Here is a 72,089-nt window from a genome sequence, read left to right as displayed (position 1 = left end):
CATGTTGTTTTTCAAAATCGGTTTGATTTTTCTTTTCATTTGATAATAAAATTTACAAATGTAATGTGTAATTCAATGCATTACTTTGCAAAAGTAATTGTAATGTAATGCATTACTTTGATAAATACATGTAATTGTAATTGTAATTTAATACATGGTTTTGTCAAAGTAATTGTAATATAATGCATTACATTGCAATGTAATTCGCCACATGCCTGCTATATATTGACAATGAAACCACATCTTCATGGTCCCACAAAAATGTTGAAAATGTGTACATTTAATTTTTTTTCTAGCTCCTCTCATATGATAGCAGTACCTTTTTGGTCACTATTCTGTGTTGCGTCTAAATATTAATTGTAACACTTTATAGTGACTGAACAGGTAAAACAAATACTTCTCAAGAAACAGAAAAAGAAGACTACTGGAACAGCACCAGACTATGTATGAATAAAAACTCAGATCGGAATAGCATGGATGATATATTTATACATTCTTGTGAATAAGCAAGGAAAGCTATTAATAATAGTGCATTTTTTAAAAGTTTATTGGGTTTTTCATTCATATTCTGTTCGAATTTTCACACAATCTGTCGAAAAGGCAAAACTAACTTTACTGAAACTTTCAAACAATATATACGAGAAGTGTTTCATACACCAAAACACTCTTGCAATTCTGCAAAAAAAAAATCATGCATGATTTTGTGAATGAAAGGGGAAAGAAGATCCTGACACAGCGCACCCGTGCATGTGAATTGCGAACTGACCCAATAATTTATATATCACGACCACTCAACTGATACTGACATTATCAGAGAGTACACATCAAAGGAAAAATGCACAAACTACGATAAATTGTTATATATGATATTTTAGAATTAAATATGTTTTATTACAAAAAAATATGTTCTCAATCTTGTCGATAGATATAACAGAATGTCATATCAGTACCAAAGACAACTCTCCATCCAAGTAAACCATTATAGGTTGAAGTACGGTCTTCAACATGAATCTATTGGTTCACACCAAACAGCAAGCTATACAGTCCATATCAATCATGACAATAAACATAAACAAATAAACTAACAACTATCGCTTACTAATAATCCTGACTATATGTATTACATGAACTGGTTGCCATCAGAAATGAAAATATAAATATTCCAACTAACAAAAGCATATGATTACACATGCAACCAAATATAAAGCACTAAATGCTAATATACCAATATGAAGCTTTCATCTATAGCACTTACAAAAAAAATGTCAAGATTACAAACCACAACAAAATATTAAAAAATATAAAAAGCCAGCTGACAACATGAACATGTTCTAGAAAATTATTTGCAATTAATATTTCATTCCAAATCCATTACCACAAAACATCTTCTTACAGTAATACTACATCTAGAAATTAGTAATGGAAAGGGGGGGGGGGTCTCAATATACATATCAGTCGACCGGCAAAAATATTTGAACGGCCAACTATAGTAGTCAGAGCCGGATTTAGAGAGTTTTTCAGGGGACCCGCTCCCCCCCTTTTTGTGGGTAAACAATGGTTGATCATATACATATACATAATCCTCAAAAGTAAATAATACTTTTTTCCTATCAACTTGATTATAACCTTGCAAACTATTACATAACTGTCAAGACACAGTATGCATGTCAAAACTACTTGCATTGTCATAAAGAGTAAACAATCATATTCCACAAAACAAAGAAAAAAGTGTGTGTATCGTTACTCTAGCTATTACAAACCATATATAATATATTATCATATGTGACTATAAAGCCTCCTTCCATGATAACCCTGATCCACCAATACTACAACTAAAATCAAAAACCAGGAGAAAAAAGACACTATATATTCATAGTACTTGGAGTGCAAGATTCCAATAAAAAAACCTATACCCACAAACCACCGATCTCAATATAAGCAGCTAAAATACGGCAAGCTTTTTAGAAAAGCTATTACTTGTTATTATAAGAAACGTTTTTATCAATTCGCTTCTTCCATAGACTGAAACCTGTGACGGCGTGCACAAAGTTGAAGGCAACTGTAAAATGCGCTTTTAAAAGTAGTTTTATACAACCGTGTTTAAAATATATCTTTAATAGGAAGTTTTTTTATGATAAAATGATGAATGCTAGCCATTAAAATCCACATTACTTATAAAGTGTCAAAATTAAATCTATAAAGTATGAAACGAAAATAGAGAAAACGGCAAAATTATGTGAAACTTGTAACATAAAATAAGCTTAAAATAGAGTTTTTGACCTAAAATTTATACAAATTCAACATATTTTCCCGCATTTTCGTATAATAGAATTTTTCGGATTCGGACTATGACGTCATACGAAATTCACCGCAAAAAAAATCAAAAACGGCAATGGTGGATGAATTTGAAATGTAGTTCGTTATGCGAAAGAAGTAGTAATTTGGAAGGATTAATATTCGAAAATGGAAGAATCGGTAAGAAAAAGTATTTAATTGCTATTTTTTTTTATTTCAAAATAGCTTGAGATTCCAAATGTGCATAACAAGAGGTTTAAAAAAATCAACAGAATATGAATGATTCGATAGTCCAGGCTGAACACCTGAATTTTTTTAATGTCCAGCTATTATGTTACAATTTAAAGGAATGACGTTTTAACACTATTTTCTGAATAGGGTCCACGACATAGTCGCTTATTATTTCCATTACACTGCTCTTAGCATATATATATTTATATTTCCAGAATGTGCATATGCTGCACTTTGTTGTTAAAAAAAAAAGAAATATGTTGAACGTGTATGTTTAAAGCTTTGTGATAAACTAAGTGTCAAGTGTTTTTGTTACGCGTTTGTTTTCTGGGGGAAAATGCCGACGTCGTAAATGATTGAAGTAATTTGAAGACGTTACGTTTGTAGACTCAGCTTTGTGCACGCCGTCTGTATGTTGGCCTTTATACACATATTTTTCATTTAGTTTGTATGGGCATTTTGCCTTTAATAAATTCCTGTTGAATTAAATATAAACTTTTATTATACTATTACAGTAATAGTTCTTCCATTGGAAATAATTCCTATTTTGGCTTATAAATTTCTTTTTCGGATATTTTTGTCGTCGGGTTGTTGTCTTGTAAAGTATACGGCCATATCTCCTTTTATTCATTATATTTCAAAGCTTTAGTGTTATTTGATAAGTTAGAAGAGACATCAGTGCGAGTGACGTGACATATTTTGTAAGACGAAAGCATTATTTTTTTTTTATATTGCTTAAATTACAACTCCTAGTTAAAATACATCAGCACTTTGTCAAAACATAAAAAAACTGATCAGAAAAGAATGCGCCACGTTATTAGGATCAGATATGGAAAGTAAATATATATATATATAAATATATATATACATACAAGATAAAATATTCAAGTTGTATGTCCATTGTTTTGAAGGACAGTGGGGATTTAGGGTTATATAATTTAAATTTGGATGTAACGCTTGCCTTATTCTGATTGGCTGACGTTGTTATGTTTATCAGCTCATAGACACATTTTTGATGTTATTTCTTCATAGACAGAAAAAATATTACAGTCATTCCTTAAATAGATTTTTTTCTTGGTACACCATAGAGGTCTAAAAAAACAGAACGGTTCTTCGTAACTGTTTCAAGCTTCCATAAATATCGCCAAAAAACATGCAATTGACGGTCTTCCACGAAACAAAACGTCACAATGTCGAAAGAATATCATTGTATATGCCATTAGAAATAAATAAATAAACGAAGGAAAATGTTTTATCCAGGAAACTTATTCCGTTTTAGTTTTATGATACTCGTGATATTTGTTCAATTATCAAGCAAAAGCACTTGTTCGAATCTGTTCAAAATCGGATGGAAAAACGTATCGTGTAAACAGGACGCTGTACGATTTACCTGAGCGTTGGTATAAAATCGGATTGAAAATCGGGTGGAAATTCGTACCGTGTAAACGCACCTTAAGCCTTATAAGGGGAGATAAGTCAATTAAACTTACTTACCACTTTTGTTAAATATTAAATATACATCATGTGTAGCAAGTAATCAAATCCCATGACTTTGATTTTCTCACATTTTAAGCAAATTTTAGAATTATCTTCTCATATTTCGTTTTAAAATTATACATTTTATTGTTCTTTCTATCACACAAAGTTTGTTTTTTCCATTTATCAACTATACAAATTCTGACAATTTTTACACAAGTTGTAGATTAAAAAAAAAAAGAATAAAGCAAGATATTAACTTTATTTTTGCAAATTATCAAAAAATTCTATTGATTTTAATTTAGACCCTTTACAATTTGAGAACTTTGACAAAGTTATTTAAGAAATAATTTCTTCATGCCATGCTGTATGCTCATTTTAACATGGGTAGGCATTATATTTGTCGATATTTTACACGGAGCGTTGAAGTTATCTGTTGACGAAGCTTCAATGACAAAATGTTGCAGACTTGAAAAAAATATCTAAGGAATAATATCATATGCATTGCAAGGGAGACAAACCAATACTTTTTGTAGTTTAATCATATTCCAGATGTCATTTGCCGAAATGTTTATCAATTATGGACTTTTGACGAGGTCAATACGTTATATATGGACCTGTTCAGATTATTTTGACCGAGGACGAAGTCCGAGTGTCAATATAATCTAACAGGTCCATATATATAACGTATTGACTGAGTGAAAGTCCTTAATTTCTATATTACATATGTAAATAATGTATTAAGAAAATGACGTTCAGTGTTCTTTCTGTGGATTTTTTAATTGTATTTTGCAAGAATTTTAACATGTTACTGAAAACAAGGATTTGTATAGTACTATACAAATCCTTGCTGAAAATATCATTTTTTTTTATTTTTAAACTTCATAGCTTGTTGCATTAGCATTGATTCTTGTATGCTTATCGTCTGCATTTAACATAAAATTCTTGAAATCTCCTGATAAACTTGCAACTTTGCTTTTCTGATGTGGGGCTTCCTCCGTGGTTGTTATGTGTGACGTCATGAAGTCATAAATCTAAATTTAGTAACATTTTCATATTGACCACCAATATGCGTATAAGGCAGCAACCATTTGATTTTCTCTGAGGGGGGAGGGGGAGGCTATGGATTTTTTTTCCCGGACAAACATTGGCGAAAAACAATCTATTTTTTTGGCGACAAGTCGAAACAATTTTTTTCTTTCAATTTTAGCATTACATATAGTGGCAGCTGAGGGTGAAACAAACAATTTTTTTTTCTCAGGGTCATAAACAAATTATTTTTTTCTCCAAAAACTGGAAACAAACTTTTTTTTTCCAAAAAAAATCAATAGCCCCCCCCCCCCCCCCCCCCCCCTCTTTCCCGAAAAATGGTTACTGCCTAAATAGAAACACAGCGTCAATATACGTAAAAATAGAAGCACAGCGTCAATATACGTAAAAATAGAAACAAGGCGTCAGATACGTAAAATAACATTTGAAACACGTGATCGTCATATCCAATGAAAACATTTGAATGCTACACCATATGTAATATTAATAGGTGTTCAAAGAAGAACAATGTTATCAAAAATTTGTCCCAAATGGCTTTATATAGATATAAGAAGATGTGGTATGAGTGCCAATGAGACAACTCTCCATCCAAGTCAAAATTTATAAAAGTAAACCATTATAGGTCAAAGTACGGTCTTCAACACGGAGCCTTGGCTCACACCGAACAGTAAGCTATAAAGGGCCCCAAAAAATTACTAGTGTAAAACCATTCAAACGGGAAAACCAACGGTCTAATCTATAAAACGTTTTTATGTCTTGGTCAGGAATGATCACAGGGAAATGTCTTGCCCGTGTAACTGATGATGGATGGGCATTGGCTGCTTCAGTTCAACTGCAAATTATTATGCATATTAAGAATGAGAACATGTGAATCTTATATGATCTTATATGAATATTAACCCTGCTTTGTACTAAACAGACAGGCTGAAAACTGATGAAAATCGAATTCTATGTTGAAAGACCAAAAATGCAGGTTTTAATCTAGGTATAACAGATCATTTACATTATCATTGACCAATGAATATAAGGTCAATTTCAGATAAACCCTGTCAGATGCAAATATAAACCATACTACACCTTACAATCATTTTATACACTCACTATAGTTCTGACCTAATCCTAATAAAATGCACTGCAGGGCACAGTTTGTCACAACCACAGAGGTTGAACCATGAACAATTGGGGCAAGTATGAACACAATATTCAAGCTTGATACAGCTCTAAATTTGGATTGTGATAAAATATTTGACACAGCATAGGTTTCGGACTCCAAATGAATGTGGTCTAAGAATTCAAAAATACATTTACCTATACCCTAATATCCAAAATCTAAAATAAGTTAGAATCAGCATTTCAAAGAACTCAAAAAATTCAATTTTTAATTTTTTGATTTTGGACCCTTTGGACCTCAATTTGAACTAGTTTGTTAACAGGGCTAAAAATCCAAAATCTAAATACAGATCACAGTTACCAGTAGATTCAGCATATCAAAGAACCACAAGAATTAAAATTTTGGTTTAAATCAAACAAAGTTTAATTTTGGACCCTTTGGACCTGAATGTGAACCAATTCGAAAACAGAAATACACAAACATGGTAACAGATTCAGCATATTAAAGAACCCAAAGAATACATGATTCTCATCGAAACTGAAATTGGTCAAGAAACAAATAATGTATACAAAGTATTGGTGTTTGTTTGGTTTCTAATTCATAAACAGTTTGGGCCATAATCACCAAAATCAATTCCAACTTTCCCTTTTTGGTTTGAAATCTTGTATAATAATTTCATAGAAATCCATGGATTTATTCTCAAGTTATGCATGGTCTGGAAACCCCGGAAAATCTTTTTTTTTAACCTTTATTCCTAAACTGTTACGGCAATAACCCCAAATTTAATTCATACCTTCCTTTTGTGGTATGGGACCTTGTGGTTTTATTTCTTTGAGATCTATACACAGTGGCGGATCCTGGGGGGGGGGGGGGGGATTCCGGGGGTTGGAACACCCCCTTTTTTTGACGATCAATGCATTTGAATGGGGACATATAGTTGGAACCCCCCCCCCCTTTTATCCTGGGTTAGGAACCCCCTTTTATAAATGGCTGTATCCGCCCCTGATACACTTATACTCAAGATATTGTCTGAAAAACATATGTCTACAGACCACAATGACGACATATCCACGCCATTATAAAATGGCAAAAGTTTTGCAGTCTATAAAAACTTAATGTTGACCACACTTCAATAAAAAGCCAAGGTCAGATGTATCTCATCAGACAATCATATTCACATTACAATCATTCTGTACACCATACATTGTTAACCTAGAGAATCTGACCGATAACAGACCAAATCATTGAACCTAAATGATGACCAAATGGTGCAGGATAAGCCACTCAAATTAACAAATTTTTCGTAAACCTTTTTCTTATCCCAATCCATGCAATGTGATACAAAATATATCTCTTCATGTGAGAAATAGATCACAGGCAATAACCATAAGAGAATTAATTGTCCTTATTACACATAAAAACTGTCAAATTAATTCGAAAAAAAATAATGTACACATACCCTTAAAAATGGAATCAAGATAATGTTCATATGCCAGATTAAACCAGACCATAAGGCAACTGCATACAAGATATGGATTAACTCATTCTTCTTGAGTCTGGATTATGAAGTTTTATATCAGGAGCATCCACTGCTAGATCTGTATCCCTGTGTTTTGTATCTGATGAGCCTTTATATAAACTAGATCATTTTAGAATTCTAGATCTATTTAAAGACTTGGCAGCCAATCAGGTAATCAGCAAGTCCAAAGAACATTTGTCATGTAATTCCTAAGTATCATTTGTGTCAAGTCTTGTTTAAACCAGCAGAGAAGTTTCTGTGAGATTTAAAACTCAAAACATGATGTTGAAAGGTACCAAGAGATGGAAATATAAACTGTTGACACAGAGATATGTCTTGCGTTTTTTGGTGGTATAATGCAAATGTTGAAATTAAATTGCAATATTTAAACGTGTTATCTATGCAATGAACCATGACTGACGGTTCAGGGCAAAAAACACCATGGAAATGCCAATGCTTATAAAACTGCATACCCAACACCATTAACTTATCAATTGGTTCCTTGTTGAACTGTGAAAGTTTCAAAGTCCATGAACCATGATAAGTGGGACCAAATAATCTGTATGAAAATGAGACTTGCAAATGCCAATACAACTGCATAACAAATATCAGATATTAGTCACTCATCTTAAACTGATCTAATCACAAATCACATGTAAATAATGCAAAACATTCAGTCAATAAACCATGACTGAGGCTGGAGCTGAACAATCTCTATAGAACTGAGATTTGTCAATGCTTATAGATCTGTATACCAAATATCATTGACATACCACTTATAGTTCCCTTTCAATTGACCTAATCACAAACTTATACATGTAAACTAATTAAAAGTTTTAAGTCGACTATGACTGAGGGAGAGAAGCAAAATAATCTCCTTAGAAATAAGATGTTTCAATGCTTATATAACTGCATACCAAATATCATTGACCTACCACTAGTTGTTTTCTTTAACTTGGAACGTATCACAATCAAATACATTGTTGAAGCTGCTGCTTATGGAAAAATTCATAAGGGTTCCGCGGAACCCAGTGTCTCGCCTACTTTTGCTGTTAATCGCAGGCTCAACAAAAATGAGGAAAAAAAATCAATAAAAATATTCCTTTAGATACTATCTTTTGATTGTAAGAAGCTTCTGTCAAAGTTTGGTATAAATCCAGGATAGTTTATGAATCTAATAAATGTTTTAAAAACTTTAACTGCAGACTGTATTTAATGTTAACTGGAAGAAAAACTAAGTCCATTTATTAGTAAAATATGGATAAACAGGTACAAATTTTAACAAAATTTCCTTCTGGATACTAGCTTTTGATCATAAACAAGCTTCTGTCCAAATTTGGTACAAATCCAGGATAGTTTAAGAAAGTTATTAAAATTTTAAAAACTTTAACCAGAGTGAAAATATTGTTTCCTGGCAGAAAAACTAAGTCCATTTATAAGTAAAATACGGAAAAAATGAAATTTTTTTTTAACAAATTTACTTCTGGATACTATCTTATGATCATAAACAAGCTTCTGTCCGAGTTTGGTACAAATCCAGGATAATTTAAGAAAGTTATTAAAATTTTAAAAACTTTAACCACAGAGTGAAAATATTGTTTCCTGGCAGAAAAACTAAGTCCATTTACAAGTAAAATACGGAAAAACAGGAATTTTATTTTTACAAAATTTACTTCTGGATACTATCTTATGATCATAAACAAGCTTCTGTCCAAGTTTGGTAGAAATCCAGGATAGTTTAAGAAAGTTATTAAAATTTCAAAAACTTTAACCACAGAGTGAAAATTTGTGGACGCTGCCGACGACGACGCCGACGGAATGTAGGATCGCTATGTCTCGCTTTTTCGACTAAAGTCGAAGGCTCGACAAAAAGCATGCCCAAGTCTCGTTTTTTCAACTTCGTCCATGCCATACAATAAATCAGCTGTGTGTTACCCTTGACCACAGAAACCTCTTCCCCCTTTATTTGTCATTCAGACTCAAATAAAATATAAGATAGGTTTTCTCAATTAAATTTTTATTTACCTATTTATTTATATCATTATCATGCATCATAATATAAAATACCCAAATGAAACCAGACCCATTCTGCTCCATCAAGTGTGTACAAATACCAAAGAAATTGTAATAATAATAAGTTTTTAGTCCCTTTATAAGTAAAAGGAGGAAAAGGATCTGCATCATGGGTAAGGTATCATTGGTTAAATATTACAATTATACAAAATAACTGACAGAGCTGAGGATTCTTTTTAGTGTCTTGATACCAGTTCCCAGACTAGCTGTTTAAATAGAATTTAGAAAATCAATTCTGTTCTGAGATACATGTCTCAAATTTTAATATCCTTAGGTCTTAAAGGAATATTTTTTTTGCTCAATATTAAACTTGGTGCTTTCCAATACTTTTAAATACCAAACTTAAAAATAAATTTATATAATTCCATAAAATATATGAATCCTCAGTTTGTCACATACAAAGAGGCATTTACAAATATAACAAGGAATACAATGGTAAATACTAAGATAAAAAATGCATAAAAATACATGAATCGAATTCATTTATGAGGTGTACTCAATTTATTTACTGGGTTATTTAAATAAACTAATATCGTGATCTGTGCAAAAATTATTAGATCACCAAGGAAATAGTTAACTGCATTTCATTAAACATTTATAACCCCAAAGCTCTTATATTGTATATAAAGTTTCTTTATAATTCCTCCCAATTTCTTATAAACAAAGTCAATTCTTTATATCAAAGTAGGATAGTTATTTAACAATACATGTATGATATAAGTATTTTTTGTTATTATATTTCTTGGAACCAGAACTTTTTGCCCAGGAAGTAATAAGTAATTATTTCATATAAAATAAAAAGAGGAGATATGATTGCCAACGAGACAACTCTCCACCAGAGACCAAATGACATAGAATTTAACAACTATCAGTCACCTACAGCCTTCAACCATGAGCAAAACCCATACCCATAGTCCATATCCTTTAGGAAATGTGCCATAGTAAGCAAGTATATCATCTGTTTGCTCATCCGTCTACAACTTCCAATCACAATTAAAGGATTTAATTGTTTTTGCCTAAACTTTAAAGTAATCTTCAGTATCTGTTGGCATTGTGTATATTTTTTTTCACATCCAAAGGTTCCCCAATCGAAGAATGGACTTTTCCATTTATAAAATTTTATTACTCATATTGAAGGATAGGTTGGTTCAGCTGATAAGAACATGGATTTAGTTAGAGCAAGATTCTGCATTTATAAATCTTGTAATTTGGTCAATCTTCAACGACCACTTCACTATTTATGTTCTTTCATTTTTCTATTTTATCCACTAAGAAGAGTTAAAAGCATAATAAATGTCTGATCTCATTATGTAAATTTATATTTTGAATTGCATGTATAATCAAAATATATAAACTCAATCATACTAAGGCTTGGTATAACAAGATTTGACAGTAAAAACAAATAAAATCACATAAAATCCACTAAAATCAGATAAAACCAGATAAAACACAAATCTTGTTATAGCAAAGCCTTATCAAATTTACATTAAAGCTACAGTGGTAATATATATCAGTGTGAACCCCAAATTTGTTTTGAATTTAAGTCATTAAAATTTTGTCATAATGAGATCCAACTACTAAAAACATGATTAAAAACAAATATATTTGAACCAACTTATCCTTCACATGACAAAATGGTGGTATGAGAAGCTTCTTTCCCTTTTTTTTTTTCAAATACTTAGGTCCATTCATTACAATTGAGAACCCCAAAATTTCATTATAATAAAATAAAATACACACAGCCATTAGATACAGAAGATAATCTGAAAGTTTAAATGAAAACCTTACAATAGTTTATAAGCTGTGGATGAGAGATGATGATGGACAAACAGGCAGACAAATCTTCTTTAATAGCCTTTTTATGCTCAACATGAGTGCAGATGGGCATGGGATTTGGTCCTGCCCTGGGTCATATCAAAGAATTGAAAATTGGTATTTAATGCTCCCCTGCTAAGCATTCAGCAATTAGGAGTAGGAGCAAAGACTGGTCAGCTGGAAGTCAGAATAATGTGTTCAGGTAGGGTTAGATGTCTTGTGCAGACTTTTACATTATGAACTAGCACATTAAAAAAATCTTGCATTTTTAATTATCCATCCATCCTTCAAAATCAAAACTTCTTTTACAGGATCCTGGTTATACATGTGGAGGGGGGAGGGGGGTAATTGTTTAGAAGCGGAGTACAAGCCTCAAAAATCAAACATTAAAATATAAATAATCATAAATGAGAAAAAATATAGATATCAATCACACAAAAATGAGAAAATATGACAAACTGCAAAAACTATGTAATTATTTTCACTTGAGTGGTCTCAGATGCTGAATAATGCATTTATAATATATAAACAAAACCAATATATAAAACTGACAGCCATTAATTTGTATGAATGTAAAGAATGCAGAGCCAAAACAAACCATCTAACTAAACATTTTTATTTCTAGTTCATATTGCACCAAAAACTCAGTACTTAAATTGTTTAATAGGGGATTTGTTTTATTCCCTTTTAGTGTTTGGCCATCAAAGTCCTACTTAATAGGTTTCTAACCAGAAAAAATCATTTCACAAAGGACTTATAAATCTTAACCAGTGTACATAACTTAAAAAATATATGTAAACTGAAGCAAGTCTTATGGGTATCTTGTGAAACCATACATCATACCTTTGGGACCTCTCAAATAACAATAATTTCACAGTTTTTTTTATATTTCTTCAATCACAAAACAATAATTGAATGCAAGAAAAAATAATGAAATAAATATTTATAATTTGAATAATAAAGCATTAAAAATTAATTGCATTTATAATTCATTCTGCTTATAAGACAAATATCTGCTGATTTTTTTACGAAAGATAGCAACAGTTCATCCAATGGTTTGCAGGATTGTAGTCTGAGGATTTTACCATACAAGGAAGGCAGCAACAGCAACTCTTTCGACTGAAAAGAAACGAAGTTAAATTTCAATTGTTGATTCTTAATTTTAAAATAGTCTTACAGGAATAAAGAAACAGACACCAATGTATTTTAAACAATTTGTTTATTACTTATATTGATTACTCAAAAATATATAGTATCAAAAATATGCAGTGATTGTAAAAATGATAAACCTTGATGCATTAAAGTACATTTGTCAGGACTTTACAACTGAACCAAAATGTCTGAACAATCATTTTGAACAAATTTAGCAGCTAATGCTTACTTGATAAATTCTAAATTCACATGAGACAAACATAAAATTAATGCCTATTTTGTTTTTTTCTGCTATTTTAGCGACTCTTACTCCAAAAATTAGTTTCTCCCAGATAAAATTTAGGAATAAATTCTTTTAAAATTAGTAATAAAAAAACGAAGACTAAATGAAAAGATAATCATACATCTTTTTTTATGACCTCATTAGTTTTATCCTAATTATAAATTATTAGGTTATCATTTTATTAGGTTATCTCCCCTTCTTATCTCTTAATCAGATTTTATTGTTATCTCCCCTTCATATATCTTCTTCAGATCTAGTATCTGCTTTAAAGGGTACATTATTTTTAAATGAAAAGATTGAATACTGATTTTTTTTAATTGTAAATTAAAAAAAAATATACATTTTGAAATCTATTTAGTGACATTCATCACACTATAACATAAACACATTAAAGTTGTATGTTGATGAATAAGTTCTCACCTTATAACAGCTTTATCCCAGCAAGTAACCCAATGGAAACCTGATGCTAACCTATACTAAACTTTCCTAGAAAAATTATTACACATGTACTAAATTTAAAATTGCACTAGGATAACAAAAAATCATGGAAAAAATATTTGGTATTCTGAATTATAAACTCATAGTTTTATATTTACCAAAAAAATTCAACTGGTATCTCATCAGAATAAATTATTTTTTGGTACTAAAGAACCTTATTCAAATATTATATTACTAAAAAGATGCTTGATTACCTACCAACATGTTAACAATATCAGACATCCAAGTCTTACTCCCAACACCATGAAAACATCATCATTATAACAACCTAAAAATGAAAAAAAATTAAAAAATAATTACTTGTTTTACAGATCAATCTGTCTCTAAGAAGACTAACAAAATAATGCTATGTTTCATTTATTAAAACCTGTTATACATTATCATCTTCACTATATAAACTTAAGCTGCTAGAGATAGAAATTGACCTTGTGCAAGTGCACGTATATGTATAAGACAATAATTTTGGAACATTCAATTACAAAATCGGATGGTTTTGTTCTCTTTTGATGGTTCTTAAAATCATTTTCATAACAGTGTAGACAACCCATATACTTATGTTGGTAATAATACTAACTCAATTACTGTAAATTCAGAAACTATTGCAATGTTTTTATTATTGTGAAAAATGCAACATGGTTGTATTGGAAATAATTTAAACTAGCATTTTAAAAAATTTTATATGAATTAAACAGGATTTTTCTCAATATCACAAAAATTAAAATCGCATTTTAGTCTAAAATAAACTGTTATCACAGAGATATGTCTTGCTTTTTTGTAATTTCGATAATGCAAATGTTGAAATTAAAATAGCAACACTATAACATGTAAGTTTTGCAAATATTCAAAGTCAATGAACCATGATTGAAGGTACATGACTAAACAATCTCCATGGAAATGAGATGTGCCAATGCTAATACAACTGCATACCAAATACCATTGACTTATCATAAGTAGTTCCCTTTAAACAAACATAAACACAAACTAATACATGTCAACTAAGCAAAATTTCAGTCAATAAACCATAACTGAGGGTCAGGGTAAAATAATCTCCATGGAAATGAGATGTGCCAATGCTAATACAACTGCATACCAAATATCATTAACTTACCACTAGTGATTCCGCATATACTAACCTAATCACAAACTTATACATGAAAACTAAGCAAAGTTTCAAAGTCAATAGACCATAACTGAGGGGGTGGGGCCAAATAATCTCCATGGTAATGAGATGTGCCAATACTTATACAACTGCATACCAAATATCTTTGACTTACCACTAGTGGTTCACCATAAACTAGACCTAATCACAAACTAATACATTGTTGACGACGGAAACAGCATACCTATGTCTCGCTTTTTGACTCCGTCAAGCGAGGCAATTACAAAATCGCAATAATAATTGCACGCAATAATTTCTGAATTTACAGTACATTTAACTTGTTTGCCATCGGCTATTGATAATAGTGATTTTACGCTCACTCAGTCTGTCAGAGGCCTTCCAATAGGGATTTAAATAGAATAAAAGAGCAAAGTACATGTAGACACAAGAGAAGAAAAAAAGAAAATAATTATTCAACATTTAAATCAACACACAAGGTTTAGTCCTCTGCTAGTAATTCGTACTATTTGATGTAGGCATTTAGAACCTTTGGCGACCCGAGTTTAAATGTCCATAACACGTACAATGTGACAAGTGGGCGTTACAGACAAACTTTCACCTTATCTGACCCAGTCGATAGATAACATAAGAGCGACAAGAAATTGTCTTGTCCACGCTTTTATGAAAATGATTCTATATCAATTCAATATTCAAACAGTTACAGACTTTGCATAAAAATTTGTTCGACCCAAATAAGTTTACAAATTCATTGATAATAATTTGCATACAGTTGGTTTCTATCCAACACAGCTCACTCGATACCAGACAGAAAACAAATGTAAGACTAGATACTCTAAAAATCAAACACTGATAGAAGAAAACCCTTAAAAAATAATGTTAAATTCCTATATAAATATTATTACCATAAAATTTGTGGAATATATAAACTTACCACATATTTTTCATGGTAAAGCCTCAGACTTGGTGAAGATTAAATTGACCATCTCCCTCAGAGCTGCTCTCCCGGCTGACAAGGTGGCTCTCCTCATCATCTTAACATCTTTTCTTTAAAATTGAGTTACATACATTAAATATATCAGATGCATTTCCAATAAATCCCCTTACTTGAAAATTTCAGCAAATCAATTGTTAATGACCCAAGATTTCTCCCACCCTGCATACTTATTATCTAGAGCTCTGCTTACATTTATTTTTTTTTATTACAGAGCTCTAAATAATAGTCATTATTAGCTAGTATACATCTGATATTAAAAAAAAATGTACAAACATGAATATCCAAGTAGATGAAAATCCTAACATTGAGGGAATTTCAAGTATGTGGAGTTAAACAGGGGTATAATAAATTGCCTCCCTTTGACCCAAGTTTCACCCTGTTCGGACTCCACATCCTTGTTATATTAAACAAAATAAATAAAATAGTACAATTAAAATTAAAAAATAGATTGATAACAAAAATCTAACACATTTCAATAAAATATTTCGTACTGATCGACTTATGGTGGCAGAGTGGTCCTATAAGTAGTTCAACTAATGTATCACTAGCCCGTCAACACTGAGAACCCTCACATGAAATGTGTAACTTCATTCTTAATTTGACTAAGGTTTGCCCGTTTCCCTGATGGTGATGTTTTCACCAGGCAGTCTCTGGCTGTCTCCACAAATAAAAATTTACAGCCAAAATTATAATAAATCATGTTAAAGTGGTGTTTAACACCAAAAATCAACCAATCCAATTTCAACAAGATGTTCTTCAACTATGCCTTTTGTAAAATTATTCTTTAAAAAATATCACCTTGGTTACAAACCAAAATCAGCTAAAAATGACAAAAAAAGTGCAAAAAATATATTTCTAACTTCTTAACTTCGTAAATTCCTCTGCATTAGAGCACCCTTGACACATATCTCAAAGATATCAAAATTAACATGAAAGAAAAGGTTGTAAGGGGATATATTTACTGCAGACCATTATTCATCTTTTTAGTTTACACTAGAGAGACATTTGCTATGGTAAGGTATTTTGAAACGTTGCTAAAAAAACCAAAAATAAGTAAAATTTTTGCTAAGAAATTTAGTGGGAATATTCACATCGGCAGATTTAATTGCATTAACTACATGTATAAAGTAACTTGTAAAATTTGAAAGTATCTCAAATCCTAAAATAACAAAAAGGTGGCAAAAATATATACTTTACAATTTGCAAAAAAAAATACATTTCAATAATTGAACATTTTTTTTTTTTTTTCTTTCTTTTTCTTTTTTTTTTTTTTTTTTTAGATTCTCCATTCTTAAACTGCTGGAAGTGTTTTAACTAGACATGAGTATAAACGGAAAATAGAAAGAATTTTTGTAATGTCAAATACAAGTTAACCTACAACTTCCAATCTTGTTGAAAATGGAGAATCTTTACATAAAAAAATTATAAACATTTTCTCAAGCATACACAAAAATAGTCTGAATTACATTCTTTACTGTTGCAGTTATATCACACAACCATTTTATGCAGCCACAGTTATCTGAAAAAGAAATATACATTAGTCATGAACATTGAAATAATATTTAATGCAAAACAATTATAATTAATTGAGCATTACAATTATAATGTATAGAACATTTCTTTTTCTTTGTTATAAAGTGATTTGTTGACATAAATTTTAAAGTACCAGTATTTCTTAGCAATAAAAGGATGAAAAACAAGTCATTGGCTGGGTTTTTGACAAATATCTTTTTAACATTATTTTATAGTAGTGTTGTCAACGGTTAACCAGTTAACCGTCGGAAGGACCGAATACCGAATACCAAAAACGCTAATTGTCCAGTATATTGATAGATGTTATAATCCTAAAAACATCATATTAATTAGATTTAGACAAGTTGTCTATCAGCTCTGGGCAAGATCTTAATGAAACATAATTAGCATACATGGTTTTTAAAAATTAACTTTTAATCAGTAATTCGATTAAGTATTACAATTTACTCCATTATTTTATTTTTGATTTGATATTGCGTAGACCTACATCTGAATGTGTCATACTGTAAACGAAATGCCAACTCAAAAATTTTGAAATGCAAATCAACGTGAATGTAATTAATGTATACTTGATGCTACGAGTAACACACTTTATTATTTCAAATTTAAACACTCCACATTACTTTCTTAATCATCAAGAAAAAATTAAAGAATTATCGGTTTCAGACATTTTCAATTCGACGAGATCAAATAGGTTTTTTATTTTTCAATATGAAGTTAGTACAAACGCCATAGTTGATACGGTGTATTGGATTATCTAAAGTCAAACTTCGCCAACAATCCTCACAGACAAGCCTTATAATGCCAACTTCAATTTTATCATATTATAAAAACGTACATTTGTAGGGTATATATATATATATATAGATAAGACGCATCAACTTAAAACTACCGGTTAACCGGTTAATCGGTCGAACAATTACCTGAGTAACCGGTTAGTCAAAACTGTACGATTTGACAACACTATTTTATAGTATATCAGGCTATTAACATACTTGATTGAATTTTTTTAACATTTAGTCATGTTGAACCTTTATAGCTAACTATACAATATAGGTTTTGCTCATTGTTGAAGGCATAGGGTGACATTTAGTTGCATCCACATCATTTGGTCTCTGGTTGATAGCTGTCTCATTGGCATACTTACCACACTTACATATTTTCATATATGGGGACAACTATAGATAACAAAAAAACTGAAATCCCAAGATTTCGCATTATACATTATACTTTTTAACTTCCCTTATATATCTTTATATCTCCTAAATTGTTTATTCAACTATAAGTAAAGAAGATATTAATATGTAAGATTTACATCTGTGTCTAACAAAAATCTTGGGCTTTAAAATGCTCTTGGATGAAAAGTTCATAAATCTATGTATTGATTCTTACCATAAAAGTCAGCTCCAATGCCCACTCCCAGCTTCAATCCTTACAGACAAGCTGTGATGCTAACCTGAAATATAAAATGATAATTCATTAATTAAACCCTGCAACTCAGAAACGTAAAATCTAAAATTTATAAAAATCGAAAGGGAGCTCATGTCAATAGATATAAACAATTCACCACAATTTCTTGCAAGTTGGTGAAAGCATTCTTGAGTTATTGTCCGAAAACTGGAAAACCCTCCTTTTTTTAATGAATAAAACCCCACAACTCGGAAACGTAAAATCTAAAATTTATAAAAAATGAAAGGGAGCTCACATCAATAGATATAAACTTAATTCACCAAAGTTTTATGCAAATTGGTTAAAGTGTTTTTGAGTTAATGTCAGACATGTTGACGACGGACTGACAGACAAGACGGACGGACAACGGTATACCATAATACGTCCCGTAAACGGGCGTATAAAAACCGTTTAAAAGGTTCTTTGTTGGTATTATGTATGCATATTGAATAGATTGAATGATTGGTTGTTGGTTGCTTCAGGTCCAGTGGCAAATCATTAAATAGAAATAGTCTTAAAATATGTTATATATGTCAAGAACATATGGATGAGACAGCAATTCAACAAGCCAACACATTTTTATGTAAACAATTCAGATCCTAAACTTTACTCTTATTTGGTTACTGATATAATAATAAGAGTAGATTCCTGTAAAAAATCTTTTAAGCGTTCAAATCTTGTTTTTCCATAAAATATTTATAATACATTTGAGTTTTCCAAAACAGGACTAACATACTGGTACATACCTTTGTATTAGCTGTATAAGACCACCAAGTCTTATTCCCACACCATGAAAACATGTCTCAGAAAGAACCTGAAATGAAATTATAATCAACACATTATACATTTTGTAAATCAATTTATGTGTTACCGATAACCTAAAATTTACTAAATATTGCTCTGATTTCTTATTGCAGGTAGACAATCGTATAAAATCATTTTTTTTAAATCAATATAAAAGATAGAAAAGTAAAAAAACGTCAGATTTAAATTTAACTGCACAAAAAATATCTGAATATTTTACACAGTTATCTCCCATTGAATGCAAAATCGTGTTTTAAATTGTACTGGTCTTTTCTTGAAGTTTAATGACTATTTTTAGGATGTACTATTGATATTTTAATAGAAAATCTTGTTCATGTATCTTGTATCTTTAAATACTAAACTGGTAAATCAATTCATCAATGGTGTTTTAAATGCAATATTTAAGAAGGGTCTGTTATCTTAAAAGATCTGGCTAAAATAAACTTGCCTTTTCTATTTTCATGGTAAAGAGTCAGACTTGGTTGAAGATTTAATTGACCATCTTCCTAAGAGCTGCTATCTTGGCTGACAAGGTGGTTCTTCTCAATATCTTATTGTCAATCTATGTTGTGTCCATTTGTTTTAGAAAATAAAGTAACATACATAAAAAATATCAGATGCACTTTCAATTAATAAACTTTATGAAAAATTTCACGTAACTATTTTAAGTGACACATAATTTTTCCCACCCTAAATTTCTATTATCTAGAAAACATCTGATATGTAAAAAAAAAAGTGCATAAATGTGAGTATCCAAGAAAATAAAAATCTAACATTGAGGGAATTTCAAGTATTTGAAGTTAAACACAGTATAATAAATTACCTCCCTTTGACCTAAATTTCACCCTGTTAGAACTCCACATCTTTGTTATATATAACAAAAAAACATAAATAGTATACCGGTAATCAAACTAAAAAAATAAATTACAAAAATTTATCACATTTCAATAACATATTTAGTGCGGATGGAGTAATGGTGGCTGAATGGTCAAAGTAGTTCAACTACTGTATCACTAGCCTGTCAACACTCTGAACCCTCACATTGTAGGTGTGTTTAATGTCAATCTTAATTGACTAGAGTTGCCAGTTTCTCTGTTGAAGGGGATGTTTTCACCAGGCTGTCTCCACAAATAAAACCTGGCAGCCAAGATATAGCAAATCATGCTGAAAGTGGTGTTAAATACCAAAAATCAATCAATCTTCTTTCATCAAGATATTCTTCAACTATGCTTCTTGTAAAATATTCTTAAAATAATATACCCTTTGTTATAAACTCAGCTAAAAATGATACAAAGTGAAAAAATATATTATAATTTGCAAAAATAAAAACATTTCAATAATTGAACATTTTTTTCTTTTCTTTTCTTTTTCTTTTTTTTTAAATTCTCCATTCTTAAACTACTGGAAGTGTTTTGCCTAGACTAGACATGAGTATGAACAGAAAATAGAAAGCAATTTTTGAAATTTCAAAGACCTATAAACCTTCAACTTCCAATCTTGTTGAAAATGGAGAACCTGTACATAATTTTTTTTTTCTTTTTGTAAAAATTATAAACATTTTCTCAAACAGACACAAAAATAGTCTGAATTACATTCTTTACTGTAACAGTAAAATCACATAGCCCTTTTATGCAGCCACAGTTACCTGAAAAAGAAATATACCGAATTAAACGTAATTGTCAAAATCTGAAAATTGAAACAATATCAAATGAAAAATAATAGGTAACTGGTAATTATAATCATGATTCATAAAACTTTTCTCTTACTTTGTTTTGAACCTACCTATTGTATTTATTGTTAATTTGTTCTCGTCCTGAATATGCATGAAATATTTGCCACTGGATGTTAAGCAACCAACAATCAATCAATCTTATTTTGTTTAAAAGTGATTTGCTGATATAGTTTTTGAACTACCAGTCTTTATTAGCAGAAAAGGATGAAAAACAAGTCAATGGTAGATGTCTAACATACTTCTTTTTTTACATATTGTTTTTTTTTGTATTGGTTCTTACCATTAAGGTCAGCTCCAATGCCCACTCCCAGCTTCAATCTTTACAGACAAGCTGTGATGCTAACCTGAAAAATAAAATGATTAGTCATTCAAGATTGTTTAAAAGGATCATTTTTGATATACTGTATGTATATTCCATATTTTGAATGATTGATTCATTTGATTGTTGGTTGCTAAATGTCCAGTGGCAAATTAAATAAAAGTCTATAAATATGTAATAGAAGTTGAGAACAGCAAACCAGCATCCCAACAAACTTTTACATAATCAAATCAGATAATTAAATCTACTCCTTTAAAGGCAATTAAAGAAAGCAAAGACTTCTTACCAAACTCCTACATTACCTTCACGCTTAGAGCACATGCTATTTCCAAATACATTTTATATATATATACTTTTTCTTTTTTCAAAACAGGACTTACATACTGGTACATACCTTTCGTATTAGCTGTATTAGACCACCAAGTCTTATTCCCACACCATGAAAACATATCACAGAAGAACCTAAAAAGAATTAAAAAAGACACATTATATATTTTACAAATCCATTTCTCTATAAATATAAAGTCACTATATGATGTTCTGATTTTTTACAAAATGTACACAATAGTATAGTTCTGCCAACTTTTAATAATGCAAATGCGTGAGATTTGGCCAAAATCGTAAAGATCAAAGAGAAAAAACAATAAATCAAAGGAAAATGCCGCCATATAAGCATGAAAATGTGTGAGTCTCATGTTAGACTTGGCAGCCCTGAATAGTATCAACACAAGTTTGTAAGATAAACGGTCTCGTCTAGCAGCGGAAAAAACATCTGATGATTAGCAACATTGCTAATTAATTCGATAATTTGTTAGTAATGAAAATAAATACAAAATGTCATTGATCTATAGCAAGGAGTAACTATTAACCTGACTAAAGCAGAAAACTTGACACAATTAAAATAAAACAAGTCAAAGGTTTTTGTTTGGAATTTAACTGCACAAAAGTGATGTGCAAATTTAACAGTTATATCCCATTGAATGAACAAATCTTGCTGTTAATTGTACTTGTCTCCCCTTGAAGTTTTAAATATTTTGATCGATTTATTTATTTAAATCTTGTTCAAGAAAATGGTAACTTAAATTATAAAACTTATTAAAATTAATACATCAATGGTGTTTTACATGCAGAAGATCAGAAGGGTGCTGGCGTGTTGTCTTAATATGCACTTCTTGTCGAATATTTCTAGAAAATGTATACAAATATTTGGCTTAAATAAACTTGCCTTTTTAATTTCTTGGTAAAGCCTCAGACTTGGTTGAAGATTTATTTGACCACCTTCCTTGGAGCTGCTATCCTGGCTGCTTTCAAAGGTCTTCCATCATAGTTTTTTATGCTAATCAGTCCACTGAATCCATTTTATCTAAGTAATGAAATGTCCTTTCCATTGTACATTATAAAATGTACAATAGTCACCAGAATGTTCCAAGGCATCTCACATTATTTTTCCAATCATGGAAACTGAAGAAATTCTCAATTTAAAATACAAATAATTTATTAAATTCATTTAAAAAGTACTGTAAAAATACCAGACATGCTTTTAAACAGGTAACTTGTATTTTGATAATTTACGAAATGTATTCTGTACCCCACAATTTATTCCACTCATTAAAAGTATATTTTAGAACTATGTTTACATTTTTTTTTATTTACAGAGCTCTAGATAATAGCTTTTATATAAGTTACCAGACATCTGATATGAAAATACTTATACAAATGTAAGAAAAAAAGTACAGTGTAGTAATAGTATAATAAACACATATAAATCAACATTTTTTAAATATTTTGAAGCATAGTTTAATCAAAAATATCTCATTTTCAAGGTTTACTACTCATGTACATAGTAGTCATGTATAGTCCCAAAATTTGTAAAAGCCTCTATAGATTTGCAAACTCTCTGTGAATTCCAAAAGATATCGGTTAAAAACTATTTATTTTACCTTTGATGAAAAATTACTTAGTTCCAAAGTCAGGAAAAAAATTATCAAACAATTCCATAGTACCAAGTGGACAACTTAAATATTTGTACAATCATTGTGTGAAGTTAAAAAGATTGAGATTTAAAACTGCAGGAGTTGATTACACAAAATCAGTACCATCTTTGAAAATTTTGGAAAACAATCATCAAGATCAGAATTAAGGGAAAAATGGGGGGAAATTCCTAAAACAATTCCATATAAGCAGGTACATAACTTCAAAATGTATGCAATTATTCTGTGAAGTTTCAGTGGTACAAGAAAAAGAAGCTGAAATGAAAAAATACAAATATGATGCAAAATGATATTACATGTATCAAGTATGAAATCTTTAGATTTAATAAAAAAATATAGAAAGACAAAATTAAGAACTCAAAGAAATGATATAAATACTGATTCTTTATAATAAAAATTAATTTCAATACTTTATAATTTAAATTAATTTCAAGACTCAAATGGCACGTAATACTTCAATAAAATAGATTTTTACTTTTTACTTTAGTTTTATACTTGAAAGAAAAATAGTAGCAAAATTTACAATTGAAAAAGTAAAATTTTTTGTTCCCAGATTATTTATGATAGCATTTTTGATTGATTATATCAAAATTTGTTTTATGTAAGATTACTTCCAATGACTTTTGTCAGAAAAAAAGGAAAATCACTGATATCTTGACAATAATGGACTGAGGCAAGGTTACTGCACTCTCCGTAATCATTGGTTCCTTAAATGGATAAGAACCAGAAGCAGCCAATATACAGACTTACAGGAATCAGCTCTTTTTCGCTACTGGGAAAAGAAAACAGATTACCAGTTAAATCTAAAACAGTCTGGTTATCTTTAACTTTTTTAGTGATTAAATCCCCAAAGTCTGAAACAGGGTCTAATATAAATCTAAAACTGCTTGGTTAACAGAACTGATTGTATGCTATCGCTCAGGCAAAAATAATCACGTATATAATGCCTACCCATGTTAAAACTACAATAAAGTATAGCTTGCAACAATTATTTCTTAATTATTATGGACTAATGGAAAACTCCTTTGAACTAATGAGGCTAAAGTTGGATCCCTGTTAAAGAGTCAAGCTCTTAGATTACTCTTTGTCTGGCCATGAGTTTCAAAAAGGATCCAATGAAGAATAGCTGCAGTCAGTTATTGATAATTGGGTTTTACTTATTTCATTTTTTTAAAGTATTTTATGATGGCAAGTGCTTTACCTATATTGTAATAACCAAATTTGAAAAAGATAGAATGGTTTGATACCAAGGAGCAAATCAATTTATGTTATAATTCAAACGGTATGATAGGGTTAAGATCAGTCTAATACCTTTTTCAATAAAAGATCTAAATTGTATAAAATGAGCTATATTTCAACAAACTTATGATTTGAAATTTGAAATTTTTGTGTTGTACAATCTACTCCTTTTCATGTACACATGATAAATAGAATAAAATAGACCAGTTTTCAGCTCCTTTTTTGTGATCTTGAAATGATCCTGCTCACTGTCAATACTTTTGATTGCAAAAAAGAAAAATTGTTTCAAGAAGTTGGACAAAATTATCCTTTAATATATTGATCACAGAATGGCTTGGGAAGTTAAAAAGATTAATTTTCTATTAAACAGGAAATTTTTACAAAGAAATGCTTAAACTCAAGACAATTTAATTTTACAAATTACGATGAGCAATTGTTAAATGGGACTAACAAGTAAAATTAAAACATTAATACCAGTTGTCAATTATGGTCTCATAATAATGAAGTTATCATTAAATGTCTGGAAACTGTGGATGAAAACCTAGTGTTGAAGGTGAGAGTTGAAAATTAACCCTAGGTTGAGAAGCTTGAAGCAAAGGGAGATAACTACTGTAAGATATCGAGATTGATAAGTTAGATAACTCTTCACTTGGAAATGATGATAGTTTCAGATAACTCAAAATGAAGTTTTTAGGGTATTGGAAATCATTATAAATTTCGTTGGTCATCTCAATGAGATTGAATTTCTCCCTTGAGCCGGTACCGCGAAAGTGAGAAAAACAATCGAGTTGAGATGACCAATGATAATCTGTTTATTGCTATTTTTCTTATGACGACGTTGAAATTTACATTGACAATGGCACGAGCAGCCTTAGTTTCTAGAGATACTTTCCATATCTTTCTACTATGCTGAGAAAGGAAGTTATCAGTAAGATCAGAGGAAAATTCAGTAAAATAGTGATAATAATATATATATCATAAAATTTTATTATTGTTCACCAAATATTAAGACTTGTACAAGCTTTCAGTCATGTAAGAATTAATAACCTTTGCGATTATGTTTATAACTTTTATAATAAATGTAAAATAAACATCCAAATTCTTTTTTGTATGGCAGAATTTTCGTTATGGCTTGACTGTTATAAAAATGTATTTTTTCTTCTTTATTATCTTAATAGCCATCAGTGCTTTAATTATGTAGATACCCAGAAACAATTTTGAAGAAGATAAAGTATATCTAAAAAAATTTGGGATCATTTTTTTCACTTCCCCTGAATTCAACTTAATTTACAAGAATATGTTATCTAGTTTTCCATTTCATCATAATATGTCAAATACAATTTAGATTTTGATTTTGATTGAAGATATTCATTTTCAATTTTGAAAATAAGAAATTAAAGAAAGCATGAAAATCGTACAGATTCAAAGTTCAAAGCAGCTTTATGCTCAAACATTTGATTATTTTTTTTATGACTAGAAATATCAAATATTTTTCATTTCAGAATTACATATATAGATTCCTTCGAAATGGTAAACACCACACCCTAAATACCTCAAAACCAAAAAACCATCCAAAGAACAACTGAAACAAACAGAAGATATAACCAACTCTACTAATTAAACACCAATAAGCAACTTTGTTATGTGTTAGTAAAGACACGCAGCGCTCCAGGCATAATGTATTTCCGAAATGATCATTTGATATTTGTTAAGTCTACACCAAAACTCTGAAGATAAAGAATGTTTTGCTTCGGAACTTTGCATGCACTAGACTACAAGTTTAAATCAATTTCAAGTACTATGTTATTCTATAATCTGACAACTACAATGCTTTGAAAATGTAAAAATTTTAGGAAAATTATTATTTCACTATAAATCTTAAATTTTAATTTAAATGTCTTAGGAAAATTTTCATTATAAATCTGAAATTTTAATTAAAATGACATCTTTTTTTTTTAACGAAGAACCAAAAAAAATGCATTTACTCATTATCTTTTGATTTGCCATTTGATTAGGGACTTTCCGTTTTGACTTTTCCTCAGCGTTCAGTATTTTTGGGATTTTAATTTTTTTTTTCACCACAAAAAAAGCACTGATAGACCTTTAAGACAATGTTAAAAAAAACTTTCAATTGTTGGATCAAATGACAGTAGTGGTGAAAATACAGAGAAATTAATCATAACCAGGATAAACCTCATCTGAAGTGATTGCAACTATCATCATCTCTGTATTGATAACTTTTAATATTAAATTAACACTCCAAATATAAAGAAGGCGTTATACCCTGGGTTAATCTCCAACTTCTATATTTTGCTTCTTATGTTGTTGCACATTAATAGATGCATAATTTAACTATTGAAAATTATGTACAAATCTTTTACTGCATTCAAGAAGAAAAGATAGACATGTTTTGAGTACAGGTACTTGGCTATCATGGATTAAATGATCATTTGGCTACTGTTGTAATAAATAACATGAAAACCTTCACAATTAAAAATTGCTCATCATAATCCTTCAGAAATATTAGAAATTTTAATGGTGAATATTTATAACAAATATAAAAGAAGACTTTTTCATATAAAAATAACTAATTCAGAATTAAAGTATTTTTAACTTAGGGTGTACTGGATGACACACACAGTACATCTGTGTTATAGAAATTTCGCCTGCAGATTAACCACATAGTAGTAGTAGAAGTAAATGTGTGCATTTTCAAATCATCAAAAGTTGAGATATTTAAAAAATTACTGCATTCAAATTTTGTTCTAAATACCGGTACATATTAAGAGTAAAAATATGAAATTTAAATAATCTGAACCCAGTCATATTTTTTCAATTGATAAATACTTCACATAAATATCTAAATTTTGAGTCTCAGGGTTGGAATCCCTCCTTTTATTCTGATTCCTCTTTTTTTTTAATATGTGAACATTTCATGGTGTACCTAGGTTTGGAACCCCCCTTTTCAAAATGGCTGTATCCACACATTGTACTGACTCAACTTCCCTAATGTAAAATAATATACACAAATGACTTCTCTGAGCATGGTCCCTGGGTCTTACTTTACAAATGTATAGCTCAATTGGATCATGTAGTTTAAATTCTTTCAAATTTGTAAATTCATTTCATATGAGTAACCTCCCCTTCACTCAGTGAAATTTTAAAATTTGTTATCATCATGGAGGGGCATAAGGATTTTTTAGAGACTTCAAGGTTATTTATTTTTGAAGCCAAAGGGAATTCAGTATAAGGACTTTATTTTTCATGGGAATTTGATTCACCCTTATCAGAACTCTGGAATCAATAAGTAATTTTTTTGACTCAGTGAGCTTTATTCTTTTACACAAATTTTGGTAGCACCCCTTGCTAAAGCCACTCATAATGCAAGATACCAGTGTTTTCATGGAGTAAGACTGAGTCGTCATTATCTTAACTTGACTCACATGAATGTTAAAATAGATAACCAATATTTTCTGTGAAAAAAAGGTGTATCAATTTAATAAATTATGGAGCATATTTTTTTAAAGTTAAATTGAAGTTAAAATTTTGTCAAACATGAAGATACTTCAAAATAACAAAGAATAATAATTCTAAAAAACTATATTTGAAAATTATGTGCCATCTTTATCTTGTCACATTTAAAATTTTGAACTGAAGAAAGAATGAATGAAAAAAACACCCTTGACTTTGTCAATTTGTAAATTTGTTAACATATCAATTACTTACCCACTACTGTCCTGTCCTGGTAGTAAAAAACCCATCCTAGTAGTACTTCTGTCCTGGGTCACCTGAGTTCATCCCCTGGTCTCTGGTTGGCTTGATGTTGTACATTTTTAGTTTTCAGTTTAGTGTTTTGTAGACTTTTGTCTGTCATTTCTTTTGGTTCCATCTTCCTGGATCACCTGAGTTCATCCTTGGTCTTTGATTGGGTTGGTGTTGTACATTTTTTAGTTTGTATATTGTTTTGTATATTTTTGTCTGTCCTTTCTTTTGGTTATGGGGTAGTCTGTCTTTCTTCATCCATACTTATAAAGGTATTTAAGTTGATTTCTTCTGTGTGTTTTATCCCATTGACATTAATACCACATACTATTTCTTTATGACAAACTTACAAACATAGGACAAAAAAAAAATAAAAATACGGTATACCTATATTCTCTGTATAAACTCTGTAATGGAAACAGATGATAAAGATTAGTGATGTGTTTGAGAAAATTGTTGTCAATTCCATCGAAGCAGATCTCTAATAAGCCATATTCAAGGTTTATGACTGAATCTGCCTCTGGTCCCCATCTGTAACAAAAATAAAATTCATAAATTAGTAGTGTTGGGGAATGTTGGCGTCACTTCTATCAAACAGGCCCTTTAACAATCTCAGAGTAGAATGATCTTGTTACTATTGTATAGCGTAACGAGAACTATATGCTACTCTCCCTAGTCTGCTACAACGGAGTCTATCCAAGGTCTATGACTGAAACATCCTCCCAGCTGCATCTGTAACAAAAATAAAATTCATAAATTAGTAGTGTTGGGGAATGTTGGCGTCACTTCTATCAAACAGGCCCTTTAACAATCTCAGAGTAGAATGATCTTGTTACTATTGTATAGCGTTACGAGAACTATATGCTACTCTCCCTAGTCTGCTACAACGGAGTCTATCCAAGGTCTATGACTGAAACATCCTCCCAGCTGCATCTGTAACAAAAATAAAATTCATAAATTAAATGTCTGTAGTAAACCTTAAAATGAAATAGAAACACATATAAAACATTACACATAAAAACATTAAATAAAATGGATCAACCAACCTTATTTCAATTCTTTGAAGTAACTTTGCCCCCTGAAATGAAATATAAATATTTATTATACCTCAATTATCATTTTCTATATAAAATAAGTAAACAATATTTTGACTTACAAGCTTTGAACTGTTGGACCGGTCAATAGTTTCCAACTATTGGACCTTGTTGAAACTACTTGACTGCAAGCTTCATTATATTTCGCGGGATTTCCAATGCAGCTATAATGGAGGATTTTGAAAATACTGGGGAGAGTAATTTTTACCTATTGTATCTAGGGTTGACGTCAGTGCAAGATGTAGCCTTAGCATTTCAGAATATTTATGAAGTAAACGTTATGGTTGGGTTTCTGCTTTATATATTACGATAGTTGATTTATCACAGCCAAATTATTGTCTGTTGTCTTTTTTTGATATAATAAAACACTTACGGACTGGATATTTGTGGAAAAGTAAGTTTATTGTCCCCTCGGATACAACTATTGCCCTCGGCTATGCCTCAGGACAATAGTTGCACCATGAGGGACAATAAACTTACTACTACATTCATACACAGTCAATAAGTATACAATATGCATTACACATAAACAGATAAAAAAAAAGAAGATCATTATATATAAAACAACCTTTTTTTTAGTTCTTTAAGTAACTTTAAACCTTTATAGAAACTTGAATTATTTTTTTTCAAAGTTTTTTTTACCTCACTTTACCATAAAATTTGCAGGGAATAAGACTGCTGTCAAAAAACCATATAAGATTTTTACTTAGAAGAAAATTTCTCTCAAGCTAGTCAAAAATGGAAGCATAAAAAATTTTAGTTTTACCTGTGAAAGAATATTTTATGGGGACCAAATTAGTCAGGGATGCTGTATTTTGTGGTTGCTTCCTTTTTATTAAATTTTGACATTTCTTTACTTTAAAGATCTGACCATGCTGTACATATGTGCAACCATCCACTACTATTGGTCAAATTAAATGTTGCATGCAATACAGACCAAAATGAGGTTCAATTTTCGTCTTGGAAAACAATAATATATCAGCTATGTTTTTAAGCTCAATTTTACAAAATTTACCCAAGTGGCTGCTTAAATCAAATAATTACTTCATTATTTCATTTTAATTAATGTTTAAAAAAAATCCTGTTACCCTTTAAGGGATAAATATTTTAAATGTTTTTTTTTTTCAAACTTTAAAAAAAGAGTGGAAGCTGGCTAAAATACACAATATAATTAAACGTTTTTTATAACCATTTCAACCTCAAAGAAAAAGATAGTCTTTCCTAAGCGTGTCTCTAGCTTAGCTTTACAAATTTGTTTAATTTTTTGTTGAGGAACAGTGACAACCTCTTTGGTCCAAAAAAGTTTACTCTAGTGCATAAACCCTCAGCCTTGCTATAATCAAAAGTAAAAAATATAAATTAATGGAATATTGAAATCAAATCTTCTCAACACTTGGAGTAGATAAGCAGGGTTTTGATCAAACTCATTTTAACTCTGCAGACACTAAAAATAAGTCTACAGTCAAAGTCAATCAGATGTCTGGCAGTTATAATGCACTGAACATTTATTTGAAACTAAGGAACATATGTTTCTATGTGAGACCTCATCTAAGAGATCAAAGCACTTAAAACTACCAACAATGATAGAGTGCTTTCCACATCCTCAAACCCGGTCGCCAATAGTGCATTCAACTCTATTGAGTACCGGTACTTATTTGTCAGAAGTCTCTGTGCATCAGTCAAAGTGCTGGTGAAATAGTCTCTACAGAGTAGAAATGAGTAAAATCTTTTAAATAAAAATTCTTTTTCACAAACTTGTATATTAACATTATTAAATAATATTTGCATTATGAAGTAGGATACACTTTTGACATGTTAGTGTGATGATGTGGGTCTCCATGCTGTGATGTTTTGTTAAAATGACATCCTATATCACTGCCTTATTTTTGTGGAAAATGAAAAAAAAAATGTGTTGATGTAAGCATGGCAAAGGGTTATGTTATATAACCAATTTCTGTAATTCTTTATCTTCAGTTATCAATTATGAATATAAAAGATATTACAAATAGGAACAATTGAGAGAAGAAATTCAGTTTCTTTTAAAAATGAAATTTTGCTTCATTTAAAAACACATAAGAAAAAGCTATCAAAGTTACCTCCCATTGATAAAAGGTGATTTTCATCAAAACAACTTCCATTCACTTGTAAAAATTTGAATAAATTAAAGTACCAGAGCAATTGATAAATTAACAATGTTAAAGGCCAATGATAAAGTATTTAAAAAAATAACAGGATTGAATTTTTTCTCTTGGTGTCATCTCATAGATTTTCAAAAATGTTTAGTTGCATCTGGTAGTTTTGTTTAAAAGAACATAAATTAGCAAATCTAAACTTTGAAGCCGTTCAAAAAAATAATTCTGCTTGAAATTATGTAGTTTGATTTAGGCATTGCACAAGTTTTCATATCAACAGGTCTAAAAATTTGAGCATTCGTCAATTCAATTCTAAGGGTGGGCTTTGAGATATGAAAAAAATACTTTCGTTGGGTTGCTGCTTCATTGATGTATACCTGCATCCCCTTTTTTCCTAATGAGGATCTAAGAAAAAAATTATAGTGTCCTGATGCATAATTTTTAACCAACAAAAAAATACTTACCATGTATAATTATAGACGAGGTTCTTACCACACTCTTTGGTAACTACAAAGATGGATATCTTACTGTACACATTGCTTACTCTTCAAGGTCATTGCTCAATTTTTGGGTTCCTGAAAAATATCGGTTTTGTATATAATATTTGAAAGGGTGGAAACTTATATTATTTCTGGTTCTTTAAAAAATTTCAATCTAAGACAGTATTCATGGTCATATGTTTTCTTTGGTACATCTCCTTTAATCATTGCTATCTTTCACTTAAATTCTAATACTGTAAATTTAGAAATTATTGCAATGTTTTTATTATACAGGATTTTCTCAATATCACAAAAAATAAAATTGCATTTTAGTCTAAAATGACAAATTTGCAATAATAAATGCACGCAACAATTTCTGAATTTACAGTACATGTATATTTATCTCAAAAAGATATTAATATTGTCCTGTAAAAATAACCGATCAAAATTTTTTTTGCATCACAGCAAGTATCATTAACTTTGATTATGGTTATTGTTCCATGACCTATGGCTGTTTATAAACAGAAATTGTCTCAATAGCAATCATACCACATCATCTTATTAATACCAGTATTATTTATACTGTCAAACCCAGTCATTTGTTTTTCTTTCTGTTCAGATTTGTTAGCTTATAGGTTGAACCTCTGTAAATATAGACAATGCAATTTCCAAAAGGAACTCCTTTTAAGGATAAAAAAAAAAAAATTACTATAAAGTTTCGTAAATAAACTGTTATCACACAGTGATCTGGAAGGATTTTTTTTCTATGGGTCCAGGGCCCCCAAAAACTAAAATCAATGGGCCATTTTTAGAATTAATGGGCCATTCGTTTATAACAAAAATTAAAAAAAATGTATATTTCAGCAAAAAGGTACTTACCTGTATGATTTTAATTGATATCAGGGATATTGTTCCTGTGCTTTTGTAGTTTCAGTGAATAAAAGTTAATTAAGTTCATGGAGATTTATGTGACCATAGACATACAAAAGAATATATGTCTCTGATGTGACTAAGAATGATATCGTATGAGTTCATGAAATGTAACATCACTCAGAAATTAAACTTTTAATGACTTATAATAAAAAACCATAAAACTGAGCAATATATGACTAGACCAACACCACTTCAATGAACAGAATCATTAATGAGGACATGCTGAGATCAAGAATAGACATCTGATCTGGACTGATTTTTTAAAATCTGTACTAGTAATTATTGAAAAATCTATGATATTTGATTAAATTTCATTCTTTTGAGAAAACATGAAACTTGAACATACATGTTTATTAATTATGAAACCATACAGTACAATCATAGTAGTAATATAATAAAAGATAAAAGTAATAACTGTTACTCTGTATTAATATTGGGCAAAAACAATAAACTGAGTTACTAGAACTACGACAATGGCTGACCTAGATTTTGTTGCACAAAATTGGAGAAAGAAGAAATGAATCTTAATAAGAAAACAAGACCAATTAAATTCCAAGTTAGTTGAAATGATTTTTGGCAAGATTTGCAGTACGTTTTGCTGCAATCATACAGTAACCAGGGCCATAACTTCTCCCAGACCGGGCTATAATTACGAGAACCTTTATTAACAATGTTAATACTGGTACCGTCGCCTTGTTCATGTTTATGTTCCTTTGACATTAAATTTGGGTCTTTGTCGACTGACATACTTTACTCCCGATGTTCCATATTAGAGGACGAAATGTACAAACGAACTTAAACCAAAGACCAAAAAATTGACAAGGACAGTTAAGCGCCTTTTATTGAGACAAATACTATACTAAAATAAGGCCTTTGGGTTTTTTAATCGAAATTATAGCAAGTTAACTTTAAATATTATAATTTGAGAAAATTTCTCAACTGTACTAGCCAACTTTCACATAATTAAAGTTGTTTACTTTGAAAATTTAGATCATGGATTATGGTTAATTACGTTTTTTTAGTAATCAGATATACCGCACATTGTTATCCTTAACATAAAGGAAAACGCCAGAGACGTCCCAAAAATATTTAGGTGGTGCTCCTGTCATTGGATGGAACACAACACAGTTTTGTACACAAATATGTCGACAAGAAACACGATCGGATATCTATTTTACGATATCTAAACTTTTAGATACAAAGCGAAAAATATTGTGCGCCACACTGGCGCTTATATTTGCCACTCTATGCGCCATTTCTATTCCATATGCGCAAGGCGCTCGACCTTCCCGATCACTGTCACAGAGATATGTCTCGCTTTTTTGTTATTTCAATAATGCAAATGTTGAAATTAAAATAGCAACACTTTAACATGTAAGTTTTGCAATTATTCAAAGTAAATGAACCCTGACTGAAGGTACATGGCAAAGCAATTTCCATGGAAATGAGATGTACCAAAGCTAATACAACTGCATACCAAATACCATTGACTTATCATAAGTAGTTTCCTTTAAACAAACATAACAAAAACTAATACATGTAAACTAAGCAAAATTTCAAAGTCAATAAACCATAACTGAGGGGGTGGGGTCAAATAATCTCAATGGTAATGAGATGTGCCAATGCTAATACAACTGCATACCAAATATCATTGACCTACCACTAGTGGTTCCCCATAAACAGACCTAATCACAAACTAATATATGAAAACTAAGCAAAAGTTTCAGTCATTAGACCATGATTGAGCGGGCAGGGCCAAACAATCTCCATGGAAATAAGATATGCCATTGCTTATACAACTGCAGACCTATTATCATTAACCTACCACTAGTAGTTCCCCATAAACTAACCTAATCACAAACTAATACATGAAAACTAAGCAAAAATTACAAAGTCAATAGACCATAACTAAGGGGGCAGGGCCAAATAGTCTCCATTGAAATGAGATATGCCAATGCTTATAAAACTGCAGACTTATTATCATTAACCTACCACTAGTGGTTCCCCATAAACTAGACCTTATCACAAACTAATACATTGTTGACGTCGCTGCCGCCGAAAACAGCATACCTATGTCTCGCTTTTTTACTCTGTCAAGTGAGACAAAAATCATATCCTGGAATCTTAAGTTGATATGCACTATTATTCTTTACAAAGTTCAAAACACAGGGCTGTGCAGTATATTTTCAACATGTTTATGGCTTTCAAAGCCTTTTTAATAAGCAAGGTAATTAATATTGTACTTAAAAAAAAAATCATTTCAATGTTGAAAATTGATGAAGGGAAATGTAATATTCAACCAATACAAACCTTATAGATGAACGCAACTGGCCGATTCTTTTATATTGTTGTATATACTATACAGCCTAGGTTTTCTGTAGGTCTTCTTTAAGTTTCTGTGGTTTAACAATTCATCAAAATGAGAATGTTGTGGATTGTCTTTTAAATTCTCTGAAATACAAAATTCAATTTACTTTTCCATATATATATGCCTTTTTCAGCTGCACTGGTTTTTCTGTGATCAATTTGCTGTAATATTTTCAAAAGTATACACAAAAACATTATGATTGGTTTAAAAAAATCTTAAAAATGGAAATTAATCAATGATATAACGTTGTTTTTTTTTTGAGATTACCCATAGTCCTTAGATTTTGAAAAGGAAAATTACATTTGTTGCGTAAACACAGCCAACTTTGCCAAATGATTATGATGAACTAAAACCAAAGGAAATTGCATATAATAAGCTTTCCAAATAGATACTATGGTCCCAATTTATTATATTAGTAAACTCAAGGAGATGGTGTTTATAACCTCCTTGTTTAATTAAATGTCTTTTACTGACCTTTGTGGCATTTTAAATAGCTACTGAAAGTACAATTTCTTTGAAAAATATTGATTTTAGTTGAAATGATAGGACGTTTTTTCAGTGGGAACTCACTTTTGTCCTGACTGTATATACTCTGAGTCTAGCATTGTTGAAAATCTATATAATAGAGTATAGTGTCTGGTTTTCCTATCTAATACCAATTTAGATGACTTTAAGTTTCTAGAATCCAAGAACTGAAAAGAAACATTTAATATTAAAACAAGTCAATGAAAAAATGTTATACTTCTCAAATAGATAAACCAACATGAAGAAATGGTTGAGTCATCATTGTGTTTCCCATCCAACCTTATTATGTATGAAAAATTTGTGAAATCTTTAATTCTTTAAAAGAAATTTTCTGGAACTAAAAGTTTGAAATCCAGAACAGAATACATTAAGGTTTATGACCCCTTCTGTAGCCATCTGAATTCGAAATTTTCAAACTGCAAAAAGGGAGCAACCATTTGATTTTTATGGGGGGACTAGGATGAAAAATTTTGTCCTGCGTTTTTTTTAAGTTGTAATCTCTGTCCTGCCTTTTTTATTTTTCACTCTATTCGGTCCTGCCTTTTTTTTTTATTAGTTTATCCTGCCTTTTATTAGTTTATCCTGCCTTTTTTTCATAAATTGTCATCCTGCCTTTTTTTCATAAATTGTCATCGTGCCTTTTTTTTTACTCAATAGTCCTGTCCTGCCTTTTTTTCAAGTTGTAATCTCTGTCCTTTTTTAAGTTGTAATCTCTGTCCTGCCTTTTTTATTTTTCACTCTATTCGGTCCTGCCTTTTTTTTTATTAGTTTATCCTGCCTTTTATTAGTTTATCCTGCCTTTTTTTCATAAATTGTCATCCTGCCTTTTTTTCATAAATTGTCATCCTGCCTTTTTTTTACTCAATAGTCCTGTCCTGCCTTTTTTTCAAATTTCATCCTAGCCCCCCCCCCCATAAAAATCAAATGGTAGCTCCCTAATAGCAAAACAGCACAGATAATGTACAGTAGAGATTGGCCATTTTGTACATATACCAAGGGGAAACTTCGAACAAAGCATCATTATTTATAGTTTCATTTGAGACAAATAAAACCAGATTTTTGTAGAAAATCCACAGACTTTAATACTGAGATTTTCGTTATAAAATTCTAAGCATAGGTTACTTACTTGTTTGTCCATGGTGTGCTAGCGTTTATTGTTTACAAAAAGTCCAAAATAACCTTTTAAAAAACTCGTGGTGAGTCATTAAAGTCTAGCGCAATCTAGAAGGTGTACTTGAATAGGTCCGTATTTACCTTTGTTTTAACCAATATCTTAATTTATAATTTTGTTTTAAGAAAATCATTGCTAGCACTGCGTGCAATTATCATCTATCATTATCAAGCACCGAATTGTCAAATATTAGATTACAAGGGGAAAGGCTGTGGATTTTCTATAAAATTTCCATATGTTTAGCATTGAACATGTTGAATCAACAGAAGGGTACATAATCCTTAAAGTAAATAATTATTACTACATTAAATACCTTAAACTCGTCATGAAACTTTAAACTTTTTCATGTCTTCAAAAATTTTCAGGAAATAATGCAAGTCTTTGTCCAAGTAAAGATCAAACTAATTTGAATTCAAATCCTTACCAGGTCCTGTAAGTCACATGATCATACGTACAGGTAAAAATCTTTTCACTTGAAATCTACTCACTTCATACTTGAGTAATTGGCTGGGTAGAAAAATATAATAAATGAAACCTGACACAAGGTAATTCACAAAATATGTAACAGAATTTTGTTTAGATAATAAAGCATTCCCCTAAAGGGAAAATGAACAGTAAAACCTAAAAACATGAGGCTCCAATAACCTGCATACTTTTTGAAAATTTTGCATGATACTGTCTAAAGCATTTAAATGAGTACATATCTAAACACTGATATTTGGTTTAACTCAGTTAAAAAAAAACGTTTTTACAATATGAACAAAGTTAATTTTGGACCCTTTGGGCCCTTATGTTGACCCATAGTAAAATGTGGCTAAAATAAAAAAAATCCAAATACACAGTTAAATTCAGAATATCGAAGAACCTCAACAATGCAATTTTTTATGACACTTTAGACCCCAATGTGGACCAATTTAAAACAGGGCCCAAAATCTGAATACAAGAGTAGATTCCGCATATTTTAAAAAGTTTGATTGATTGATTTTTGGTGTTTTGGTGTTAATATCAAGATCAGAATAATGTGATAAAGAAGAATAGTTATACACCAAACACAAATCAGAAAACGTTTTACTATCACAGGGGTCATAGGACAATTTCAAAGTCAGAGTGACCTTACTTTGGTAAATGATACACCCCAATCTCCATGTTGTATCAGCATAACAAAATTGGTCTACCTAAGTTATTAAATTATGAGTGACCTGACTTTTGGATATGACACATCCTTGAAGCCCATGATGCAACTGCATACCAGGTTTGGTTAACGTAAGTTGAATAGTATAAAAGTAACCTGACACAGACGGACAGACACATATTACTATATTAGATACCTGTAAGCTGTTCATCTAAGGTAGAGACATTATGATCCATTATAATATCCACCAAATCTGTGACTGTTGTGTGGGACCATAATCAGTTCTTTGAATAGTTATTTCCAATATAGAAACAAAGTTGTTATTGGTTGCTTGCAGAAAAAAATCTTATATAAACTTGATGCACCTCATGATAATGTTGGTCAATTTCTAATTCATCCCACAGTTTAGAATAAAAGTAGATGTTTGAGATGTGTTATAGAGAAAGATCGTGTATTTTTAAAACCTATGGTTTCTTCTTTTAAACAAAATTCTTATTTTCATCCATAAATGGTGTAAAGTAAAAGATTAAAAGAGTAAGACTCTTGAATGAAGATCTCTGTTACAGTCATTTCCATTGCAGTCTTGGATACAGGTTTTTTGTAATAATCTTGGAATGTCACCGATTTTATTTCTAATATTTGAGTAACAGACACAGTTGAAATCAATTTGAAGAATTATTTTTTTGCTCTTATAGTCACATTAATGATTTTGACATTATATAGGCATCTGTTGAAGATCATATCAAGATCTCTTCCTATTGTTTTTGTTTTGTTATGATGTGTCTCATTGGCATATACTCCACATCTCTTTTTAAACTTATTCATTCAAGCTGTTATTTCAATTTTGAAACTAAAAGAATCGTAGCAAGCATGCTCATGTACCCCATGCCCCCACATTGTCACCGGACAAACAAAATCTCACCAGAATCCTAAGTTCAAAGACTCATAACTCCTACAAAAGATACGTTCTTGTAGATATACAGCAGAGGCGGATTTAGGGGGGCCCAGGGGGCCCGGGCCCCCCCTTTTTTGGGAAAAATTTGGTTGATTATATAGGGAATCACTGAAGCATGACTGGAGCGGGCTCCCCTCTTAGGCAGTCAGTGGGCCCCACTTATGAAAATTTCTGGATCTGCCACTGATACACATCTACATATTATGTCCTATTTAACTACAAAGTTTCATGAAATTCTGTTATGTGGATTCAGATGAGTTGCTACAACTAACTGTTGCAGTAGTATATTTAGACCAAAATTCTAAGTTCAAAGGGGCATAACTCTAAGAAGAATAAAAATTGAATCATAATTTCCTTTTATTTTGCACATCTATTTACTATGTCCTTAACAGTAACCTACAAAGTTTGATTTTGATATGGTTTCAGAGGGGTGGGATGGCAAGAACAGGACTGATGAATAGACAGACAGACAGATCAACTTTCAATATTATTATTTTCTTTACACTTTCACCTCAGAATCACTTGTGCCTATGTGTTTTTTATTCATTGTATTATATGTAATTCTAAATATTTCATGAAATTTTTGTCTTAAGTATATTCATCTTATACCCTATAGCGGTTATGACAAAATGGATTAGTAAAAACTGACTGTTGTCAATGTAACGAAAATAAGATACAGTCTGTGTTTGAGGCAATATATGTCAAAAATGACAATTCTAAAACAGAATATGAAAGTAAATTTTACTAGCTAAAATGAAAGATACAACAATGAAAAAATTATATAATTTGTCCATCACATTTAATTGTAGTACAGTACAGTCTTAAGTTTCTTCTTCAGTGTACATTTAAAATTCATTTATGCCATGTTAAGTTTTTTGTCTCTTTTGATCAGGAGGAGATAATCCATTCTCTTCTTCATCATCATCATCATCATCTTCATCTTCATCATTTTCTTCATCATCTTTATTTTTTTCTGCCGACTTTTCACCTATTTAAAATTTTACTTAACATATTATATAGGTAAATATATAAAAAAAAATCTTTATTAAAAATCTATATCTTTGCAATTATAGTTTATAATAGATATATGGAGATGTGGTATGAGTGCCAATGGCAATGATACAACTCTCCATCCAAGTCACAATTTGTAAAAGTAAACCATTATATTTCAAAGTACGGTCTTCATTTTACCATGTTAATTGTCCATTATCAATACTGCCAACTCCTGCCAATTTCGCATGAGATGCCAGTCTTTTGTCCAGCAATACTAAATTCTTTTAAAAGAATAATCACCCATATTAAAAACAGTATTTTCTTCCATGAAAAGGGTCCCATGAATAACCTGTTTGTATTTATTCATTAGACCTTTGTGTACACAGTTGCGGATCCAGAGGGGGGATCCAGGGGTTGGACCCTCCCTTTTTTTTTTTAACAATCAATGCTTTGGAATGGGGACATATGGTTGGACCCCACCCCCTTTTATCCTGGATTGGAACCCCCTTTTAAAAATGGCTGGATCCAACCCTGCTACAACATATATAAAATGATGAAATACTAATTCATTTGTTATATATCTGTATTTTTTTTTTATATCAAGCATCATTGGTCATGAATTTAAAAATTAATCAAAATAAAGAACTTAAGTTGATTAGTTAACATGATTCTGTGATTTTTTTTTAGATTTAATTAACATTTCAAATGTGCTCGACTTCAACACACTGTATGAGGGTCATGATGGATGGTACATTCATGACAAATAAAAGTAAAAATTCATGTCAAACGATGTTAACGGTAATTTTTGGTGCATGACAATAAAATGTACACTTTCTTTTAGACGAAAAAAAAACCCGGCTAATTAGTTTAAATTTAAAAAAAAAAAAGTCAGGGACACAAATTCATCGGACAAAATAAATTAATAAAAATTTAGATTTTATGAGTCGTGGCATATGCACCAGACAAAAGGTGTTTTGAAATACAAGGAAAACCCAACATATAAACGAAGAAGGGCCTCTTTTGCTGTGCATAAGATTAAAACTTGACAAGTTGTCACCAGGTCTTCAGCAATCGGCTTTTTAATATTCATTTACAATGGCAACACATTCATCATTATAACAGAAACCAACATTCAATGTGTTGTAAGCGTTACATTTTTTCACACAAGAACATTTCAAACAGTGTATTTCTAAAATGACCGAGAGTCAACTTACATGTGTTTTTTATTGCACCATTAGGTAAAAATAACATTTATATAGAAAATGACAAATTAAAAAAAGAAATAAAAAAATAAAAGCAGCAAATTAAACTATATATACATAGATAACACTAATCAATTTACTTCCATGGTCAAACTAAAGAGCGAGGAACACGATTCCCCAAAAAAGAGTGATTTGAAAGATTTTTTGCATTAGATTTCGAGTTCTCAAATTTGTTTTAATAGTTCCACCACATTGATGTAATGTCATTACAGGATGATACTCCCATAACAAACCGTGCATACATTCATTACATGTACATATGTCACCAATTAACACAAGTTGTATTGTTTCAGGTTCAATTTAATAAAACAAACAGTGGCATCCTGTTGAGCATATATTAGATATCGTAATTGGAGATAGGAAAGACAATCAAGCGACAGGGTGCCTGCTGATAATAAAATTCATTTGACAATATATCAATTTCGAGCTTTTTTAATATACCACCTTTTCATTTTCTTTAAATATTATCGAAATACAAATGATGGAAAAATGTTGTACGGGTGAGAAAAAAAATTGAACAGCGAATCGTTTATTATTATTTAAATGTAAATGTATACTTTATCATTTATCATTAAATACGTTTCGCCAAATATTTTGTGTTCAATATTTATCGTTTCTATTTGAACAATAAAAAATAGCCGCAGTGAACACTTTGAATTTGAACTTATTATGTATTATTTCATTTATTTAAGACCAACTGGAATTTATTTTACATGTATAACAGCTAGTATGATCCGCTAATGTACGTTGTTTTCGTATATTACATTTGTGTTGGTTATTTTTATTTCAAAGACAGCTTTTCAAAACGCCGGAGACCTAAGAATTTCTTAATTTAAACTGACTTTTCTGACATCAAAATACAAATGTATAGCTTTTTGACAGGATTATTCAATAGTATGTGTTAATAGTATTTCCTTTGCATATTAAGTGTGCTTCAAGTTTTTTAGTTGCTGCTGTCTCGTTTCTTTTGAGGTAATTCATCGTTATTTACTGATGTGAGTAAGGGAATTTAGATAATGAAATTTAAAAAAATCGGAGACCTAACAATGAGATAAGATAAACTGATTTTTTTTATACCACCAGAAAGGTAAATCTATGTAGAATTCGGTCGTATGTGTTAATAATAATTCAGATAATTAATAAAAATAATATTAAGAATTAATGAAGGGTACCCATTTATTTTCCCAATACTTTCTATGTTAATCGAACATCATTAAAAACATTGCACCCCGGGTGTCGCTGATAAGGGTAATCGGCAATTAGTGTCCTTCATTCTTGGGTATGTCAGTCGTGACACGTGAAAGTCAAATTATTGTGCCGTGAAAACGGGAATTGAAGTCTAGCGGGACACGGGAAATTACAAAAAAAATGAGAATTGCTTAATACGTACATAGTGTAAGCGGGATACGTGAATCTGACAAAACAGTAAGCGGGATTCGGGATCAGAACCCCGGCCCAATGAGACCCCCAACATGGACCGTAAAAAGTTGATTATTCACTAATCTGTAGACCCCACCCAGACCCTCTAAATTGAAACAATAAAGACACAAAGGCGCCCCACCAAGACCATCATAGATATAGGTTTATAATTATGAAAACATAGTTTAATCAATCCGAGAAAACCGTTTGCAATGGAATAAAATGGCAGATAGAATGTTTCCAATGATATCAAAATGCGTGTACGTTATCTTAGGTAAAGTAAAGCATTGTGAAAATTTGTCAAAACATTTATGGTACTATATATAAAGTCCTCCTTGTACGATGTACGAGTTAAATTGTGTTTAAAAGGGCACTATTGAAAATCCATTATCATCATAAATGTTATCGGCCTTGTAATCTGTTTATTTAAGACTTATTGTAATTTGGATATAAGTTTTAGTATGTTATAAATCTATTATGAGAATTTAAGGCAATTTGGTGAACACGATTTTGACGGCAGCTAATGCCTCTTTGAGGGACTACAAACTCGTTCTTTGGGCATGGTCAGACTCGTTCTTCGGGCATGGTCAGACGAGTTTCTATTCCAGTTGAAATGAGTCCAATACAATTTGTAGGCCACGTTTAAATATTGATAGTAAAAAAATCCAGACACCAGAAGTAGTGGCGTACGTGTATACAATTTCTTCCGTGTATTCATATTCCATTACGCAGAATAATTCATCCGTTTTTATATTCTGTTTTACGATTAATGATGAATGAAAGGAGATGCCGTGTGTTACACAGCAATTATAGACGACAATCCAATCCGAAGGCATAGCAACAACAAAAGAAAAGACAAATATAGTAGTCATCATGTTTTTTTTCTTTAGCGCATCCCAAAAGTTTCGAATTTGACACTTTTGATTATTTCCAATTTTAAGATTTTCTACATTTTTATTCGTATTTTGTCTGTTTTCGTGGAATGATGCCTTCTCTCTGTCTGATTAAGACAACTATATAGATTGACCATCAGCTGCCTTTTTTTACTGATGACTTTAAATTAAAAAAAAATAAAAGTCCCTGACAATAATGACAGAACATTCAGTACAATAATTTAAATGAACACATAGCTAAGAGGGTGATACTTTTTTTTTATTGAAAATTGTTACTCCGAGAAAACATTGTCATTGACAACCTAGGCAAATTTACTTCGATGAAAAAAAGCTTCATATCTTCCTCAAACACCATATCAATAATTGTGAAGTCCATTATTTAAAGATATTTCCATATGCAAGCTCTGCTAGGACTAATTTCTAAACTAATTCTAATATATTACATAACATATTTAGTGTGATAGTCCCAGGTTATTAGAAGACTCCTGAATTTTTATTTCCGTCAAGTAATTTTGGTTTCACCTATTTTAAACTATGCGACTTATCGGAATTTATTTAATACTTTATACAAAGGTTTTTTTTTAATAATTTACGCACATTTTTAAATAGCCTGGCATCCTGACCCAATCTAATACTTCGTCGATAGGAAGCAAGCAGTTGGCCAGGATCCCAGGCTAATTTTTAAACCCCAATCGTCCCTCACCGGAAATGATTTCGAATTATCTCCCTTAATCAGAAGCAGGAAGTGCAGACGAGAAATGGCTTCTGCAGATTTACCAACCAGACATCACCGGAATGACACGATTAAGAGAAAACAGACTCCATCTGCACTTGATATTTTGATGCAGATGGGGTTCCCAAAGCAACGAGCGTATGTTTTTATTTCAATATTGATTTTACTATTTACATTTCTTAAGAAAAATCGAAGATAGAACACGACATATTCTGACAATCTTAAAATCTGTCAGTGACATGCATGATATGTGTAGCAGTACAACAATTTATGTTATCTGAAAGAATATTATGAAGAATGATCTAACATATTCCTATTCATGGGCTTATTTCAAAGGGGCAGTATAGTTCTCTGGATATTTATTTATGACCTCAACTTTGATTTTATACAAAACAAGTATTTTTATGTTTTATGCAATTTTATAGAACTTTTTCCAGTTTCTTTAATTCAATCATTTTGGGAAGAGAACAACTAAACAGTTTCATTATGGTATATATGTTGATAAATCTATGAAATGATAATAAAGTTTTTTATATATAGGCTAGCCTACATTTCTTTTATTTGGTTGTTTACTTTTTAAATCGTGTTAAAACTGTAATGTAAAACATGACTTGTAACACTAATAATAGAAAATTTCTTTTTGGTGTGAAGTCATGCAAGACAATCCCAAATGATGTGACTGTATAGAAAGTCTAGATTTTAACATCTCTTTAAAAGGTTATTTGCCCAAGGATGATGTACACATATGTTTTTGTATATTTGTTAGAGCAAAAACAAAACATTAATCACAAACAATGACAAAATAAGTATCTTCAACATGTTTAAAAACATGTTAAATAGAGGTGTTTTAATTTTTTATTAGAAAAAACAAAAATGATAAAATTATTCATAGGACAAATGTCATGAATGTAGGAAGAAACAAGGAAAGCCCATGTCAGGCATGGAAATCTGCAGAACAAAATTTTCAAGTAGGAAAAGGAACTTTGGTCTATAGTTCCATTTGCTTTATAAGACAGATTAAAGAGATGGAAGAGAAATAAGCCTATTGATTTGAGTGTTGAGAAGTCTAATGTCATTGTTAACTTAGGGAAAATAAGAAACACACACACACAGGCACAAGAAAAAAGGCCAAATATAATATGAACCATGATGCAGGTGCTAACTGGTGAGCTCACAAAGATTATTGGTGTTTAACAAGTTTATTTCAAATGTTTGTCATTTACTTCTCAGCATGCTCAGCACTGACAGCAGCATTGTCAGTTGACCCAGTCTTTACAGTTTCAGTCCCATATATGGCAGATTCCATATAAGAAATTGAAATGTCTGTCAAAATGAATAAATAAATAAAAATAATAATTACTGTTATTTTAAAGATAATCTGTGAATGTTTTGAGGAATAATGATGTTAGAAGAAATTATAAAAATTTTTTTTGGATATGATTGTTTCCGTTTAAAGTAGAAATGATTAAAACTAGTTGAAAAAATTTTGACAGAATTAACTCCCATTTTTTTACACAATGTTTATGTGTTGCAATGCTTTATGTTGACACTTGTATACTGGTATTTACTAGTGTAGTCTGGTTATTCAAACATCCCTGTTCCCAAATTTGTTACATTTTTTAGTCAAAAACATCTGTGATATATATTTTTTTTCACTTTCAAATATCTTGCTTTATAGCTCAGTGTCTGTCAATAAATCTTATGTCAGGAACATCGCTGTAAAAACTTTCAAAATCATTGTAGGTTCCAATATATGCCAGTTAAAACTGTAAGTCATGCTGTGCATAAGAAAAAACAGTGACACATGTTGATTCTTTCATTTAACTTTATTCAAGCAATAGTTTTAACTTATATGTTTCCTACATAGGATCTGTCAAACTTGTTTTCTTATGTCTGAAACATTTGAATGTGCTAACAGTTAAAGTTCTTTGACCTGTAGTGAAATCTTGTTAGATGTTAGGCTGCAGTATTTTCCAGGAGTTTTAAAAATGACTTTCAACTAGGATTTAATTTCCTATGTCAGTCAAAAAAAACAAATATATATTGTCTGTCAAAATATCTTATGTATGAAAAATCTTATGTCAGAATCAAGTCTGTCAAAATCTTATGTCAGAAACTCAATTTGTCTGTCAAATCTTATGTCAGAAATAATAAAGTCTGTCAAATCTTATGTCAGAAAAAATAAAGTCTCAAATCTTATGTCAGAAATAATAAAGTCTGTCAAATCTTATGTCAGAAAAAATAAAGTCTGTCAAATCTTATGTCAGAAACAATAAAGTCTGTCAAATCTTATGTCAGAAACAATAAAGTCTGTCAAATCTTATGTCAGAAACATAATATTTAAGGCTTCGTTTATTTAAAAAGGATGATGCTCATAATTTTTTTTGGTCAAATTGTCTATCTTTATTAGTAAAGCATGTATTCAAAAACAGAAGTTCATTGCTTATGATTTTTGCCTAACGTGCTTATGGGAGTTGTTTCACTTTCTTATATGGAATCTGCCATATGGTATCTCATGTATATACATAACATTCTGTAAAGAAAGAAAATTATTTAATTTAAAAAAAATTTCTAGCATTCTCAGAGAAACAACAATGTCAGACAAGATCAAGTAACAGGCAGTTATATAATCACCATATTATTGAAGTTTAATTAATTTCTTTTGCACGAATGGTCTCTACAAATCAAATTTGAAATGATGCCATTGAAATGAATTTTATTATTGGTTGCAAAATAGGATTTTAGTTGACACTTACAATGTACTATTTTGGTGATTGGTTTATATCTATTAAAATAAGCTTTTCATTTTTGGATGAATTTCCAGTGATAGTTGTAACTTGATAACAATGGGAAAAAATGAACCGATAGGAAATAAATAATGATTGGAATGATTTTGAAAAAAAGATAATCTGTCACGTTTATGGTTACAAAATTAATCTAACTAAGTAGAGGTAACCATGCATGGCTAAGTATCTTCATAGAAGTAAATAGCCATGCATGCATCACTACCCCTCCTTAGTCATGTTAGTAATAGATTATTTTCAGAAATTAGTAACTACATGTAGATACTCAAGATTTCAAATTTTTTAGAAAAAAATAATTCCTTGTTACTGTCATAGCTGTTAGAAACATATGATTTCATTGTCTTTATGATTGCAATACAATGTATATTTTTAATTTATCATCTAGTCTTGAATTGTTCAAAGGTGTTGTGTATTCAATTTCGAATATTGGGAGTATTTGTTTTTAGCCATGCATGCTTGTATAGCATAGAGAGTTTTTTTTTTATGTAAACAGGGTTGAACTGTTGAATACATGGGTATAATACTGGGGTACCCAAATACAGGAATCACTTTTCAATGATAAAAATATAGAATTTGGAGTTTACAACATTTTGCCCATAGACACCTTTACTTAAACGATCATCTACATAAAAGTTGATAGCCTAAAATATAAATTAGGATTTTTGGAGGCCATTTAAGATTTTCTTTCTATTCAGCATGTTCAGTTTTCATTTGAAATGATATATGGTTTAAAAGAGGAAACTCTTGCTGTTTATTTGAACACTTGTGCATGTGGACACCATAATTATCAATTTATTTCAAGGACAGAAATTCCAAATGCAACGATGCATCTTTAGTATTTTGTGTTAATTATCTTAAGATTAAGAGGAAATTATCTACTTATTGTAGGAGCAATATATATATATGATTTCCTGTTAAGTTTAAGATTATTTAGAGTCTTTTGTCAACTTTCAAGTCTCCTGTAATTTACTGTTTAAGATATCCTTTCCTTCAAAAATTAATTTTATGAGCTCTTTTTACCATGTGCTTTAGTTCAGCAGTAAATCCCATGTTTGAAGATGTTGGTTGATCAGTATGAAGATGTTAGCATTACTATTGAAATAAAATCCTGATTTTTTTTTTTAAAAATCCCACAAATGACATGACTCATATATACATGTTATTGTACATACATGTATGTACATGTGGTATACTTGTCAATGAAATGGTGACTGAATGAATGCTTTAAGAAATCACTACTTAAACTGTTAAATAGTCTTAGTTATTTACCTAAAATGTAAAACTTGACAAAAGAATTCTGAATAACAAATAAAAAATCTGATAATATTAAGAAAAATGTTTATTAATATGTTTATCAATGTTTAAAGGGTAAATAAGTAAATTTAAGAAAAATTTAATGTGGGAATAGACCAAACTTATGTTAAAGTTATGATTAGTGGCATAACACATTAATTACAAAATTTAGATATCTGATAAACTCAAGTTCAACTAAAATAAAAAAAACCAACATATTTACTGAATTCTCATGATACTAGCATAACTGGTGATTATGACTGAAATATTGTTTCATGTTTTTGATGTCTTGAGTCTTTAACCAAAGTGTTAACACATCTGCAGACACCAACATCCCTAATGGTGACAGGGGAATAAAAATATAGTCACCATTAGTCTTCCTCTGACCGGCAGTAAACCCCTTGACAAAGTGGTCTGTTTAGCCGTATGGGATGTACAAGTTTGCAGCCATGTCTGTTGAGAATGGGGATGTTAAAACTCGTGTAGAGAGAGTGTCACACTCTTTGCACGTTAAGGACACTTGCAACAACCCTTTGAGGGGTCATTAGGTGGCCTGTTGCCAGGCTAAATTTTTGTTCCTATCCAATTTACAATGTACCCTCATTGACATTTTCCTGTGGCAGTCCAAATTTTTCTGACCTTAATCCTGGATGGCCTCTAATTTACAGGACTTACCGATGGTATTTATTTTTAATTTGTTCTCTTTCTGAACATGCATGAGATATTTACCACTGGATGTAAGGCAACCAACAATCAACCATCAGACACCAACATTCACCATGAAACGTTACTGTATGACAGTAGTCTTCATGAAAGCATTTTGGCCTACTCAGCAAATCAGTAACAATTTTTCTCAAAATTTCTATTAACCTGACAGTAAAAAATGTAATATATAAATTATATTTGACTCATCTTTTATAAAAGATACTCCATTTGTACTCTGTCCTTTTTACTTTTTCACTGCAGTATTGGAATTTAGAAATCAGTGTTTTTTATTTGTTTTTTTTAAGGACTGTGTCAAGCATGTAAACAATGCTATCACACCCAATCATCATAAATTCATAATCATAATAACCTTTTATTCAACAGTATTTCATTTATAACCATGGAAAAGTGATTTTTACCTAAATCACCACACAATTATAAGACCATGTATATGTTACATGTATCAGACTGTCTATTTTGTATCGGGAACATCACCCATTTGATTCACCTTAAAATAGTAAGAGTGAGTTTAAAGTGCATTCTTTTGTTGCTTACTGACTTTAAGTGTGCACATTATTAAATGGACCAGTGTACAATAGAGTTTTATTTTACAAATCAAAGAGATTATTTCATATCAGGAAGAATATTTACTTCCTGTTTAAGATAGTAAATAAAATCATATTTAAATAAGAAGCAAGAGGACTTGTATGGGATATTTGATATCAAATGAAAATCTCTTGATTTTTATATAAAATGTTTATATTTATAAATGTTTAATAAAAAGGCACTGTACATTTTGTTTTATGATATACATTTTTTATCTACATTACCCACTAATTAAACTGTCACTTGCGGTCTGTTTTCGTGGTCTTTACTTATTTCTTAGGAACCAGTACAATATTTTGATCTCTAATTTTACTTATGATGTTCAATTTTCAATTGTGTCATTTTGACTGAGTGTGATTCTGTGAATGGGGTATATGATCATGATATTACATGCATAGCAGTAGACACTTTTCCTGTCAATGCACCCAATCCTTAACTTACTCCTTTTTAAGTTCATGTGTTTCCCAAAATTTTTGTTCACCAATATTTAATTTTGATTTGTCTGTTCTAAATCGATATGTATAACATGCATAATGTCACCTTGATTTATCCACTGTAGCTATAGGTTATTTGTCTGTTCCATTTGTCATAAAATTGAGAATGGAAACTGGGAATGTGTCAAAGAGACAACAACCCAACCAAACAGCAGAAAATAGCCCATGGCCACTAATGGGTCTTCAACACAGCAATAAAATCCTGCACCCAGAGGTGGTCTTCAGCTGGCCCATGAACAAAAATGTGTACTAGGTTCATGTACATGCAGCCTTATTGAAATATCTAGGTGAAATTCAAACTGATATAAATGATTTCAGGATAAATGTACAAGGACTTTTATAGATTTTTCTGTAATATAATTATACATGTATGTATTGAATTTTGCAGAGAGAAGGCTATAGCTGCTACTGGTGATAATGGTGTACAGCTAGCATCAGACTGGTAAGATTAAAGGCAAACCAAGGCAAATATGGGCAAAACAAACAAATACCAATCAAATGTGATATTGTCTATGTTTATACACATACATTAATTCAACTATTTTCCATGAAGAAAGAAACATATATTCCTTTTTAAAGTGACATTCATTTCACTCTTTGAAATGACATATATTATATAGCAATGCTCCAAAATATGAAAGGTTGAACAAGAGTATTGTAATAAATTTAACGGTTATGCTCAACTCATCAATTTTAGCGAAATTGAAATATTTATAAGGGACATAAATTTTGATATCAGACATCATATTAAAAATCAAACAATATGAACTTTACCTGTTTAAACATGTTAAAAGGCAGTGTTTCCCAAACTGTGTCTGACCAACAAAATGTCAGACAAAAAATCATTTGGTCAGACAGAAATTTTCAATGGTTGAACATATAGAAGAAATAGTCAAATTTCTTTTTCGGTCAGACAAACCCTAAAACAGTTTGGCACAGACTGAAAAGGGCAAACAAGATGGTCAATATCAATAAAAGGAGATGGGAGTTCAACATACAGTCTTTAAAGAAAACGAGTCAATAAGATTTATTATACATGTACTTCATTTTATAACGCCAGATTTTGATTGGTTAATACAAGGGAGATAAATTTACTCTATCCCATGGATAATACTCTATTACCCTTCATCAAGACGCTAAAGATTAATTGTGCATATTACATGTATTATCAAATAAGGATGATGGTTATGTACATTTGTACATTAATAAGACATCATAGTTCATTACTTTTAATTTGAAATATAATAAACAGTATACATAATGGCAGACCATTCAGTATCACAAATTGAATTACACATAGCTGAGAGGTTGATAAAGCAGATTGGTACCCCATAAAAATAAAAATTGTCAATCTTGGCTTAGCGAATAGCGGCTGTTAACCCTAAGTTGATTATTTTTTCTATGTGTTATTTATATAAAATGTAATTGCTCTAAAAGGTGATGAATGAATTGAGCAGGAGCCATCAAATTTTCCATTAATCAAAACATGAAGATAAAATAACTAATTGTTGACAAATTTCATGACTTGGGTCTGTTACTTGTTCATTTGATAGGCAGGTTAAAATTTGTTATTGAGTTATACGGTACTTTTTGTACATTTTGTATTTGGTACTCTCTGAAGGTGGACAGTTTATCTCAATCTTTCATCCACCAATGTTGTAAACATTTTTGGAGAAATTATAAGAATATACATGTAAAGTTGATTTAAAGTTGAAATAATGTAACTTTTTGTTAATCATGTTAATCTTGCATAAATTAGACCAAAACTTGTTCAGAGACTGATAAGCAGAAGTTGGAGAAATATAGTCTAGATCAGCTTTTCAATTTTTACTGTCAAAACCAAAAAGGGAAGGCATTTTGATTGGATAAACAAATTTGTTGTAAGTGTTTGAGAATCTTGCTGGTAATCTGAAGAAAAAAAAAATGACAAGATGTACATGTATAATCTATAGTTAAGTAACCAATTGCCTTGATTACTCTCTGAAGGTGGACAGTTTATCTTTTGTCCACCTATAATCATGATAATACTAACTAAATGTACCATCACATTACTAAACCTTAAAAAACTTAATATATTCAAATGTTTTTTTCTCTTTACAGGCTACTGTCCCATGTGCACGATCCTACCTTAGACAGCAACATTCCTAGAGAGTATATCCTGTACTTATGTCCTGTCGGACCCCTACAAAAACAGCTGACAGAATTCTGGGAAAAGAGCCAGAACACATGTGGATTTAATGGAGCCCATTCTTATTTTCCACATGTTACGTTATGTCCTTTCTTCAAAGTATGTAAATTTTATAAATAATTTGGGTAGTTAAATTTAAATAAATATTTATCATGTTTATGGGACACAAAGGTTTACAGAACACAGTGTTCAAAAATCTAGATGTTTGGTAGCTAACGCTCAAGTAATGATGAAATAGATTCTTTTTTTCGGAATGCAGTATCATGCAGTGTTCTCTGTAGAGTATTTTATCAACAAAGGAAATGGTGAAAACAAATTTTATTGGATGAACTATGCATCATTTGTTTGAATGGTACTGTAGATACTTTAATTTTATACAAGTGCCTCTGCACAAAAAGAGTTATAACCTATTACATTGATTTCCCAGTGAAATAAAAACCGATAATTTCACATGTGAAATAAACTGAAGTCATACAACAATTGGTGTTGTCAAGAAGACGTTGTTGCTGATGTCGGATCAAAACAGATTGTGAATGCGTAAAAAAAGTTAAAGTTCCTTTTATTTTCTACTTTAATTTCATAAAAAAGTCAATGTAATAAAAAGAATAACTAATCAAAGAATTCAAATATTGAAAAATATTCAACACATGACCAAACAACACTGATAATTAACTCATGCGCTACATGCATTCGTGAATTAATGTGTTGTTTTCTGTCCCTCATTGAATATTTTGCTCTCTTTGAATTCTTCTATTGGTTATTCTATAAATCTTTGTTATATCCTATTGCCTTTAAAAACTTCAGGACTTCTTTGACCAGTGACAATTCAATCTCAGTTATCCAAAATGAAGAAGCGGTAAAATAGATTTACAATAAAGAAAAGGTGATGTTGTATGATTGCCAAATAGACAACAATCCTCAAACGTTTAATTGTTGATAACGCTTAATTTTACAAAACAAAATTCTACTACAATAGTATCCACTAAAGTAAGAGACGTTATAACTAAGTCACATGATATACCTTTCCATACTTATTAAAGATAACTTCCAACAACTGCTTAGAATAAAACATTTGTAAAGTATTGACAGTATTATCATTTAAATGCATTATGCATGTTAAGCTCAGATTGTCTGCCTTACAGCACTGACAATGCTTTGATTCGTTTTTCAGTGTGATGACAATAAAGTGCATGTCTTGAGTGAAGCCTTGGCCAAAATGGAAGAGAAATTAAGTCAGTGTCCAGGAAAATTACAGCTAGACTTCTTCAGCCAAGTGAATTTTATTGGATTGTTTATCAGAGATCAGCATTATGACTTCCTTATGAAAATTGCAGATGATTTTTCTGCAGAAATTAGAAAATCAGGTCATTATTAACAATAATGTGAAAAGAAATTTGAAATAATTTAGAAAATTACTATTTTATTAAATTTTTAACTGTACTTGTTCTATCATGTCTATGTTCTAATCCAATAAATATATCCCTGCATTACAAGGAAGGGTATATAATTAGTGAGAGGGATGTACATCCATCCATAACAATTTCTTCTAAACCAAAAAGTAAATTTCACCGAAAACATGATCTTTATTCGTTAGGTATTGCTCTTGTGCATCTCCTATTTTATTTTAAGATCAGAATGTTTTTTTATAGGATTCTTGTACCAAAACATGGACTTTGTCCTTTCATATTTTAGGGGTTGATCAACACCATTTAAACCATGGCCAATGAACAAATTATACTCAAACTTTCATAGATTCTTCAGGACATAATGGCATAGTGCACCTCCTATTTAGCTATTTGAACAGAATAATTTCTGGGGTTCCCATGCAAAAACATGAACTTTGCCCTTTCAGTTTATGATTGTTACATGTTCCATCCACAACTTCTCCTAAACAATTGAATGGATTTCAATCAAACTTTTTTTATTAATTTCTGGGTTTTCTCTAACAAAATCAGGGACTTTTTTGCCCTTTTGTGTTATTTTTTTCTTCATTACATAATGCCGTTATGCACATATTAATAGAATTATTATATGACAGGTGATTTTTATGTCCCTGATGCTAGGCTGAGGGGTCATTTAAATTTAGGTTGACCCTTACCCAAAATTGGTTTCCATCCTCTAACTTTAGTTTACCTTAACCAATTAATTATTGTATATGATAAAAAGACAGTGCTTGTTACCACCAAACACAGATCAAGTTCAATTTTAGATGGTGTCACTTTTACAGTTTTTGAGTTATGTCCCTTTATGAATTGAAAATTACCAAATTTGTTCTATTGAGTACTCTTGAGTGTTGCCTCTTTATTATTGGGAACATTTCTTTTGTTTGCACTCTATGTACTGACCAAATATTTCATTTCCACACTCAAAAGTTTGAATTTGTTCATTGACTCTTGCATTTAACAAGTGCATCCCATGGACACATTCTTTTTATTTTATTTTGAAATAATGAATATGTTGTTTTGAGGAATTTCTTAGATGTATATGTTATTTTTCAAGTTGAATTTAACATGTACAAGTAATAATGTAATTTTATGAAAGTCTATATGATTTTAAGGGCTTCCATAAAATGATAAACAAACATGATCTTTACCTTGTTAGTGGTGTCAAGTGGGACATGATATAGGGAGATGGGTACAAATGTAGCAATTTGCAAGTTATGCTCACTGTACTTCTAGTTTGTACAGAGATGTTTTCAGTTTTTCTGAATCAGTTATCTAGTTTATGCTTGACAGCCCTCAATTTAGTCTACTGAAATGGTCGCCTGGGCGACTTTAAAAGCTGATTGGCGACCAAAAATTCATAACTGGTTACCATTTAGGCTATTAGAATATTGAAAATCTGGCGACCTATCGGGCAATCACAAGTGCTTCTGCACAAATCCGATGAGATTTTTACTATACTTGGGCTTTGGGCTTCCACTTAACGTCGCAGACTGTTTAAATTTTACAACATGTACAATGTCAATGAATATAAAAAATATCAAATAAATCACGTGGTTTTTAACAGTTGATTTACACAAACTATTTTCTACACTCGTCAGCATAATAACACAACAAAAACTTAATACTTTTATTTCACAAGGGTTGTTTAGCTATAAGAAAAAAATGTAGGCGACCTGAAATTATTTCCTGGCCACTGAAATTTTGAGTTGGCCACTAAATTTTCATGTCTGGTGGCCAATTGGCAACCTCATTTCAGAAGCTACTTTGAGGGCTGCTTGAAAATGATATTTAAGTTTTTGTGCTTTGTGAGATTTGTGTGAAAGTGACACTTCTAAAAGTGATTTTAGGGGTTTTTGAATATATTTGAATGATTTTCAGATAATTTTAGTTCAAGTCAAAGTCAAAGTCCCTATTTAAACAGCATTGAACTGATCGATTAGCTTTTATCAATTTACAGCTCTCAACTTTAGGACTAGTTAGTCATTGTTAGTGGTAAACCTTTTGTGTAGATTTGTTTGGGGGTAGTATATTCTATCTAAACTTAGTTTAATTTGATTGAACATAAAACATTTACATAAAAGTGGATATACTTGTATCGGTAACTATTGAACCTCTTCGAGATATTTGTTTAATATCCTAATAGTAGATATTTTACAGATCTATAAACTACTTTACTGCAAAGTGTTTTATGTAAAACAAAAATGCAAATGTGAATTAGTTTCAAAAGTCTCAGCTAATGCAAATATACTTTAATATCTATAGGTGTTAATCTAGAGCCTCACAGAAAACAGCTACACATGACATTAGCATACCAGTATCCCACAGAACAGCATGAAGCCTTGCTCAAACTAGCCAAAGAAATAGATTTGTCAGCTGACGTTAGATGGGACTACAGGTTATATTCTAGGGATGCCAGATCTGGGCAGACAGAGGTATCATTACAATAATTAAAATTTATAGTTCAGAAAGGTTGTAGACCAAAGTCTGCATGGATGAGCAGTGTTGTTTATAAAGTAAATGATGGGCTTACCTTGATTCTAGTAGGGGACCTTGGTGGCAGAGTGGTCTGTGAAGTCAAACTATTGTATCTCTAGCCTGTCAACACTGAGGTTGTGAGTTCCAATCCCACACAGGCCAGGTGCACTCGACTTCAATCTTAATTGACTAGGATTGTCAGTTTTCCTATCGAAGGTCTGTGGTTCCCTCAGGGCACTCCGGCTTCCTCCACCAATAATAAATGACTGTCACAAAATAGCGCAATAGTGTTGAAAGTGGATTTAAACACCAATCAATCAATCAATAAATTGATTCTAGTAGTAGGTTACTCTTCATTAAATGCAGTAGTATTTTATTCCTTGATCTCAATTGGTAGAGTAGTAGCTAATTCTTCCAGGTCACAGGTTTAATTTGCAGAGTATAAATTGTGGAAAGAAAACTAAGGTTCATTTTTTGGAAAGGGGTTTTGTGCATTATAGCAGACCTAACAATATAACATTGATTATGAAAACACTTGATTTTTGGTAACCAGTAGAGATAAGGAAGAAAGATGCACATTGAAATTCCAAAGTAACAAACAACGGACAATTGTTTCTAGATTTGAGTGATCAGTCTACTGCAAGTTTCTGGCATTGATTAAATATGTAAAATACCTTAACACATCATTTCACAAGTGAATTTTTCACTCACCAACTAATAGTGAACTATTCAATTAAAAATCTAATAAAATAATTTAAAAAAAATGAAAACAAAAAAAAACCAAAAAGGGTGAACCCCATTTTTGTCGAGCCTTCGACTTTTGTCGAAAAAGCGAGACATAGCGATCCTACATAACGTCGTCGGTGCGGCGGCGGCCACAAATATTCACTCTGTGGTTAAAGTTTTTGAAATTTTAATAACTTTCTTAAACTATCCTGGATTTGTACCAAACTTGGACAGAAGCTTGTTTATGATCATAAGATAGTATCCAGAAGTAAATTTTGTAAAAAAAAAAATCCGTTTTTTCCATATTTTACTTATAAATGGACTTAGTTTTTCTGCCAGGAAACATTACATTCACTCTGTGGTTCAAGTTTTTAAAATTTTAATAACTTTCTTAAACTATCCTGGATTTCTACTAAACTTGGACAGAAGCTTGTTTATGATCATAAGATAGTATCCAGAAGTTAATTTTATAAAAAAAAGATTCCATTTTTTCCGTATTTTACTTATAAATGGACTTAAGTTATTCTGCCAGGAAACATTACATTCACTCTGTGGTTCAAGTTTTTAAAATTTTAATAACTTTCTTAAACTATCCTGGATTTGTACCAAACTTGGACAGAAGATTGTTTATGATCAAAAGCTAGTGTCTAGAAGGAAATTTAGTAAAAATGTTGTTCCTGTTATTTTACTTATAAATGGACTTAATTTTTCTTCCAGTTAGCATTACAAACAGTGCAGTTAAAGTTTTTAAAACATTTGTTAGATTCATAAACTATCCTGGATTTTTACCAGACTCGGACAGAAGCTTCTTACAATCAAAAGATAGTATCGAGAGGAATATTTTTATCAAATTTTTTCCTCATTTTTGTTGAGCCTGCGATTAACAGCAAAAGTAGGCAAGACACTGGGTTCCGCAGAACCCTTACAAATTTTTTATTTCATATTCCTATATAAGTCAAATCAAAGAACAAGTGTGACAAACATTTTAGAAATAGGGAGATATGCCATTTGGTATCGTGTTACCATAAAATACCATTTCAAAAATGAATTTTACTCACCAACTAAAATATGAGATTTGCATTTTATATTTGATAATTTTAGAAATAGATTCATTAGTTGTTGTTTACGAAATAAGCAGTGCTACTTGGCGAGTCTTAACAGACATGACATATAAAAGAAATGAATTTAATAATCAGAATGGATGAACTACTGTGAATTTCGCTTATTTTTTTGGGATACTTATTTTTGTGGACTAAGGAAAAATTTCATTTTTCATGGATATTTGATAATGATTTTCTGGTATTTCCAAAGTATACATACTAATCTGCAGTAAATGTGTACTTTGATGAATATTTAAATTTGTGGTTCTCCATTACCCAAGTTATCTACAAAACTTGGTATCAAGCAAGTAATAATGAATCCACAGTAATAACATGTTAATATATTTATACTCATTGCTTATAGGTCAGGAAAGTGATTAAATGTTACACACATCAACTTGGTGATGAATTGGAGCTGATTGAAGGAGATTTTATTTCCGTGGATCCAGCCGAAGTTGAGAAAAGTAAAGATCGTTGGTATCATGGTACTTCCTGGTTAACAGGGAATACTGGGATGTTTCCTGGAACCTACACTAAAAAAACACAGGAGACATTTGCATGGACCAAACAAAGGTAATATATATTAGCAAAAAAGTTTCTGATATTAACCTACAGTGCTTTAAATAATTCTCTTGAAATTTTAACACAACTTAAGGATTAACAGAAGAAAGAACCCATTTGATTTCAAAAATGTCAATTTTGCTTAATTTCAGTGTAAATTCTTCTCTTCTGAAATAGCTAATGATTTTAAGCCTACATGTTTAGAATGCCTTAATCTTTACACTGTGAAAGTATATTGGTCTCATAATTTTTTTCTGATAAGGTTCTTTTGAGCATGTTGTCAATTTGTATAGCTGACTATGAACTTATTTACACTTCAGATCCTACCCACTTGTAGAAGGACCAGCTCACTCCATTACAAATGGTTTCCATACTGAAGTTGCTCATGATGAAAATCAATATGCACTGGTAAAGAGACTTTATTATTTGCCTTCAAATTATCTAGTATTGCTGCTTTTTGGGTTTACTGATTGCAATAATGTACTATGCAAGCATTACCTTTTGGCAGTGAAAGCTATATATAAATATATATTTTCTATCATAAATGTAATATTTAAGAAAAAAAATCTAATTTTAAAAGTTTATTTGATTAAGTTTCTGGTCTTCTCTATAGTTTCTTCTTTTTTTTTTCATTTCATTATATTTCTTGAGAACACTAGTGACTTTGCTTCTTTCTTCACGGAAAGTGGTGCTTTTCTGGCAGCATTGTTGACGGTGTCAACAATAGCTAAGTTTACTGCTTAAGTCAGTTTTATAGGAACTACGTATGATAAATCAATGATATTTTCCACAAAGTTGAATTACTCTCAGTAGATATCAGTTTGATGACTAGTTTGTGGCCCTGCCCCTGAGGTCATGGTCCAGTCATTGACTGAATTAATTGGCAATTTTTTATGTAAAGTTTTCTGCTTAAGTCAGTTTGATATGAACTACTTATGATAGACTATTGAAATTTTCTATAAGTTGTATTACTATCATTTTATATCAGTTTGGGAATTATTTCAAGGCCTTGCCCCCATAGGTCATTGTCCAGTGATTTTCAATTAATGGCCAATTTTCAATGTGAATTTTTCTGCTTAAGTTAGGTTAATGATATTTTCAGTTTCATTATAATTAGTACATTTCAGTTTGATGATCACTTTGAAGTGCTGCACTCTAATATCTGATTGTCATGGTCCAGCAACTTTGAAGTTGCTGCCCATCAGATTGTCTACTTCTGAATTTTCTGCTGACAGGCAAGACATATCTCTGTGTCAATAGTTTATTTTTTGGAAATGTTTATTATTTAAAAAAAAATTAACTATGTACTGGTTTAAGCATGATAAAAATAATGCTATGTTCATCATCATTATCCGTGATATTTTCATCAGGTTGTTAAAAACAGACCACACGATTCCCCTAAGTTCACGAGATCTCATCCTCCAAAAAAAACAAGAGCTGATTCACCTCCACCGAAACTGCCACCGACAAAAATAAATCGAGCTGATTCAAATCCAACAAAAACAACTCGAGCCGAATCACCACCACCAAAACTGCCACCAAAGAAATCTGGTCCATGTAAGCTGTTTATCATGAGGCATGGTGAACGTCCTGACTTTTCACTGGGGAGAAGCTGGTTCGAAGAAGCATTTGATGATGATGGTAGGTTTTTTTGTTTATGTATGGAGTGAAAAGGTATGCTGTTAAAAACCACTGTGGTTACATGATGAGAGTAAAATACATTTATCAGTACAGATCATCAATGTTAAAATCTTTTTACTTGTCATGTTTGTCGGATCTTATCTGTATTTAGGTATTTGTATGAGTTATGATTTTTTGTGCAAATTGTGACTTGGGTATTATTACAGAAAATGATAAATATGACTTTTTTTCATCTATAAAATTTGTTCAGGCTTTCTTTCTAAAATACTCACCACTCAATGACTTTCAATTGAAGTTTCTTCTGACCCTCTTTAAGGAATGCAGTATGATTGAAACGAGAAAAATTTATAAAAATCGAAAGGTGTCTTCCAAAATAGTCTCACATAAGTGGTTTTCGACTGGCATCCTTTTACTTAATGTTAGGTAATTTTTGACTTTGTGTACATACAATCAAACCTGAGTAAACTGGACCCTGAATAAACCTGTTTCCTGTCCATTCTGGCCGAACATTAAAGTCCCATTTTTTCCCCTTCAAAGTCTTTGTTAAAATACCCTTTGTAAACCGGACTCTGTGTATTCTGAATTCCAGTCTAATGATGCAGTCCCAATACTCATTATTACATCAATTATTACCTGTCAATACCAGTTTGTCCAATTAATTTAAAAGATAACAGTATTGATTGATATATGCAATCAAAACATATTTGTTTATACAAGATGGCTTTTCAGGATAATCAATTAGCCAGGTGTTAAACCGTGAACTTATACATGGTACAGTAGTGAGCTGTTGTATTATTGAAACACTATAAAAGTGTAAATTAAACTAAAAGACACACCAAATATATTTCGGATAGGAATTACTTTGTAACTTCGATATTTTTTTCCAAATCGCAGAGTAAGAATTCAAAATTTACTTTGTGTTTTCGAAATTCTGGGTTCCCTGTTGTGAACCACTAAACCAATGACCCTGATAATGAAGAACACACGGATGACGATGGGTATCATACACTGTACGACAATGTTTCAATGGGTATCGTACACTGTACGACAATGTTTCGACTGTGATGAAATTTCGTTTGATAAAACTCTGGCTTTTTAATTGGCTATACCAACGTCGGAAATGAGCGATGAAAGTAAAACGAAACTCTCGTGTCACAATTCAAACAACGCGAGGATTCTGGATGCAAATGAAAACAATGAACACAAAGTGAAGGTAAAACTGACAAGTCAGAGACTGATATGCTACTGAGGTCTATTTGACATACGAGGATATATGTCAAAAAAGGTTAAAATATTTTTTTTTTTAATAAGAGGAACAACTAGTTTCTTAAATTTCTATAGCCAATGAATAAGAAGATTCAAAACAATGATTGTGCAAAGTCATTGTGTTTTGTATTTTATATCAGTTTATAATTTACAATCAGACTGAACTTTTACATGCATTATATCGGATGTCACAAGTCATTAACCTCCGGTCAAAACGGAAACCTGAATAAACCGGCTCACTGTCCAAACTGGCCCTTTTTCATAGTACCATAGCCGCCTGGTTTATACAGGTTTTACTGTATATAGATATTGTAATGGATGTCTAAAATATCTCAAAATTATCTTATTTTATCTATTATCAAATAGCAATATATAAAACAAAATGATTAGAACTGTTTTAGTGAGTTGCTTCTGTCTTCTAGATTCAAGCAATCAATAAGGTACTCTATCCTGAAATTAGAACATTAACATAAGCTGTACTTTGTTATGTATCCTCCCTATTTATTTTGAGTTATTATGGAAAAAATTTGCAAAACAAAATGATTTCTGGTGTTCTTTTTGTCATAACCGTCAGTTTCCGATGTTATGCCTGCTACTTCCTTCCACTGTAGGTATTTCCTGTCAGCGTGGATCACACATAGTAAGTTGTGTTTTTAAAATGGCAACCAATAAAATAATAAATACTATAGATGAATCCAAATTTTTCAAATGCAGTATACAAGTTCTCCACTATATTAGTTGCACATATGAAAAATACAATTATAAAAAAATGTCAGTCTCCCAGTATTTACCATTAGCAGACAAAATTATTTTTGGGCTATTTTTTCACAAACAACCCTTCATTTGTTACTCATAACTTATAATGCTATGGCAAATGAGGACAGTCATTTCTCATGTCCTAGTTATTTGAACTGAATTGTAATTTATTTTTTAAAATTTTTTCATAGGTGTGTATACAAGAAAAAATATAAATTTGCCAGAGAAGATGTATAAAAGGAAGACATATTTAGAGTATAACTACGATCCGCCATTGACAGAGGTTGGAAAGTTTCAGGCTAAAATTGCTGGTAAGTACTTAATTATATTACAAATGACCATTGGATGGTAGTTTTTGATCAAGTATCATTCAGACTTCTTGTTTCAGTTTGAAATTACTTGATATTTTTGGGTCCAAGTCTGAAAAAAGGCAATTTTCAGAATCCTTGTATATTTTTGTGTCATTTATTTGTATGCCTAAATTAAGAAATTAATGTGAGGTTTTCATTAATGCAAATATTGCAACATGATGAGTATCACAATAATACAAGCTTGATTCTAACATCTGATCAATATATCTTTATGCAAATTTCCTTAAATCGCAATAATTAATCTCAAATTTTTGTCCATTCTATAAAAATTGCAATAATATATGCCTGCAAAATTTTTGCAATTTACTGCAATCAGATGTGTTTGTTTCAGAGGCCACTTTTTATTAATCACTTCTGTTTATTTGCAGGTGAATATTTACTGAAAACAAACTGCAGTATATCTCACATTTACACGTCACCTTCTTTACGCTGTGTCCAGACTGCAGTAGAAGTTTATAAAGGTAGGTCAGGTGATAAAAAATATATGATCTTAGTTTGAGGATCCTTAATATTTCAAATTATAAAGACCTCTTATAAAGAAGCCCAGCTGTTTATTTACACCTATTTGCATGTTGACCCATGTTACAGAAAAGCACCAATGAAAATTAAAAACCAATTGTTCAGAGAACAATTGAAGGTCTTTCCACATCAATTTTCTAAATTAATGGTGAAAAGCTACTTCCGATTTATTCAAAAGTAAAAAGGTTAAGATAATGGACAATTGACATGTGGAAACTTTATCTCATAAGGTTTGTAATAACTATGTCACGCATTGACAAAAACACAGTATTGTTCTCAAATTAACATACATTGTAAACATACAATTTTTCAAGATTTCAGATGAAAAAATGTCTTAATGACGCTGACTTTCACTCATATTAATCACTATAACAATGGAACAAAGTTTAAAAAAAGTGGGGGTATACTGTTTTACCTCTGTCTGTCCTTCCGTCAGTTCATCCATCCATCCGTCATTCCGTTCGCCCCATGAATATTTTTGTTGCATTTATCTCAGAAACTACTTGACAAGGATTTCTGAAATTTGGTTTCAGGGTTTATATTAGTAAGTTACACCGTGTGATGCGTTTATAGATTCATCACTCAACAACTTCCTGTTTACCGAACACTTGTATTATTTTACACATGATAGCCAAGTTGAAAATTTTCGTCACATTTTTCTCAGGAACTACTTGACAAGGATTTCTGAAATTTTGTTTCAGGGTTTATATAAGTAAGTTACACCGTGTGATGCGTTTTCAGATTCATCACTCAACAACTTCCTGTTTACCGAACACTTGTATTATTTTACACATGATAGCCAAGTTGAAAATTTTCTTCACATTTTTCTCAGGAACTACTTGACAAGGATTTCTGAAATTTTGTTTCAGGGTTTATACAAGTCAGCTATACCGTGTGATGCATTTTTCAGATTCATCACTCAACAACTTCCTGTTAACCGAAGTATTTCGGCGGGGGTATCATCAGTGAGCAGTAGCTCACAGTTTTACTTGTTTACAACTGTGTCTTAATTTCCCATAATTCAGTTATATAAATTCATAACACAGCGTGCTAGTGATCTAATATGATATATATACAGGGTTAATAAATTCCATATGGGTTCGAGCATAAAGACATGTGGGAACTGTGAATTTTTAATATTAGGTCAGTTGGGTTTGGTTTATTTTAATTACAAAATTAGCATCACCCATCTGACCTAATATTAAATATTCAAAGTTCCCACATGTCTTTATTCCAATGATATTCCTAGTAGAAGTTTATAGTAATATTAAAATAAGATAAAATGATTACAGTGGAAATTTTAATTCAATATTTATAGATAAAACTTTACATCTGAAGCGATTTTATATATGTGTATATATGGTAATTTGAAAAATGGTATCATATTAGTTTCTGTTTATATATTTTAGTGTTAGGGCTAACAAATAAAATCAAAATAGAACCAGGTCTATTCGAATGGACTTATCATGTAGGAGTGCCAAAATTCATGGACCCCCAGGAGCTGACTGATGTGGGTCTACCAATATTTACAAACCATTGTCCACAGTTTGTTAGAGAGGACTTGGACCCTGATGAAACTGTTGAGGAACTCTACCACCGGTGTAACAGAGCTACAAGAGAGATACTCAAATCACATGAAAAAAGTGGTAAGATCTATTGACATTGTCACTTCATTTGGAGTTCTGCAGCACTTGATCTACTGACATTATTTATTAAAAAAATCACTTTTGTACACAAAATTTCTCTTGCAAGGTCAAAAGTTTATGCCATTACTTTTTTTTTTTTTTTTCAATACTTGATCTTGAGACATAAAATATTGGTTGTGTTCACAAAGTTTCTCTTTAAGGATGTTCGCTTCTATGTTTCAAAATAATAAGCTTTTTAAAAGACTGTGATAAATTGATAGTATGTAAATAAAGGAACTAAAAAAGCAGAAAAAAATGAAGTGTGCTTGTTTTCGAGATATAAGCCGTTGCAAAATTGGCGGGAAATGATTCTCTCTAGATTTTTCATTCATTTAACATTGGCACCTTTTTGCTTTCATACACTATGAAAAAAAACAAGGATTTTATAGGATTTTCAGAAATGGTTAGTTAAACTATATGTAATAAAAATATGAATAGAAAAGCGGGATTTTTTTTATTGGTACTACATCGATAAAACTAGAGGATTCCGAATATCTGACAAAAAGTCAAAAACATGAGTAGCAAACATCCTTAAGGATGTACTTAGGTGAGGTTTAGGAATTTGAGTCAAATGTTCAGACTCCTTAGTTTTTTTTCTTTAATACAGGGTAAAATATTTTGCCCCATAACACCCATTTTTCTTTTCATATAAGACTTTAGTAGCTTTTAAAAGGTCATTTACCAAAATTTAAGCAGATTCTAGATTTCTTTTCTTTCGATTTGAGAACCAAATAATACCATCTATGCAAATATAAGTTAAAAGTCTGAGTCAGCCTTTTCCCTCCACTTTTTAAAAATCAAATATCTTGAAAAGGAGCTCCATAACCTATCAATATTTTTAGCTTATTTTGTTCCTTAACTAATGCTCTTCCAACTTATAGTATCAATTTTAAAGTCTTGATTTTTATAATTTCACCTAAGTACATCCTTAAGTCTTATGACATCTAAATTTGACATTTTACTTTGTCATTGTTTGGAATGGTACATCATTGAGCTATAGACATGTTATATCAGTTTTGTTCACAAATTTTCTCTTCAAGTCTTGCGACATCTAAATGTTACGTTTTACATTGTCATTATTTGGAATTATACATCATTGGACTATAGACTGGATTCATCATTTTTCTTCAAGTACCAATTTTAGTAGATTTTGGGGTAATATGCTATTAAACCTCGAAATCAAATATCCACAAAAACATACAATTTTCCTCAATTCACGAAAAAAATTGGTTCCAATGAAAATAATTGAATCAGTCAGCAGTATTCATAAAACAATCACTTTTGCACAAAAGTTTTCATGCGATATCAAAATGTTAAGGTATCACTATCATTGATGTATTGTCATGTCAGACAAATAGAACTGTAGTGTGTTTAATATCTTTTCACAGTTAGAATATGTACATGTATTGACCTTATTGGTACCAATTTGAAATGCACCAGATGCACATGTCTGACAATGCATGTCTCTACAGTGATGCTTGATGTATAAAGGTTTTGAAAATCCAAAACTTAATACAAACAATGACAAGAGTGTAAAACTTAAAGGCTACAAGTAAAACCAAACCCATTAAGGGCTATTCCATTAAAATGTATGTGGGAGGGTAGGAAGGGACTTTCAAAATATCCCTACAACCAAGAACCATTTTTTAGATAATTTTGCATAATGGTAATAGACACATACTGAAAAAAGACCCATGACCCACATTCAATAATTAAACTTCCCTTCCTACCCTCCCACACACATTTTAATGGAAGAGCCCTAAAGAATCAGAGCTACTTCTGAGGTAGATACATTCCATAATAGTAATAATAATAATAATATTAATAATGATAATAATAATAATGATAATGACTTTATTTAAAGAGGGTGACTCAATAAGCATTCAATGATCTACCTTGAGGCTCTTAATTCAGCCGTCATCTCAGTCATGAAAATAGAATTAGAAAGAAACAAAATTGATTTCTTTAGCAGCACATAAAGTATGTTTAGCTTACCATACTTTCAACAACAGCTACTATTTCTAAGGCTGCATCCTTCTTTTTCTTTTTTAGGAGATAGTGTACTGTTAGTAGGACATTCAGGGACATTGGATCTCTGTTCGAGATCATTGTTAGGTAAACAATCAAAAACTGAACAGCAATACCAAGACTTTATTACAAAAATTCCATTTTGTTGTGCAATCAGTATTCAACAAAGCCTGGACAAAAAGAAATGGACATTCTGTAGTGATCATCATCTTCCATTAAGTATGGGGAAGTGTACAGGTCTGAAGATAGATACGTTAAAACGGGTCATGGAGTAGAAAACAAGTTGTGATATCTACAGCATTCCATTAAAGATTTCCGATGATTTTTTTGTTTTACAAATAATGCTTTGTAAGCAGATAATTTTCCAGCAGCTGCACACATGTATTCTTAAGCAGTAATCATTATTCAGCTGTCCAGCAATTATATATTCATATACTTTTTTAGGTAAAGATTGCATAAAATGCAATCAAAACCCTATGGTACTGACTTGACATATCTTCCAAAGTTGAGCACTACCTTTGATAGTCCAAACAAAATTATGCAGTGAAGTGATCATTCTTTAGATTCTATCCAGTCACTGTCATACAATTAATGATAATATGCTGTACTTTGATATTTAAGTTGCAATATGATGTGTATTTGAATTACCATACTTGTCAAGAAAACATTTTTTTATTGAAAATTACATAAGTAATGCATGGTGTATTAATCTGTTCAACTACAAATGTACAATCATGAACAAAGGAAGATAATTCCAACTAATTTTTTTTATTTTCCTAGCAAAATACAGTTCAACGTTTATTTCAAAATTTACAAAATTGCAAAATGAAAGCAATCTTTACCCTTCAGTGATCACAAGCACTTTGATTCTGTTTTACAAATGGTGCTTTGTAAGCAAATAATTTTCAGACAGCTGCACACATGTATTTTTTAGCAGTTATTATTGAGCTGTCCAACAATTATATATTCATATACTTTTTTAATACTCTTTATTTTTGTCTTACTGTGCAATTAAAATGTAACTTAAGTAGAATTAGAATGACACATTAATTGTGTTCAAGGTAATTACTCAAAAGTTATTATCGTGGGAAATGGTAAAGAAATAATATGTTATGTTCATGTACAATTTGTGTAAAATGTGAAGGGGCTTCTTCCTGTTCATTGAAATCCAACACATTTTGGTGCTCTTTACAGTTGAAGAGCAGTTTTTGTCTATATGAGGTCAATTTATTTATTCACACTGCATCATCTCACAATACTTTCTTGTTAAGATTTAAACTGTCTGAAAACATACTAAATTAAAGATGGGCTCTCCAAATTACAGGATCTAAAACTTTTTCACCAGAAATATGGTAACCATTTGTTTGCCTAAAAACAATTGGCATTTTTTACGGTCCCGGAGCATTCTGATTCTGATGAAGAGGCCATTTTGTCATTAGTATGTTTGAGTTTAAAATTACGCAATCAACCAATCCCATGTTATTTTCTTTCAGTACTTTCTGACTTAAAAAGTGAATGCAAAAAAAAAAATGTATGTGGGTTTTAATGATGATGATGAGAGATACAGCAAGTAAACTGGAAATGATGAAGTAACATTTTAGGGATGTTCCAAACGTTATCAGGCTGGGGGATGGGAAGTACTGAAATTAATAAAATATAGGTGGTTGCATTTTCCTCAAAATTTTTAAGATTGTAAGTAAAATTAATATTTGAATTTATGGGTAGTTGGCGTCTTAAAAAGTGCCTCCCATCCCCCCCCCCCCCCCCCCCACCAATGTGTTTAATTCTGGAACAGCACTTACTTGAAAAGGATTAATGGCAGCTTCCATTTAGATTGCAAACTAAAATTAATGAATTTTTGCTTATGGGATTCAATGCATGAACCAAAAATAATACTTTGTACACATTCCCCTGTAAATGAAAATGAAATAATTTTATTCATAATTATCATTAAATTGCCTTTTAATTTGTTGTATGATTTCAGTTTTTTTTTTTTATTTGATTTATCACTTTGAAAACTTAATTGAACTTTATTGAAGAGTTTCAAGCTCAATACTACCTACCATGACAAGAAAATATTTATTATTCATTTTTTGTGTAAATTTTTTTTTGCAAATCCAAAATTAAAAGGACATGCAGACCCCTAAATGTCCCATCTGATGTTATAAACAGATGTGTAAAAAATGTGAAGTATTGAAATCAGTACAGCTTGATTTATATGATATTTTCTACAACAAATTTCAACACTTGACATTTTATTCCCATGCCTACAATAATATGGGAACATTCCATTTTCTGGATTGTGGGAGAACCTGTTCCACCATCCCATATGAGGTTAAAGTTTTGGGGTAAGGTAGTTTACTTTGAAGTTATGGTCATCCTTTTGAACTTAGTACACACGTTCATTATGTTGTTAACTTTGAAAATATATACCAAATTCTTTAGTTCACTAAACTTGGAAATGTGATGATGCAATAAGGGTATGGTGTCCTATGTACACATGTTCTTGTTTGAAATAACTTGTGATAATTTAAAAATAGAATTGCAAATATTGATGTCATAAACTGTAAATAAAACTAAATAAATGTATCATTGGTTTATTCTTTAAAATTCAGAATGTGTATATAAAGAAGTAACAGTGCTGATTAATGAATTCATAACGAACAAAAAACATATTTCTAGTAGTAGTACTTAAATATAGTAAAGTTGCCATAATCAAATATTGGTATACTTGAATATATGTACTGTGGATTCATTTTTCTTCGTTGGATGCTAATTTTCGTTGATTTTGTGGGTAAAGGGGAACCACAAATTTAAATGTTCAACAAAGTATAAATGTTCTATAGGTTTGTGAGCAGTCTTAGGAAAAATCATGAAATCAAGTATCCACTAAAATACAAACTTTCCTCATTCCACGAAAATTGGTACTCAGGAAAATGAATGAATCCACAGTATCATGTATTATTTTATTTTAAAGAATTTTGTTAGCCTTGTTTACCTTTTTATATTTGTTTTAATGATTTAATGTACATGTATTAGATTTTGAAAATGAAAAATTTCAAATATGAGAAATTGATGTACTCCAGTTTTGATAGGTATGATGTTTTTCTGAACCAGAGAACCTCTGTCAATGTACATCATACATGTACATGAACTGACTGCTGAAACATTTTGTCTTGATCAGTCAGTTTACTTATGTGAAATAATATTAGTTACACAGTGTGCATCTAAGACATGTTTTTGTCTAAAAGCATGAAAAAATTACAATTATGGTTTGTTAACAATGTAACGTATTTTCAAAAGACACCACACCGTTTTTTTTTTTAAAGGAACCTAGCTCTACTATTAACTGTGTATTTAAAATAAAACATGCCCACTGACCTAATATTAGATATACACAGTTTCCACGTGTTAGCTTTTAACTAATTAAAACTTATTCTTTTGTTCATAGTATTTGTAATTTTAATATATTCATTATTTTCTCATGTAATAATTGAAGTTATTTCATCTGCTTACCTATTAATTGTCAATAAAGTATTTCTTTTGTCTGCAGAGGGCTATTAGCTATGAAATAGCTAAATGAATAAACAAGAATACAGATGATTATGATCATCCTTACTTTATTGATTGATTGATTGGTGTTTAACACCACTTTCAACACTATTGCATCCTTACTTTAAAGTAGTATTAGCAAACTAAATAAAAGTTCTTTATATATTTGCAAACAAATAAGTTTTTTTATGCTAAAACTGTAAAAACATAGTATATATTCAATTAGTCTTGTTTTGTAGCTTCTAACTGTGTAAAATGCTCATAATTTGTCTAAAGTGTAAAAAAAACACTATAATTTCAAAATGAAAAGACAGGTATTAAAAAATACTTTAAGAAAAAGAAAATTGGAAAAATATGATCACCATTTTCTTGTTATTGCTACAAAAAGAAATTTTGTATTAAAATTATCTATACCATCTTTTATAGAGTTAAATCGTCTGGAGTTATCTCCCATCATAATTCATTTAGTTTTTTAATAAATTAAAAAGTTTTTTTTTAAACTTGTCAAAATTTTGTTTCTAACAGATAAAATAGTGTTAAGTCTTGCTTTGAAGGGAAATTGATAGATGGAAATAAAATGCATTTCTGTAATTTATAATGGCTAATTTCAGTATAAACCTATATAGATCTTATGAGGTTTATAACTTTTTCTTTCATCAAAACTGTTTTAGTTAAAGTGGCATCATTGAAATGGGCCTATGTTCTTTATTTTGTTTCTGTACAAAATAACTTGAAATGTACTGAAATTACTATCATTGTTCTTTAATCAATACACCTAGGTACTTAATCCAGCTGGACTGGACAGTTTTTGTCATTTTATTTGTGATATTGTTTTTGATAAACAGTTGTTTTGTTTGTTTGTTTTTTATGCTGTTTTCATTAGTCTCACAATGATTTTACCATACATATATATTGCTATAAGTTTACTATTAAATATTATACCAAGATTTCCTTGTTTTGTTAACTATATGTTGTTCATGTCCTTTCATACTAGGTTTTCAGATAAAATACCTCTCATTCAGTGAAGCTTTATCAATTTGGTAATGTTCTGTAAATAAAGTAATGACATAAGAACCATAACTCATACTTGGCCCATCATAATATCATTAATTATTAATTAAGAATAAAAACACCCTGCCTATTGCAAGGTTGTGTGCTATTAAAATGAACTCTTCACTCTTAAAAAAACAAGACAGGTAGATTCAAACCATTACCATGTCCCTCACATACAGTGTAGTCTGGGATAATAATACGAGCGTTCTTTTTAGAAGGGGTGGTTTAAAACTTACAAATTGTGGTTGATGGTAGTGAAGAATTTCTAACATTAATATGTTTTAAG

At 30.7% G+C, this 72,089-nt stretch overlaps 1 protein-coding gene and 2 long non-coding RNA genes across 3 annotated transcripts; 1 reads left to right on the top strand and 2 right to left on the bottom strand.

Moving 5' to 3' along the window:
- Window positions 1-12,498: 12,498 nt before the first annotated feature.
- On the bottom strand, window positions 12,499-16,243 carry LOC127710692 (uncharacterized). Its single transcript, XR_007986285.1, has 4 exons — window positions 15,555-16,243; window positions 13,702-13,771; window positions 13,426-13,476; window positions 12,499-12,689 (listed from the first exon to the last, which is right to left on the bottom strand). It is a non-coding gene; the product is annotated as an uncharacterized LOC127710692 (long non-coding RNA).
- Window positions 16,244-17,036: 793 nt separating this feature from the next.
- On the bottom strand, window positions 17,037-19,444 carry LOC127710972 (uncharacterized). The gene is made up of 3 exons (XR_007986431.1): window positions 19,346-19,444; window positions 18,543-18,606; window positions 17,037-17,136 (listed from the first exon to the last, which is right to left on the bottom strand). It is a non-coding gene; the product is annotated as an uncharacterized LOC127710972 (long non-coding RNA).
- Window positions 19,445-44,541: 25,097 nt separating this feature from the next.
- LOC127713084 (ubiquitin-associated and SH3 domain-containing protein B-like) lies at window positions 44,542-71,697 on the top strand. Its single transcript, XM_052219680.1, has 12 exons — window positions 44,542-44,673; window positions 50,826-50,879; window positions 52,538-52,724; window positions 53,797-53,989; window positions 56,333-56,502; window positions 58,736-58,944; window positions 59,253-59,340; window positions 60,303-60,573; window positions 62,787-62,906; window positions 63,335-63,427; window positions 64,895-65,131; window positions 67,223-71,697. The coding sequence occupies exons 1-12, from the start codon at window positions 44,561-44,563 to the stop codon at window positions 67,471-67,473; spliced, it is 1,986 nt and encodes a 661-aa protein (XP_052075640.1). The 5' UTR covers window positions 44,542-44,560; the 3' UTR covers window positions 67,474-71,697.
- The last annotated feature ends 392 nt before the right edge of the window (window positions 71,698-72,089 follow it).

The sequence above is a fragment of the Mytilus californianus genome, unplaced genomic scaffold, assembly GCF_021869535.1.
Source record: "Mytilus californianus isolate M0D057914Y unplaced genomic scaffold, xbMytCali1.0.p SCAF_8, whole genome shotgun sequence".
Lineage (NCBI taxonomy): Eukaryota > Metazoa > Mollusca > Bivalvia > Mytilida > Mytilidae > Mytilus > Mytilus californianus.
The sequence above is the reverse complement of the archived record's forward strand: the minus strand, read 5'-3'. Positions and strand labels throughout refer to the sequence as shown.

Bases quoted from the DNA above. Each gene is read 5' to 3' on its own strand.
- LOC127713084 (XM_052219680.1), top strand. From the start codon at position 44,561: ATGGCTTCTGCAGATTTACCAACCAGACATCACCGGAATGACACGATT. The intron at 60,574-62,786 runs GTAGGTTTTTTT...ATTTTTTCATAG, and splicing joins AGAAGCATTTGATGATGATG to GTGTGTATACAAGAAAAAAT. The intron at 65,132-67,222 runs GTAAGATCTATT...TTTCTTTTTTAG, and splicing joins CAAATCACATGAAAAAAGTG to GAGATAGTGTACTGTTAGTA.